This window comes from Convolutriloba macropyga, chromosome 12 (genome assembly GCF_964194025.1).
Source record: "Convolutriloba macropyga chromosome 12, txConMacr16.3, whole genome shotgun sequence".
Lineage (NCBI taxonomy): Eukaryota > Metazoa > Xenacoelomorpha > Acoela > Convolutidae > Convolutriloba > Convolutriloba macropyga.
In genome coordinates, this window is record NC_134479.1 from 37,598,671 (window position 1) to 37,670,759 (window position 72,089).

Consider the following 72,089-nt stretch of genomic DNA (forward strand, 5'->3'; position numbering starts at 1 on the left):
CTTTTGAGAGCGAGGTTATTCACGCCAATAAAAAAACGCGCGCCAAGAAGAGCCAAAAAGGCCGCCATTTACACAAATCAATCGACTTTGCAGCCCTGATCTGACAAAAAGCAGATCTGAGAGGTGAAGTAACAGGTCGTAGCAAAAAAAATACAAAACATAGCAGGAAAAGTCCTTAACTACAAATCGAAGACTTTTCATTAACTAAACAAAAACCTAGACCTAGAATGTATTAGGAAGTAATTGCCAAAACCATTTTCCAAAAGTTCGGTCAAACACGAATAACACAAATCAAACTGCCCCAAGTCAACAAAAAACACGGGCGAGAAAGCAAAATTATGTTCTTTTTCTCACTCTGCTTAAAACACAGAGAAAAAAACAGACAATAGAAAATTGTGCTTGCAAAAGACTTGTATGAATTTCGGTCAATTGAAAACTTTTTTAAAAACTCTTCATGAAGACCTATTGATAAATTTTGTACCATTCTTGGTCTCAAAAAGCCAGCTTTGTGCCTCTAATGAAACTAGATGTCCTCTGGGCTTAAACTGTTTATCCCATTTGAAAGCTGGAAGTCATAAAAAAATGCGAACAAAAAAAGCCTGATTACCGATACCATCCAATTTTTCGGATCGTATAAAAAACCAGAGAAGGCCGATAATAGCTGATCTCGGGTTTCGCTATGAAAGCAATTAATACATGTGCTAATTAATTATAGAATCTCCTTTTTCTGTCAATTTGAGAGCGGACCGCTTTCTTTGATCCGGGTCTATTATGAGAAAATTGAACTCAAACAAAAAAATGTCAAATTTTTCTCTTCATTGTTATGACCTAAATATTGATGCGACGGATCTTCCGCTCTTGCTATACCAAAAAAACTCTACGGGAGCAATTCTGCGGTGCCCTTAGGCTCTTTTACAAATATTGCCAAAGATTGATAAAGGTCACTCCAAAAAGTTCATCTGAACCTATGTCTTCAAATTCATGATAGAAAGGTTCCTACTCTGCCACAGTAGCACAGCTTAACATTGGACAACCGCAGAAAGAATCGCGAATTTTTTCTGACTTTCTTTCTCGACGATTTTTTCCTTTTTGTTCAAAAACCCGATGACTGTCGGAAACAATCTTGACTTAATTGTTCAAATTACAATGACCATCTATTTGTCCTAAACTACGAACTTATAAAACCCTCTTTATAAAATATGTTCAACATCACTGACTACCGGTTAATTGATTAGTTTTGATTAAAAAAACGGCGTAGATATCTAACCATTTCGATTATTTGAATGCTCCAACAGTAATTACTTTTTATTCCGACCCACTTTAGTGGGGAGGAACTATTTACTCTGCTGGGTTTTTGGCCCAACCATATATTAATCGTACAGGATTGTGAGTGGTATCACTACAAAGCTTGCTAAGCGTAGAATTTCAAAAATAGACGTTTTTGAATTTGGCTTTTTTCGAGGATATTCTTCGGACGTACAAAGATTTGTGAACGTTAGCCTAACCTCCGTTGTTTTCTCATTTCCGCATAAATTTTGATCAATTTATGATAAATTGCAAAAATTGTTGAAAATAGTTTCATTGTTTTATGTTAAAAGAACGAAGAGAGTTGGCGAACTGTTTGAACACACTTTCTCGGCAAAACTTTCCGCTTTTTTTGAAAATTCAGCATTTCCCTTTTTTTAAAAAAAATATCATCAAGTAGGCCTATTTCGCGCACTTTGTCCAGTTTGACCGGTGATGCAGACATTAAAACTGCTGACACAATCGTTCTTTAACTAGTTATGGGCTAATTGTGCCTCCGGTTCCCAAGAAAAGTTAATGGAAATAACATTTTTCCGGTCCTCCGGTAATTTGAACCGATATTTATAAAACAAATGCATTTACTTTTGATATATTAAGATTTTCGCTGGCCAAAACCTATTACAAAAAAATTTAGAACAATTGCGTTTTTCAATAGCCGAGAAACCAATGCAAGGCACCTTTTGGTCTCATCGTTGAGTTTAGAAAAAGGATGAAAACGAATTTGGATTGTATTTTGGGTCTGTCATTTAACAATTAATTTTTTTGCAACTTTTTCATCCCAATCACCAAAAAGTCTTTCGTCACTTAAAGGTGCAATCAATAAGATGTCCCATAACATTCCAAAAAGGTCTAATGAAACGATAGTGTTTTATGAGTAAAACTCGGTTTTTATGGCTTCGACAAATTGTTCCGTAAAATTTTAATTCTTCTGATTTTCAAGCATTTGATGTTCTTAATGTAGTCTTCTGACTGTCTATTTAATCAAATTTCTAATTGGGTATCAAGGCAGCTCTTAAAGAAATTATCTAAAGCTTTCAATGGATACAATGCTTTGTTGGTAAAATAACTCGATAAGTATCGAAAATTCATCATTTGTTTTGGATGACTTTACGGTCAAATTAACTATTTCCGTATTGTAATTTAAGGGAGAAGCAATAGGAGAAAGATCAGTTTTGGTCCAGTTGTGGAGTTTTAAAGTTCGAAAATTATTCGGTTGATAAGGGAGCGCTGAATGTTTTTTTCAAAAAAAAAATTGGAACTCAAAATTTCGCGAACATTTATATGCAAACTGTGTTGATGCCAAAAAAATCATATGCTTTTTGCTGAAATTGTTTTGTATCTTCATTGGCCTCCCTTTTACCTGTTAATTTGAGCTGTCGATAATTGATTTTGCCTTTTTTTGTTTTTTATATTAGTTACAGACCAGAATGACTTCAAATCAATCCTCAATTATGGACAGCTCAAATTAACCCTCTTTATAAAATATGTTCAACATCAATGACTAGGTTAACTGATTAGTTTTGATAAAAAACGGCATAGATATCTAACCATTTCGATTATTTGAACACTCCAACAGTAATTACTTTTTCTTCCGACCAACTTCAGTGGGGGGAGGAACTATTTACTCAACTGGGTTTTTTCGGTCAATTTTCGCCAATCGATATATTAATCGTACAGGATTGTGAGTGCTATCACTACAAAGCTTGTCTAGCGTAGATTTTCAAAAAGAGACGTTTTTGAATTCGGTTTCTTTCGAGGAGTTACGGATGTTCAAAGGTTTGTGAATGTTAGCCTAACTTCCGGTATTTTCACATTTTTCGTAATTTTTGCATAAACTTTGATCAATTTTTGATAAATTGCAATAAAATTGTTGAAAAGTTTGTGTTTTATGTTAAAAGATCGAAGAGAGCTGGCGAACTGTTTGAAAAATTTTTCTCGGCAAAATTTTCTGCTTAATTTTTTGAAAATTAAGCATTTCCCTTTCTTTAAATAAAAAATGGCTTCAACTAGGCCTATTTGGCGCACTTTGTCCAGTTTGACCGGTAGTGCAGACATTAAAACTGCTAACACTCTTCCTTTAACTAGATATGAGCTAATTATGCCTCCGACTCCTAAGAAAAATTTCTGAAACAACATTTTTCCGGTCTTTCGGTAATGTAAACCAATATAACACAAATGCATTTATTTTTGATTCATTAGGATTCTCGCTGGCCAAAACCTATTACGAAAAATTTTAGAACAATTGCGTTTTTCAACAGCCGAGCAGCTATAGCAAGGCACTTTTTGGTCTCATCGTTGAGTTTAGAAAAAGGATGATAAAGAATTTGGATTGTCTTTTGGGTCTCTTTTCAAATAATTTTTTTGCAAGTTCTCCATCCCAATCACTAAAGTCTTTTCTCACTTAAAGGTGCAATCAGTAAGGGGTCCCATAACATTCCAAGAAGGTCTAATGAAACGATATGTTTTATGAGTAAAACTCGAGGTTTTTATGGCTTCGACAAACTGTTCCCTAAATTTTTAATGTATTCTTCTGATTTTCAAGCATTTGATGTTCTTAATGTAGTCTTCTGACTGTCTACTTAATCAAATTTCTAATTGGGTATCAAGGCAGCTCTTAAAGAAATTATCTAAAGCTTTCAATGGATACAATGCTTTGTTGGTAATATAACTCGATAAGTATCGAAAATTCATCATTTGTTTTGGATGACTTTACGGTCAAATTAACTATTTCCGTATTGTAATTTAAGGGAGAAGCAGTAGGAGGAAGATCAGTTTTGGCCTAGTTGTGGAGTTTGAAAGTTCAAAAATTATTCGGCTTTTAATGGGGCGCTTTATATGTATTTTTTAAAAAAAACTTTCGCTTTTTTTGTTTTTATGTTAGTTACAGACCAGAATGACTTCAAATCAAACCGCAATAATCGACAGCTCAAAATTACAGGTAAAAGAGAGGCCAATGAACATAAAAAAATAATTTCAGCAAAAAGCATATGGTTTTTTTGGCATCAACACCGTTTGCACAAAAATGTTCGCGAAATTTTCAGTTCCAATTATCTTCCTGAGCAGCAACAAGTTAAACGACTTGAAAACATATAGTTGCTATGCCTTACGGTTTTAAAAAAATGACTTCAAAAAAGATTTTACTTCGAAAAAGTTTTTTTGAGATTTGCCAATTTCAATCTTATTTTTGTAATCTTTAAGTGTAGTCTCATTATAGAGAGATGAAATATTCTTTTTGAAGTGAATCATAACGCTTTAATTTTTCTTTTATTATTGTTTTTTAGGTTGATACGAGTTTCCATAAATTTTCTATTTTTTGACATTTTCCAATTTTTGTTGTCTTGTCGCCATATTTTATTAATGGCAAATTTATGACAAGTCGCATATCACATTAATGACATTGAAATAAGGCGAAATTGATTATATTCAGTGAATAGATTTTAATCTTATAGGCTTCGACAGCGTCTCCTCGCAAAATTAAAATGACTTCTTGATTTTTGCCTGTATTTGTTCTTTTTGTAGTCGTATAACATTCTGGATAACGACAGGCCTCAATGGTTTTGCATGATGGTATAAATGATTTCAGTTGATAGCTAATGGCTTTCAAGACTTTGAAATTATTTGTTTCGAAAAAGGTAAACATTTTTGGACTTAGACCTTGTTTTCTGTCTACTTGTTATAAATGTTCTTTTCGAGCGACAAGTTCTTCATTGATCAAGAAGATCTCTGCATTTTTTGGCGGACAATTAGGTTAAAGACGTGGTTGAGCAGAGTCGGAATATTATGCGCGGACGCACATTACCGAGCCTCCTTGTTTAGTTTTAAGGTCTATTAGCAAATACTTTTTTCACCAGAAAAAAAAATATCAGTTTACGTTTCCAGCCGCGGACTCATCAATTGATATTGATCAAAAAAATAACAGTGCTCTGATAAAATATCAACATAATTGATACAAGGACAGTTGTTACAACGAGTTAATCACTTTTGATTACAAATGCTTTCTTAGCTATTGCTATAAAATCTATAAAATAGAACTAGTCTTAAATAGAAAATTTTTTCAAAAATAGCGAAGTGTTGAGTAATGAAATAAATAAGTACGCTCAACATACCAAACGAGCACTGGACGAGAAATTGCTCATTAAAATTTCGATAGGATGCAATCTATATTATAAGCCACGCAAAAGATATACTTTCTGAGCATTAGGTTTACAAGTAATAGTCTCTATTGAATCCAGTGTTTCAATCTACAGATCTATGGAGCGAGCAAAAATGACTGAGATTTGAAAACAAAAGAGGAATAGAGGATTTATTCGAAGGAATAGATAAGAATGACACCTTTGTGCATGTTATTTTAATAAATAGAGGTTAAATTAAACACATAGCTAGGGATTGTATGTACAATAGCGCTAAAACTATCGGTATAGAAAATATGCTTTAAAGAATAGAATATGTTGCACAGATGCATTGAATTCCCCAATTTTGAATCAGGAATCAAATGCGTTGAACACACCCCCCCCCCCCCTCTCGGGATCCATGTTCATGAATAGAATCCCCCATTACGGCGTCGTAGTTTTCTAATAAATGTTGGGCGATTCAAAGGTCATGATTAATTTGAGCGGGTGGATCTAATAGGCTCCAAGGACCAGCCTTTATGAAGAAAACATATCAATTTATTGCGGAATGTTCTCAACATTCACTCACGCAAAACATGCATAAAGCTTCTTCACGCAGATTTTTATTTCCAGAAATGTTAACGGAGGAAAGGGAAAGTTTCAATTTAATAAACTCCAAAGAGCAGATAGTATTGATATGAAGACAATTTAGACTTCTTTTATGCAGTTAAAGATTATATATTGAATTGAAAACTGATGCCCTAGTTTTCTCTTCGATAGAAAGGGCAAAATCCTGCTCAATAAGACGCCATTTGTTATATGTTATTGTTAAAACTAAGAAAATGGTTATTTTGTCCTCCCAGTTCTAAAAACACGATTATTATCATGTACTTAGCACAGGCTAGTCACAAGCTTCTCGCAAAAATACCCAAACAGCTAACTAAAAAGCTTAAATCAATATAACATTTTCTTGAAAGTGATCATGAAAGGGGGTCCGTTATAACACACTGGTTAAAATTAAGTAAAATGCACCAAATTTGATTGAGCTTTTAGTCTTACAAAAACACGAAGACAACAAATTTAGCATTAATCATACTTATTAAAAAGTGGTAGAACAGTGGACAGACGCGCTTGTGATAAAAAGTTGTATTAAGCTAATGATAGGAAAAAGACAGAGGAGTAAAAGTTATCATAAAAGTATTAAAAATAAAAAATATCTACCAGTTGTCAAAAGCAGTACTGCACAAATGTTTGGTTAGGCGAACGAATCAAATAAAGAAGTTAATAATTAAAAAATCGAATATTCCGGCAAAATTTGTTAACATCACTTGCTAAATCTCATCTAAGCATTAAAATTGGCTTTCCAGAAAAGATTGAGAATAAATATATATACACTTAGAATCATACATGGTAGGTTGATATCGAGACGTAAAGCAGGGATTGTAAAACGAAGAACAAATTGTTCGGATGATATGCAGCATAATACACTGGTCAAGGAGCACTGATAAATAGCTTGTCACACAAGGGGAAAAAAGCCGAAGCTCGTATTTCATCTAACTAATGGGGGTTAAACCTCCCATTTGATTTTGAGCAAATCGCAGCTAGCCTTCCACAGATTTTCCGCCAGTTCCATATTCCTCGCATTCTTACTGGGCTGTTTGGCTTTTGAATCTGCATAATACAACCCCGTTTCGTCACCCGCTTTGTTGCTGACAGCGCAGTAGATTGTAGTCAAGGCCCCTTGTCTTTCAGTTTTCGCCATAAAACCAGCACAGCAGTAAAAACATTGGGCAAACTTACTTGAGCGAGCCAATTCCGATTTGACAAATCCCGGATGAACTGCATATGCAGTAATTTTGCCAGAATACTTTTCAGCCAGGCTCTTCGTGAAAAGTATGTTCATTAATTTTGTGTTGCAATAAGCTCCAAACCCTTGCGAGGGGTAAGATTTTTCACACTGTAAGTCATCTATGAAGCTGGCCTTTCCACTATCATGTGCCACTGATGATAAGTTAATGACTCTTGGTTTATTCGGCGATTTAAGTAAGTTGTCAATCAACAGATATGTCAGCAAGAAATGACTCAAATGATTCGTTTGAAACTGAGACTCAAATCCATCTTTTGTGACCTGCCTCGGACCACCCATTTTTCCCGCGTTGTTGATCAAAATATCAATGACAGGATACTCTTTCTTAACTTCTTCAGCAAATTGTTTCACATTTTCAAGATCACAAAGGTCTAATTTCTTAACAACGAATCGCTCTTCAGGAAGATTATCAGCTCCTTCTTGTTCACGCAGAGCAGCAATGACTCGGTTAGTCTTTTCAAGGTCGCGATTGGCCATTATGATTGTAGCTCCTCGAAGCGCCAAGTCGCGAGCTGTTTCTTTACCACATCCAGCACTTGATCCAGTAATTATAATAACTCTCCCATCTAGTCGGTACGATTCTCTATTCAGATAAGCGTCTTTAGCTTCAGAAGCTCCAGCCATTAATTCAAATAAACTATCAATCTGAAATATAAGATCTAACGTAGACATTGCTCTCAGGCAGTTGCTAAGACTATTAAATTGAAATTGCCCATGTGGTCGCAGGCGAAAATAATTCTGAGCGACAAAGAAGTAGAAAACACTAGGTATTGGATGAACAAATAAGCGTTGCGACGGTGTCATAAATTGGATTTTTCGGCAGAATACGACCATAATTGATGTTCACACGAACTTATACTTGGATTCATAAATTTTTATGACCGTTCTACCTCTTAGGCCATACAGACCATAATTAATGACATGCCATAATTGGAATCAGTTTTTGCGTGCTCTTAGGACAGCAAAAATTTTCTCATGGAGTTTAGCCAACAATTCCCGCAAATACATAAAAAGTAACGAATAAGTGGTATCAAAACTAAAGGTCTTGCAAAAAAAACAATTTAAGTATACAAATCTAAATCAATCTTCAAAAAATTCTCGACGCACCGAGTTATTAATGAAACAAAATCAGTTGTTAAAAAATTAATTAAATCGAGTACCAAAAGCAGTTACCTCATATGCTTAAACTGCAGGATCTTAAAAAGCTGTCCGCCCAAGAAAAAGTTTGTTGAAACTAAGACTACGTCAACTGCCCAATAAAAAACCTATTATAAATCAATTGGCGTGATCGCTAGCATTGTTGAAACAAAATTGTAATACGTACCATTATTAATGGATGGTTGTGGTATTCGGCAGTAAAAAACAGTTCTGCTCGCTAAAGTAACACCAACAAAACTTCTGTAAATCTCTAAAACATATTTAGAGGTCACAATAAGTTTCTTTAGTTTTTCAGAAAAACAATCCGACAAAATATAAAAAAACCATTAAAAAAACCCAAAACATAAAAAGAATCCAAACTGCATTTATTAAAAAATATATAGATTGAGTTCCTGAAAAAAAAGAGGATAACTCAAGAGCTCGTATTAGTTTTTCAAAGAATATATTAACTAACGCTAATACGCACCAAGTTAACCACAAAAATAAATTAACGCACTTAATCACGCTAAAAAATACACAACTTACGGACAGGAAAGAATGAAAAAAATATCCGTTCGGAAAAAGAAGTAGTCTCGATAACCAAGCAGCACGAAATGCAACACCAACAATCCATAAAAATCCTGTGCATTAAGAGATCTGATTATCATCTTCTCTAATACACAAAAAAAGAGCTGGTATCAAAACTAGAGAAATAATAAACGTCTCAAGATGAATTAAGCATAAAAATTGTAATCAGTTTTCAGAAAAAAATCTGAAGGATATAAATAGTTATCACTCTTCGAAGAATTCTTATTGAAGCTATAGCAATAGAGTTTATAATGGGCTACTGTACCATTATTACCGGATGGCTGACGTATACTGCAGAATAATTAAACAGTTCTGCTCGTTATAGCGTTGCTACATTAACACAACCACAAAACGAGCGTATCTCTATAAAACTTAGAGGCGACAAAAAGTTTCCTGAGTTTTAACAAAAAAGATCAGAAAAAACTATAGAAAACAGTTAGAACTGCATATGTGCAAAATTATATAGATCGCGTTCCTGAAAGAAAAAAATGTCAACTTAAGAGCCCTTAAAACTTTTTCAAAAATATTAAAAAACGCTTTAAGGCTCACATACAAAACACTAATTCAAAAAACAAGCTAATAAGGACACAATTTAAAAACAAGATTTCATTGAAATGACAACTATAAATAGCAAGTAGTCTCGATAAAGGATAAGAAAAGCAGAACGAAAACAACACAACATCTAATAAAATCCCTGATATTAAGAGATGTGATTATCATATACAGAAATATAAAAAATGAGGAATAACAGGTATCGTAAAAAGTCAACAAATAAAAATCAAAACCAATCTTTGAAAAAATCTCATTGCAATTATAATTAAAGCATTTAAAGTAAACTACCGCCTCTCAAAGTGCCGAGTTCTTGATTGCAACAAAGCCAGTTTTTCGAAAGACCCATTAAAACGAATGTCAAAAGCAGCTGAAACCAAAGCGAAGTTTACAAAGTCTTAAAAATCTGGCCTACAAAACCGACTAGTTCATCAAAAATTGGTGTGATTGCTAGCATTATCAAAGAAATTATGTGCAAAGTACCGTTATTATAGGATGGTTGACAGAATCTGCTGTAAAAATCGGCAATTGTGATCAATAGAGAATCAGTATATTAACGCACACATACATTTCTAAAAACTACTTAAAGGCAACAATAAATTTCCGGAGTTTTTCAGAAAAAAGATTTGAAAAAAACTATAGAAACTAGAGTCCAAACTGCATTTTTTAAAATTATTCATATGCATTTCATGAAAAACTGAGGAGCTCTTGATAGTTTTTCAAAAATAATTAAAAAGATACTTGATTTCAAATCAAGATAAAACTAAGCAGACAGAACCATTTCTTAAACAATTTCCTTACAAGAAAACATCAAATTTCAAAACTAGGTATTTTTATGAAAACAACTCATTGGTTTATAGTCTTTAACAATAACAATTTTTTTTGAAAAATAGTCCAACTCCAATGAATTTTACTGAGTTTGGATTCTCAATTTAGATTTAAAACTAACGCTGAGGTTATTTTCTTGAGTAAGTAATGATTAAAAAATACACATGATTGACCAATCAAAACACTCGTACCAATCCAGTATTTGTGACCTCACGCATAAAAATTCAGCCTCTGAATGGTAGAAGTCAAAAGGGTCAAAATTTGATGTCTTGGCGCGTGGTAAAGGGTCGTAAAATATAGGGACGAATTAAAAAAGATGAGATCAAGAATAGCCTCGCTATCGCATCGGCCCTATTCTTGAACGATATAGCCTGGGCGAGGCAATTCGTTGATTCCTAGGAGCACGTTTTTGGTTAAATTGCGAAGGATTGCCGCACAGCTCGAAATCAAAATTATGACAGTAAAAGAAAAATCAATTTTTCGTGATGGCTGATCAGACGTTTGAAATCTCTAAACACAGGATTGCGCTTAATGCAGACAGCAAAACGAACACTGCTGATCATTCTAGGCTCAAGAAGGCTCTCGATTGATGTATTCCAAACATTTCTGGTAGAGAGTTAAGCCACCTCGAATTCGCATCCTCCCAAATGTTGCTGAGCTTCAAGACAACGAGATGCCTCTCACACCTAACCACTTCTTGATCAGCCGACCATTCAACTCTGCCACTAGGATAGCTCGACAGCATGATTCCCCAAAGCTTCAACACATGGAGAAATCTTCAACATGATGACCCACTTCCGGAAGCGACTTGTCAAAGAATATCTGCCAACACAAGAGATCCAAACGGAGTGAGAGCAACCAATCGCCTTTTAGAGTTACCGAAGTTCTCTGAATCCTGAAATACATTACTTCTCGTGGAATTTGGGCGAATTTGGATGTGTGTCCTGGACGAGATGGACAGTACCATGTGATGAAGGTAAAAACGGCTTACGGTACATTCTTTCGCCCCGTCGATTAGCACTTTTTCAAAATCTTCTAGAAAACTTTGGAACGGTTGCTAGAAAACTTTGTTTAACCCTTCTCCGACGACCAATTCAAGTGTCGCTCTTCATTGATTATCTTGGTTGCGTTAGATTTCTGTTCTTCTCAGCCTCTCCACGACCCACGCCAAACTTTCCTCTGCTGAGTAGACTGTTTATATGTAAAACACAACATATAAGCAAACACATTTGGCAATTTCTTTTCAAATTTTGAATTGACTTCTATCAACGGACATTCCTCCTAGTGAGTGTGAGCAGGTTCAAAATATTGCTCTTAATTTAGAGAAAGTTGTTCGCAAAACAACATTTGTGTAGAACCACTTTTATTCAATTGACTATTCGTTTTTTTCTGGTGCAATCTGTTGAGTCTGTAGCCTGCAGCTCGGTTAGAAAGTTATGTATCCTTCAGCCTCGACTGGTTCCTTGCCGTTCCCGTGAGGCTAATTAGATGCAGGTTGCCGTGAGCTGCCGTAAACGGCTCTGTTAGAAGGTTCCGGTTTTTAATATGATGCTTAAGTTTTCTGTGCTTGTAGTCAGTCATATCAGGTTAATGTCAATTCAAATGATGCCTTTGGCGCCACCACTCGTCGTTTGGTCTTTAATTGTATTTGGGATTTTGTTGTTCAGCTTTTAGTATGTCATCTCATTACAGCATTTCTGCGTGAAATTTATTATTTGACGCATTCATTTAGATTAACATAGCCGGCAGATTGCCGGAATAGCTGCGAAAGAATAGACCTGCGTGCCATATAATAGAGATAGAAACAGATACAGATCTAAATTGAAAAAAAATTGACGCCGCTCAAAAAACTAGGCTGAAAAACATTCAGCAATAAATTAATAAAGCTTGTTAAAATTCATTCCACAGAAGCCTCTTATTAGGTACCTTTACTGCACATAAGAGTTCCTTTGACCTTAAACAAATTCAAATTAAACTTAAGTTTTAAAGTGCAAAAGTCATTTTACTGAGTGAGGTAAGTCATGTATGATCAAAATCTAATCACGCAAATAACCTAAAATCTTTCGCAAAAGCGAGTGCGAAATGACGTCACGCGCGCAAATGCCGTTAGTGAGAGGAAGAAGTCATTCAGAAAATTTGACTTTTTCAGCTTTGCGGTGTGAACAAATGTAAAACGAAAAAAGAGCGTCAGACGACGAAACAAAAAAACATAGCAGGACAAGTCCTGACGTACAATTCAAAGAATTTTCATTGACTTAACAAACAACTAGACCTAGAACGGACAATGAGTGAATTAGGAAGACCATTTCTAAAAAAAGTCAGATGACAAAAAAAAACAGAAAATCAATGTCAAAATGCTGCTAGGGAGAACAAAAAACCCACTAGTGAGATATGTAATTTTGATTCTAACAAAAAACTAGGTCCAGAATGAGCTGTGAATGGATTGGAAAAACTATTTAGAAAAAAATCCGATCCAAAAAATCGAAAAAACAGTAAAAATCAGAGTGAAATTGCCGCATGTGAACAAAAAACCACTACCGAGAGACCGAATTTTTGTTCAAACACCATTTTCTCACTCTACTTTAAAATTAGAGCGAAAAAAATTCACGCCGCAAAACCACTCGCTTTTTCGTTCCATTTCCTGTTTCGGCGAGACCAAAATCACTACTCCAATTTTACTTCAAAAATCATGAAAATGTGTGAATAGATCTTAAAAAAAATATAGCCGGAAGAATTCCGGAAACGACTCGAACTAGAAATCTGACTATTCTCACTAATCAGATGCATCACCAGCATATTATCAATCGACAGACAGTGTAACCAATTCACAAAGAAAAGACTGGAGAACTGGAAACTTGACAAAGGACCAAATCAAAAAATAAAATTCTCTAAAAATCCAAACAAAATTCTCTACAAAAAGATAACATGCAGCTTCCCAACCATAACTCATAGAAATCAATTAGTTATATATTTGGCTAGATCAATCGCCCACCTAGTACTTGCAGAGAAACTTTAAACAACAAACTAAAAAAAAAGACTAAGAAAAACTCTTTAACGAATTAGAGATTTGTATAATTTGTTTAAATGAAAACTGCCCTGCCAAGCCTTCAAGAGCAAATTCATAGTATCAACACCTATAAAAATTCTCTTTATTGAGAAAAGGTTGCCAACAAAAATCATTAAATTGGAAGAAATAGCCAATAAACTTAGAAAAAAGACAAAAAGTGGCCAAAATTTGCTCTGATTTACTCGATTTTCTTTAACAAAAACAACTCGAAACTAATATCAATCAAAATGAGAGACATTCAAAAGAGCTAAAAACAACTGACTTCCACTAGAAAACTCCACAAATGCTATCAAAGGTTGAGGAAGAACAGAAACGACATTGAAAACCAAATTGAACAAATAAAAAACGAGAAAAAAAAGTTTTTTAAATTTTACAAAAAATAAAGCCAAATAAAGTTACTTTGAGCCAATAGAGCAATGAAATGCTCGCGAAAAAATGGGCAAGTCATAACAAGCTAAAGAAATTGTCTACCATTGAAAAAAAAACCGAAAAAAGCCAAAAATTTTAAGTGGTTAAAAAAATTCCTAATTTTTCTGCCATTTTTCTTCAGAAAAAATGTTTTATAACAACAAAATTGTAATCAATTTGTATCCCTGATGATCCTTGAGTAACGAGCTTCTATACAAATTGCACTTAATGCAGTAAAACAAAAAAAGCCAAAATACATTAAATTTCGTCGAAAAATCAGCAAAACTGATCAAAAACCTCCAAATTTGCATAAAACTCAAATTAACTACTCGAAACCTTCAATTCCTATCAGAATGAGCCCAAATCCAATGCAATATCATAACCAAAGCTCATAAACAAGAAAAATTGCAAAAAACTGCTTTTAAAAGCCTCACGTGAACAAAAAAATTTCGCTCGCTCAGAGAAAATTTTTTCACACATCAATTTCTCGCTCTCTCAAAAACAGCAGTATGAACAAAAAAACACTCTCTTTTCCTTCCGCTCTTCACTTTTGTTCAGCAACCAAATCACTACAAATTTTTTCACGCGTTTCATTTCCCGCTTCAAAATTCACTCCAATAAAATTGATTAAAAAAAGGACTTCTCCAATACTCCTCTTCGAGTCGTAAAAAAAGACAGCGCCCCAATACAATTCAAATTCAAATTAAAAAAACCAAGAGCACCGCAATATAGCTGCGCTCAGCTTACAGCTTCGCAGCTATAATAAACTTTTTAAGGAGATCAGTAAATAACTCAGCCTGAGTGAGTGTCGTAGTTCCCCATTCTCGGCCATTTCGATTAATTGTATGTAATTCGATTTTCGATAAATTGTATGTAATTCTGGCTTACTGTCAGATTTCTTAAATACGACACACAGCATAAATTCATTTTTTTTCGTCTATAACGAATTCCCTTTAACAATAATCCCATATCAAAATCAGAGGCTTGGTGATCGATATCAAAATCGGTATCGGAGCGTTCTCTCAGTACATATTGTTTTAATTCTGAGAAATAAGACGATTTTCGTTGCTAAGCTTCTGAAACTGATTACAGGAGAGCTGGCCTAAAAGCTGATGATGAACAACTTATGGCACATTACAAAACTCATGCTAATTAATTCAAAACAACTCTTCACATTCAAAGGATTATCTAAATTTATGTAAAACTACTGATCTGATATGAAAACAATTTGAAGCAATTTAAGAAAATAAGTACATTCATATGTATCATGATTCCTAATCAATTTAATGAAAATCTTTTACAACCTTGCAGCAACGCATACAACGTCACACTCAAAAACAGCGAATCAAAATTAGACGATCTTGCTGCTGTTTAATAGAGAACGCAGACAATTTTTTAAGTATCGTCAGGACAATCCCATTGAATATTCAACAGCTCACAACTTCTCTGCCACAAATTCTCAGCAAGCTGCGGGTCCTCAGCAACCTTATTTGGCTCCTTAACTTTCGAATCTGCGTAATACAACCCAGTTTCTTCCTCTGCCTTCTTGCTAACAACACAGTAGATTGTTGTTAAGGCACCATCGCGTTCTGACTTCCCCAAAAACCTAAAGAAGAAGTTAATCCATTGAGCAAGTTTGCTCGAGCGCATGAGCTCAGAGTTCACATAACCAGGATGCACCGCATACGTGTTCAGTCGGCCATCATACTTAGCAGCTAACACTTTAGTAAACAAAATATTCATCAGTTTGGTGTTAGAGTACGGAATGATACCATCCATAGCGTACGATCGTTCCGACTGCAAATCATCAATGAAGGTAGCTTTGGAATTTTCATGAGCTCTCGATGACAAGTTGATAACTTTTGGTTTGTTTCGCGAGTTCAGAAGGTTATCCCTAAGCAAATAAGTCAACAAGAAATGGCTTAAATGATTCGTTTGCAACTGAGACTCAAATCCATCTTTTGTGACCTGCCTCGGACCACCCATTTTACCCGCGTTGTTTATCAAAACATCAATGGCAGGATACTCTTTCTTAACTTCTTCTGCAAATTGTTTCACATTTTCAAGATCACAAAGATCTAACTTCTTTACAACGAATCGCTCTTCAAGAAGATTATCAGCTCCTTCTTGTTCACGCAGAGCAGCAATGACTCGCTTAGTCTTTTCAAGGTCGCGATTGGCCATTATTATTGTAGCTCCCCGAAGGGCCAAGTCGCGAGCCGTTTCTTTACCACAGCCAGCACTTGATCCAGTAATTAGAATAACTCTCCCATCGAGTCTGTACAATTCTCTATTCAGATAAGCGTCGGTCGCTTCAGAATCCCCAGCCATTATATCAATAAATAAACTAATCTAACTAAAACATTATATCTAACGCAGATATTGTTCTCATACAATTGCAAATACTGGGATCTGGCGACAAACAAAAATTTAAGAATTAACTTTTACTGCTGTGTTAAGCATTAAATCAATGGAAATATTAGTAGGTTGCGTAAAAACTATCGAAAACTCGTAGACCTGGAGCTTCTTGCACTTAAGTCTCAACATACGGAGGAAAGATAGACCTAAAAAAAACTTTCCTTCGAATAGTTTGAGATAGCCTTTGTTGACTTGGACTTCTCCAAATACAGAACAGAACACAAGTGAGTTTGGATGGGAAAGAAAGATAGAAAGAAAGAAATAAAGAGATAGGAAGAGAAGGAGATTCATATTGAGAGTGAAACAAGTTACGAGACAACAAAAATATTATTCAAGTGAATGAACAAAAAATTGAAGTGCGAAAAATGCATCAAGTGTGAAATTCACTTAAGTCTAAAAGTAAGGAGGAAAGATAGATCTAAAAAATTTTCCTTCAAATAGTTTGAGATAGCCTTTGCTGACTTGAACTTCTCCAAATACAGAACACGCATACAGAAAAAAATTATTCAAGTAAATGAACAAAAAATTGAGTCAGCAAGTGTGAAAAATGACCACGCACGTTGTTCATGCAAAAAAATGTGAACAAGTAGAAAAGCCGACAACTGAACCGAGCGTAACGTCACAGTTCGTCAGCAAACAAACAACGAAGAAAAAAGAAACCAAAAGACGGCCAAATATTTTGTAGTATAATTCATTCCAAAAAAAACTCGAGACTCAATAGAAATATTCCTTGATAACATACTTCTCGTACATTATAAGAGAAACATAGAGAAAAGAATTGTGCAAACACAATTGAAAAAAAAATTAATCGATATATTTCACCATTGCATTCATTCATTGAAAATAAAATATGTTTATGATAATAAGGATTCCGCTTTTAACCAAAACAGATAGCAAAAAACCATTAATGCATGCGCAATAGACAAAATTTTCTCGGAAATTATGTTTTACAATAAATGTTAACTATTGGATAGTGAATAGCTACATAAATTATTTGGGGTATTCCTCTGTATTACTGCTTCGAAAATCAATTTCTAAGAACAGGTTGCAGAAATATCACTAACTGCACAATTATTGAAGAACTATGTTTTCTTTTATTTGATAGGGGCGTATGATTAGGCGAAAAGAATTTTGGTTGTCATGAGGCAAAAATTCAGATTTAAGGTTTTGCTAAAATAAGGCGCATGCCAATTTAATCATTTAAAGGAGGTACTGCAATATCGGCTGGGTAATAAATGCAATTAAGTGACTAAAACAATTTAATAATTGGCTTCACAGGAAAATAGCTGAAAAAATCAAAAAATGAACAGAAGTTTATCAAAACATTTATCATTCTTTCCCTGTTACCTTTTTTGAAAACCAAAATTATTGGCCATGATGACCGAAAAAAGTACAAAAAAGAGATGGAAAAAATTGAAAACAAGGATAAATTTTGCATGTACTTTTAACAACTCTTACATGTAGACAAATGTTAGGGACACTAAACAACTTTATAATATCGAGTGGATTTTTAAGTACCTCTTTTAAGTGTTTTAATTGCTATTCGCGTTATTGCCACAATACCTCAGTTCAGGATTTTTGCCTAATGGCTACAAAAATTTTGTTAGCCTGATCGAGTTTTCGCCTAATATCCCCTCCCCAGGTTCTTATCAACAAGTTTTACTCAATTCCACCTTTATAAGAGTTTTATTTTCCGACGGGCCCTAAATTTATTAATCACAATGTTTTTGAACGCAATTGCGCTGCTTACAAAATAAGGTTCCGAGTGCTGACTCAGATACAATCAAATTGAAAATTTAGAGCAAACTGAAACCTCACAGAGTGAATAACCAGATTTTTGCGCGTGGATCTTTTTTCTCAGAAAGCGCTGTTTCCGAAAGTTAACTTTTCCCAAAAGTATTAAGAGGAATATGAAAATATGACAACTCTTTGCCTTCTGATTAACAAAATTCGGTTTAGGCTGTAAGATCATACTCAGCGGGGAATTGTAAATGATAGCACTCGTCTTTGATGAACATTTCGAGGGTAAAAATAATAGAACGAAGCAAAAGCCCACGCCGGAACAAAAAATTTTATGATTCTCCCAAGAAGGTATAATTAACTGAAGGTCTTACCATTATACCAATTTCAATCCATAAAAAGCATTAAATCAACAAAATTGTACGTTTGTGAAGTTAGAACACTATCAACTGAACTCAGACCCATCTTATCAAGAACACGTGAAAATTAGTTTCTGTTCTGCATGCGATTAAAAGCAGCGGCTTAAATAAAAAAAAAATTTCTTAAAATAAATTAAATTACAAGGACATATCTCACAATTGTCAATAATTAGAATTAAGTGGAAATATTCTACTCACAAGAATAATCTGAAATATGAAACGCCTCTTTTTAATTGGAAAATAGACAAGTAGACTTTCTTACAACATTAAAGCGTTGCAAATATGTACATTAATTAGCAGCACATTACAGCACACGTCAGTATACAGTACACAAAACTGCTTCTCTCTTTTTTTCAAAAACAACTTAAATTCCCACTTTTCCTGTTTACTTCTGCAACATATCAGCAATTAGTCATCAAGATTTATTAGCCATATATCCGACACAATGCCGTCGAGCGCCCCAAAATTAACTTTAAAAAATTACGGAGTTCCAACACAATCGTAATCTTGATGCAATCTATTAGAAATAAAACATCAACGAACAAGCTTACCATTAAAAATAAACCTGGTTTCAGTAAGCATCCAAATGCTTAATAATTTCGCTATTTTTTAGACTCAAGTTAACGCAGTCACGACAGTTATTCTTACATTGACCAATGCATAGCTGAAGAAACTTTGAATCTTGGTTGTTTTTCTAGGAAACAGCTTTAAACACAGCTCAATATTCACAAACAAATTAAACATCCCATTCAATATTCAACAACTCGCAGCTTCTCTCCCATAACTTCTGACCAAGTTCAGGATCATGTGCCGTTGCTGACGGCTCCTTGACCTTCGAATCTGCGTAATAAGACCCTGTTTCTTCTTCAGCTTTCTTGCTAACAGCACAATAGATAGTTGTCAAGGCACCTTGGCGCTCAGTCTTTCCCATAAACCCTGTAAAAAAGTAGATCCAACCCGCGAGCTTACTTGACCGACCAAGCTCCGAGTTGACAAAACCTGGATGTACAGCGTAGGCATTTAGCCTTCCGGCATATTTTGCGGCCAGACTTTTGGTAAATAATATGTTCATTAGCTTTGTGTTGCAGTATGTACCGAAACCTTGCTGAGTGTAAGAGTTCTGAGAGTGTAAGTCATCGATAAACGTCGCCTTGCCATTAGTATGAGCGCTCGAAGACAAATTGATGACTTTTGGTTTGTTGGTGGAGTTGACAATATTGTCGATAAGTAAATGAGTTAGCAAGAAATGACCTAAATGATTTGTCTGAAATTGAGATTCAAAGCCATCTTGGGTGACTTGCCTCGGACCACCCATTTTACCCGCGTTGTTGATCAAAATATCAATGACAGGATACTCGTTCTTTACTTCCTCAGCAAATTGTTTCACATTATCAAGATCACAAAGGTCTAATTTCTTCACAACGAATCGCTCTTCAGGAAGATTTTCAGCTCCTTCTTGTTCACGCAGAGTAGCAATGACTCGGTTAGTCTTTTCAAGGTCGCGATTGGCCATTATGATTGTAGCTCCTCGAAGGGCCAAGTCGCGAGCTGTTTCTTTACCACAGCCAGCACTTGATCCAGTGATCAGGACGATACGGTCTTTTAGATTATACTTTTCTCGGTCGAGATATGCATTTTTGGCTTCCACAACTTCGTCAGCAATCATTACAGAACGTTAGTTAAAATAAATTACACTATTAGTTATCTGAAATATACTGTCAATTATAGCAAGCTGGAATGGATAGTTTGCGCTAATCTTACCTACCACTTTTGAGTCCAAACTGTGTGCTCTAGAAATGTTTACATTCAACTTAGATCAAACAGAACAAAGTATCAACTAGTTTATCAGCTATAAAACCAGTATTATCACGAGATCAAATATAGCAACAAACGCAATAATTCTCTTCATTTTTACATTTAATGATATCAAGATTTGGAAATGACTAATATTTACCTGACTTCAGGATAAAATCGCTTGGTTGATTCGAAATTGTTTCCATCATTCACGACTTTTCAACAGGCGAATGGAAAAACATTAAAACAAAAAATGCATATTTCACAAACTAAAAATGACCTTTACAGATAAAATGACCTATACACATAAAATTTTCATAACTGGAAAAATAGTGAAAGTTGCTACTTAGTTTTTGATGTTAGCGGCTTCAAAACAAATATTCTACAGTCAGAGGTTATAATATAGCAAAGTTGAAAGCTGCAGGTAGTTTTTTGGTGGGCTCGCGCAAGCAGACAACTCCGACATTAAAAAACATATTTTTGGTATTATAATAGTCTTTTAGCCATACTACAATCGCCTAAAAGCTCCTGGATCCCTTTCTAAGTAAATAGTAGCCAACTATTTGCGGCAATATGATTTGGAAAAAAAACATTTTAGAAGACAACGATTAGCTCACCTTTTTTATTAGGATTCTATATATCTCACAGGAGAAAATCAGAAAGTCTCTAGAAAAACCATGAACACAGGAGGATTTCAAATTACTGGATTACTTCAGAACTGTTAAAACAATTAGTCGAATTAACGGAGGAAAATTTTGGAGCCCGCTAATTTCTGATTTAACGTTTGTTATACATCAAAACAAACTTAGCGGGGCATAGAATTATTCAGTGATAAATCAATTGGGCGAATGAAATTTTTGTAGCCATTAGGCGAAAACCAGGGACTGAAGTTTTTGTGAAATTAGGCGAATACCAATAAACACACCCAAAAAAGGAGGTGCAATAAAATCGGCGTTGTACCATAAGTATCTTTCAACTGCTTCAAGGCACCACTTGACTACGTTTCTTTGAAGCCTATTGGCCTGTCAGATCTGGAAGATTTGTGTTGAATAAATGACATGCCCTTAGATTCTGAACACCAATAATCGAACACTTATAGTCTTCATAGAGAAGTTGCGCTCAAAAACAAACAAAGCTTGACCAGAGTTTTCAAATTTTCAGCATTTTCACGCCCTGGTTTAACTCCAACTAGCCTAATTTTCGGCGCATTTTATAAGTTATATTAAAGGTATTGATAAGCAATTTTAAACATTCCCTATTTTCCCGTAACAAATCCAAATCATCAGCTGTGATGACATGAGTAAAATAGATGCGAAACATCGCAAAAAATGATGCATTTTACATGCACTTTTAGCAACTCATTTTCATGTAAAGAATACTGCTAGGGAAACTTTATAACATCGAGTGGATCTTGACGTAGCTCTTTTTAAGTATTTTAATTGGTATTCGCCTAATTTCCACAAAACATTAATTCACGATTGTGGCCTAATGACTATAAGAATTCCGTACACCTAATCTAGTTTTCGTCCAATATTCCTTCTCCCACATAACAATACACTAATATAATTTGCTCCAAAGGGCGTAAAAAATATCTGAAAATAAAAACCTGATAGCTCCTCAAAAACTGTAAAAATTGTTGAAAATAAATTGTTCCACAACTAAAAAATTCTGCGCTTTCTCAAGATGTAACTCGCACACTGCGAGTAAGAAATTAATCGGGCAAAATTGAGTGAGCAAAAACTTCCATGAGCATATAGTTCCTACCATTAATGCGGCGGACGGAACAATGGGCAACAACGGAGATGCAGCTGAATATTTCAAACAAAGGAGTAGATATTGATAGAAATTTTATTTAGGCTACTTCATATCACAAAATTACATCTCGTTGATTTACAAATCTGAAATTTTCACTTCAATAGGCCAACTCTGTTGTAACACATCTTTACTGAAATCATAACAAGTTTCTCTTTTCAAGCCAGAATTAACATTATCAGCCAAACCTGACCAAATTTCTGAGCAGACAAGAGGCATAAACGGCGATACCATAATTACCAAATCTAACAAGCTTCTTTGAAAAATCGAATTTTCGTAAAATGACACGTCAAATGTTTTCAACATGTTTGTTAAGGCTTGAGTTTGTCGCATTGTCTTGTCAGGTCTTAACTCGTCGACTTCAAAACAATTCATATTTTGAAAAGAAACAACTGCTTTATTTCTTTGATCCCATACTCTTTCTATTGGAACTTCTTTCTTTGACTGTACGTACCGAGATTTAGCTCGAACTTGTTTCGATTGATAGTTGATAAAGTTAGTTACCAAAATCCATAACCGATTTCTCCAGCGTATAACACCCATCATATTTCTAGGGTTATAGAAGATTTCTTTCATCGGGTTAACATTGTCCAAGACGTAACATTTAACAGTATCAGAACCATATTTTTCAACTAAATCGTCCGGGTTTATACCATTGTATTTTGATTTGCTCATTTTTTCATACTGTGTCGCAATTCTTTCGCCCGTTTTAGTGAGAACAAGTTCATTAGTTTTGTTTTCAGAAACCCATTCGGGACTTACATATTGCCCACTGGATTCTATTTTATATGACTGGCTCAGCATCAAACCTTGGCACAGTAAGTTTGAAAACGGCTCCTTGTGCGAAACTTGCTTAAGGTCATACAAAACGTGCATGATAAATCTCGCATAGAGCAGATGCATTCTTGCGTGCTCAATGCCTCCAATGTACAGATCAACAGGCATAAATTTCTGTTCATTTTTCTGATCATAAATTTTCAAATCATTATTTGGATCCAGATAGCGTAAAAAATACCATGAAGAGTCCACAAAGGTATCCATTGTATCGCTTTCCCTTTTAGCCTTTCCTCCACATTTTGGACAGGAAGTTTCCACCCAGCTATTGTAATCCGACAATACATTTTTACCCGGCTCTCTTTCGGGCAATAAAACTGGCAGGTCACTTTCCGGAACAGGAACTGTGCCACAACACTCGCAATGTACAATTGGTATCGGCGCGCCCCAGAACCTTTGCCTTGAAATAAGCCAATCTCTCACCTTACTAGTTGACACAAAACAGTTGAGCGATTTTCGAGAGCTCGCAAATTGCTCCAAAGTTGAGGTATTTACCTGGCTGTTTAACTTCTCACCCTTTGTTTTGGCAAAGTTTTTCTCAGTTTCAAAAATTACTCGATCGCTTTCGCTTTGATTTTTATGATCCCACAAAGTAACATTCATTAACGTTCCATTTAGAGGGTTTCGTACTTTACAATGTTGTCCAAGTAAGAAGTTATCACGACTTGCCAGAACTGATGTACAGTTTTCAACCGTTTCCGGTTGGTGTGAAAAGATAGTTATCGTGTCAATAATTTCGTTTGTACTATTAACAACATCGCAAACAAACGATACTCCTACATCTTTTCCAATCCACTGACGTTGTAATTCCTTCACATGTTTGGGCCATAATGGGAGATTTTCGGTACCTTCCAGCAGTGATTTTGAGTAGCGAGAAACAGCTAAGAACCATTGTTTTAGTCTTCGCTTCTGGACAACAGCGCCTGATCTCCATGACTTTCCTTGATCATCAACCTAAAAAGGTTATTTTTTCCTTACACCGCTAAGCACAAGAACTTACTGATATCATATAGTGCACAAAATCACAATATAGAGCAAACTTAAAGTTGCCGTGCAGCAAGCTATGCGCCAAGACATATAATATTGTACATAGGCTCAGAAATTAAGGTTCCTATTGAGGTACAAAGCGAAGACAAATTTTGCTAAGGTCATACCTTCACACAATCTTGTAAGAAATAAGATATAAATTTAAAACATACCCGGCAGATTGAACTGACGATACCCGGCACTTTGAACTGACGAAAACATAAGCCTTGTTAGATGTCAAATGAGAACAATTAAATTGGCTCCATTGAGATTAAGCAATTTTACCACAAGAACAAAAAACATACCCGGCAGATTGCCAGAAAATAGCCGCCGTTCATTCCAATAAGCATGATTGGGATTGAAAGAATAGAAGATATTGAAAAAAAAAGATTTTTGTACAAAAACATTTTTTAAGTCCGATTTATTTTGATGGCATTTCGTAGTTGAACATACCGTACTTCTGTTTCAGGGGCTCCAGGGGCTACTATCAATACCGATAAGCATTAGAGATGGTCATTAAGACTCATAGGAACGACGTTCAAATAGCGGGCATCTAAAATTGGGCTTTATGGGTTTATCCCGTTTCTACTTCTGACTTCAATTTTTTATACTGACTCTGTTCATTTTGAATTGCTTTGCTGAGCAACTGATGTTCAAAATCACTCTTAGCAGAATGAGAGAAGAGAGAAACTAGCCTAGAGAAGTCAAAAAGATATCACGCAAAATGTTGAAAAAGCGGCAAAATGAGATAAAGCGAAACATTTTTTTATTCGACGAAGTAAAAAAACATAGCAGGACAAGTCCTGACGTACAATTCAAAGAATTTTCATTGAGTAAACAGAAAACTAGACCTAGAATGGACTATGAGTGAAATCAAAAAACCATTTTAAAAATCAGAACAAAAAAATAAGAAAAAAAAAACAGAAAATCAATATCAAAATGCCGCATGTGAACAAAACCCTAGCGAGAAATGAAAATTTAATTCAAACAAAAAAGTAGGCCTAGAATGAGCTGTGAATGGATTGGGAAAACCAGTTAGAAAAAAATCTGACCCAAAAAACCGAAAAAACAGTAAAAATCAGAGTGAAATTGCCGCATGTGAACAAAAAACCACTGCCGAGAAACCGAATTTTTGTTCAAACACCTTTTTCTCACTCTACTTTAAAATTAGAGCGAAAAAAATTCACGCCGCAGAACCACTCGCTTTTTCGCTCCATTTCCTGTTTCGGCGTAACCAAAATCACTACTCCAATTTGACTTCAAAAATCATGAAAATGTGCGAACAGATCTTAAAAAAAATAGCAGGACAAGTCCTGACGTACAATTCAAAGAATTTTCATTGACTAAACAGAAAAAACGACCTAGAATGGACTATGAATTAATTGAGAAAATAATTTTTTAAAAAATCAGATAAAAAATAAGAAAAAAAAACAGAAAATCAATGTCAAAATGCAGCATGTTAACACAAAAAACCACTAGCGAGAAATGAAAATTTAAATCAAACAAAACACAAGGCCTAGAATGGCTGTGAATGGATTGGGAAAACCATTTAGAAATAAATCCGATTCGAAAAATCGAAAAAAAAACAGTCAAAATCAGAGTGAAATTGCCGCATGTGAACAAAAAAACCACTACCGAGAAACCGAATTTTTGTTCAAACACCGTTTTCTCACTCTACTTTAAAATTAGAGCGAAAAAAATTCACGCCGCAAAACCACACGCTTTTTCGCTCCATTTCCTGTTTCGGCGTGACCAAAATCACTACTCTAATTTGACTTCAAAAATCATGAAAATGTGTGAACAGATCTTAAAAAAAAGACAGCGCCCCAATACAATTCAAATTCTTTGAATTGTAATAAAAAAGGCAGCACCCCAATACAATTCAAATTCTTTGAATTGTAAAAAAAATAGGGGCGCTATAATAGCCGGCTGAGAAGATGAGGGCGGCTATTAATAAGAATCATCCTCATAATCAACTCGATCAAATTTATTTCAACAAAAAATTTACCTGCTCATTGGCCAGCACAGTTTTATCGACCGGATCCCAATTGACAGTCGAATTTGCCTGATAAGCCAAGCCAGCTTTAAACATCTGCAGAAACAACCACTGCGTCCACTTATAGTACCTTGGATCTGAGGTCACCACATCTCTGGACCAGTCCAAACAGAGGTCAAGTCGGTCCAATTGTGAGTGCATGGAATCGATGTTGGTTCTCGTCCATGTAGCTGTATCAACTCCTAAATCCCAAATTTGCTTCATTATCAGTGACAAACAGGAATCCCATAAATCCGAATTATCATTTGATCACCAATAAGAACCAAAATTAACTGTACTGCTAGAATTCAAATGCCAATAACCAGCAGGTTAGTTACAATGATGGTATATTAATGCTCAAAAATGGGGCAAAATCAACACTTCCGGAAAGTTAAATATTCGACCCTACAAAATTAGTGACATTTCAGGAAATAAAACCTCGCTCGATTGCAGCATTCTCTGCCGGCAACCCAAACGCGTCCCATCCAATGGGGTGAATGACGTCATAGCCTTTCATCCTGTAGAACTGGGCAAAAAGATTACTCAAGGTGTATACTCTCACGTGACCCATGTGCAAGTTTCCTGAGGGATATGGAAACATAGAGAGGCAGTAGCACTTCGAACGGCGCCTATTTTAACAGTGATCAGGGAGTGCGATTGACTAAATATGAAAAACATGCAACTTTGAAGTTCGTCCACCCCTCTCTTATCCCCAAATTTAAACAGATGGAAACCAAATAAAGAGGAGTCCAGGTACTAAGCGTTTGCACAATGTTCGCTCCACAAAACAGCTGAACAAAAAAAAACTAAACGGCAGAACACAAAAACTAAACGGCAGAACACAAAAACTAAACGGCAGAACAAAAAAAACGGCAGAACAAAAAAACTAAACGGCAGAACAAAAAAACTTAATTGTATTTCTCACCGCGCAGAGCTCAGAAGGTAAATTTCCGAGGCATAAAAATGATAATTCTGTTTGAATCTTAAAAACTATAATTTTTCAAATTATAATACATGCGTACCAAAAGTTAACCTTCATTTTACTCTTATAAAAGCAGAATCGAAGCAAGAACTTTTAAAAGCCCGGTAGCAGATCTTTAACGAAAAACTTGAAACGATTAAGAAAATAATAATTTGATGTAACAAAAATTGAAACTAACAATCAACAAACATAGCCGAGAAACACAGATTACTGCGATTGATTCCCTAAAGCCCGGTTGGAATTGAAAGAACGGACAAAAGTGAAAAAAAAACTTTTGTACAAAATATTTTAATGTGCGAACGCACTATTTTGATTTCATTTTGTAGATAGACATAGTCTTATTCCATAATCAGAGGATACAGGAATTAGTATTAAAACCAATAAGCATCTCAGATGGTAATGATTACTTCTAAGACCAAATTTCCAGTATCGTGCTTTTAAATTGTTCTTCATCCAACTTCTGTTTATGATTTCGTTTAAGCCAACAGTGTTGATTCTAGATTGTTTTGCACAGCAATTTCTTCTAGAAAGCACTTTTAGCAGAAAAGACTAAAAATAGCCTAGAAAAGTCAAAACATTTCACGTAAAATGTTGAGCAAGCCGTGAACTCAAGTCAAGCAAAATAAATTATTGTCCGACGAAGTATAAAAACACAGCAGTACAAGCCCTGACCTACAATTCAAAGAAAATGAAAGCCCTTGAAATGCAAATTTTAACAGCCTAAATCCAATCATTCGTGAAGCAAACGAGACTTTTTAAATAACCAAACATTTTCTTACTGAGCAAGATGATACGGCTTTAAATCTAATTATTTTGTTTATAATAATTTTCCGAGGACTTTCCCTCACAAGCTTGCAGACTAGGTTAAATGCGCTATTTGGTCGTGCCAGTACTAAGCGTAGAGGTTAAATGAGAAAAAAAAATGATTAACAAAATTGTTGAAATTTAATTTCTTCGAAATAAAGCATTAAAAATTTTCAAACATAGCCGGCAGATTGCCGGCAAATAGCTGCCGTTGACGCGCGTCATGCATATCGGGATTGAAACAGAAAAAGAAGAAAAGAGATAAATTGACCAATTTTTTTTTCTATTTTTTTAAGTGACAAAAAGTTTTAATTCGGCGTGCAATTTCAGTTGGATTCGAAAGCTATACTTAATTCAGCTTCTAAACTGAAAGCTAATAAGCTTAATACCTATGTCAGCTAGCAAACACTCTTATGAACATTGATGACCTAATTCTCAATGACTTAATAACCGGGCTTTATCGGTTTATCCCGTCTCTTTTGATTTCGTTCTTTTGACCTTGACTGTATTCACTATCTTGCGTAATTCATTGAATGAATGAATTTAAAAACCATTCAGTTGAAACAGTGAGTGAAAGAAGCCAGAAGTGAAACGTGACTTATGTAAATGAAAAACGTGATCAAAAATTTCACGTCTCAAAACCACTCAACTTCCTGTTTCGGCGTGACCAAAATCACTACTCCAATTTGACATCAAAACTTTAAAAATCTGTGAACAGATCCCAAAACAAAGACAACGCCCCAAAACAATTCAATTTCTTTGAAATGTAAAAAAATAGGAGCGCTATAATAGCCGGCTGAGAAGATGAGGGCGGCTATTAATAATGTCTAACTTCCGTGAAGTGAAGGGAAGCGCCAAATTGATGATAACTTCTATCACTTTACAAAGAGGCATAGATATAAATTCAGCTCTATTGGAACAAAAAAAATTATTGGTCATTTCCCTCAAAGCTTGAACTGCTTTTAAACCACCTCTTAATTCGAGTAATTTAATCGCTTAGAATTTTTCGGAAAGCATTGAAAGAAATTAAATTAGCTGAAATTAAATAATTGAATAATAGCCGTTTGAGAGCCTGACGGCGGCTATTTTAAAAACTAAAGGCGCCAAATGCAAATGGGCTCTGAGATACTTTTATCAGTTAGAAGAACAGCAATTTTGCATAATGACTCAAGTAAAACTTACCAAAAGAGCAGCAATCGGTAAAATAGAATTTTAACAAAGTTTTTCCGATTTAGAACAAAACGAAAGACACATTTTGAAGCCATCAAGGCATAACACTGCTTGGCGTTTATTAAAAACATTCATTGAGTTTCTGCTTCTTTATAGCATCGACGCCGATCCAGATCCAAGAATTATTAAGAATTATTTTCTTAAACAGCAATACTGGAGTTCGTTAAAACTCTTTATAAAACATAAATTGCTTCTGATGCTCGGAAATATTTTTCGAAATCGGCTGTCCTTACTGTTTGTTGCATTGTCTTTAAGGTAACCTTCGTCACCCGGGAAAAAACAAAATTTGTTATCAGTCCAAATTAGGTTAGATCTTCAAAACAAGGGCTCTTAGCAGCAACAAAGGTCTAAATTAAAAAATTAAAAATATATTTTTAGGGAAAAATAGCTCTAACAATTTCACCAAATTGTTACTCCATGCTGAGGCACTCAATGAATTGTACCAGTTTTTCCCGATTTCACGTTTAGAGGAGTTAATAGAAAACTATGTCATGCTAATGTGTCAGTGGGAGAAAAAAAAACATTAACCCAAGTTAAAAGAAAATTATAATTTTGCTTACAATTTTTTGTCAATTTTCTTCCGTTTTTGTAAGCGTTGGGATATTCAAGGAGTACGTTCATCATCTTCAGAACTTTATATCGACTTTCGAAAAAATTAAAGTTAGTTAACAATCAGGAAAAAAATTAGATGGTGGAAAACAAACAACTGAGGTTTATAAAAATTTTGATATTCGTTTTCCGTTTTTACAAAATAAACACAGTCTTTTATTTTATAGAGTTTTATTTTATTAGCATACCAAAATCTGCTCAGAGCCAAACTTTGTTAATTTTCTCCGGTTTAAAAGAATAGTTCCACTTTTTTCAAATTTTTTTTAGAATTGAGAGTTTATTTTAAATTTCGAAATCAATATTTTCTCCAACTGTTGCATCTATGTTAGAACAAAATTGGTTAGGCACTGCCCATTAAATCACTGCATGACAAATTTTGTTTAGAAATCAGAACTACAGGGTGAGCTCCAGGCCGCTATGAGCCCATTGACAGCAATGTGTTTTTAAAAAATTCACCCATTTTAAAGCGTTTCAGTTAAACGCATCAATGCCCTGGCTGCTTCGGTTATTCTTAAGCTGCTGAAAAGGATCGAAAAAGTTTGATAAATCTGATTTGCTTAATAAACATAGCCGCTAAATTGCCAGAAAACAGACGCCGTTGACCCGCTTGACCCACATTGGGATTGAAACAGAAGAAAAAAATAGGAGAGAAATTGACAGAATTTTTCTACGAGTCAAAAAAAAATTTATTTGTTGTGCAAATTCTGCTTATTCGGTTAGATTCTAAAATTACTCGTAATTCTGCTTTTAAACTGAACGCCATCAAGCATAATACTAATGGCAGCTAGCAATCGCTTAAATGAACTTTGATAACCTAAAGCACAATGACTGAATGACCGCGCTTTATATGCTTATCCTGTTTGTTTTGATCTTTTGATTTTGCTTTGTTGACTTTGACCGTATTCGCTACATTGCGTAAGTCAATGCGTGAAAGAATTTAAAATCCATTAAGTTGAAAGAGTGAGTGAGATAAGTCAAGCTGAGTCAGAGGCTGACGGCGGCTATTAATTATGATTAATTTCTATATGTTTCACTTCACTATTTCGGTTTTAAGATTTTAAGCTGAATGTGACTTCTGCATTTGTTATAAATGAAAATACATCAATACGTCACTGACTCTCAATGACGTTATTCACTAGAACACAAGATCCGTCAACTTTTTTTTACAATTTGAATAGTTTCGTTCTAATTAAAAGGTGTTCGAATTCACTTTTCCTTTTGAAGCACTGCACTACGTTTTAACATTTACTGCCTTTCAAATGATTAGTATCCTTTTCTTTCATGATTTTGTGTGCAGTTTTGAAGCATTGCCGATAAAAAAGAGGTCAACTAAAAGAAAGCCCCTCCCCTAAAATGGTAGTCGGTTAATTCGGTAGCAGCAAGTCAACTCCTATATATATTTATAAATCCTGAGAGTAGTCAAAAATTAAAGCACCAGAAGCAAAATATAGAGAAAGTGACAAGCACCAGAATTATAATCAAAATAGATATGATAAATAGGCATCAAAATATTATGTGTAGTGATTTTGAATAAGAATTGAAAATATATAGAAACATTTAGCACAACAGCCTTGCTTTCTCTACAATGGTACCTATTGACGCAGGGAGCCGGCGCATAGAGCCGTGCGCCACAGAGGCAGAGCATGGAGCTACGCCAAAGCGCTCAGCTTATATTTGCTGAGAAAAGAAAAAACTTTACTCAAAGAAATATAGAGGGCTTTCAAATGTTAAAATATTGGAAGAAAAAATTATTTCATAAAATTACGAAGATGAAAAAAACGAATAAAAGAGATTTGATTGACAATGCAGATTTGTTATTGCTTTCTCTGTACATCAATGGAAAAATTGTAATCATCTTTCAATCTTTATTTGTTGGTTATGTAAACAAAACACTTACAGAGCGTCAATTAAAAAGTTGTGTATACTTTTATCTTCAAAATTCATCGAAACTTTTGTGCTGTGCGCAATTGCATCCAAACTGATTTTCTTCCTTTTGAGTAATTATAATTGAGTAATTATAAATTCGGATTTTAGAATTCTTGAAAATAAGATTTCAAAAAATGTTTTCGGCGAAAAAGGTTCATCTTTTCATCTAATTGATGGAATCATTCATTCCAGTTGTCTGAACATAAAACTTTTAGAAGATTCAAAATCACGAAAAATACATGTTTTTTTCGGTTTTTAGTTGTATTCAATGACCATTTAATGTGAGGGTTATTATAACCAAAAATCCACGGCAAACGGGATTTTTTTCGAGTAACTTTTTGTCTTCAAGTCATCGGACTTTAAAGCGCGCTAATTTCGACATTCTGTCTCATTTTACAATTTGTCACAGCTTCTCAACTGATCGTGTTAATATCGTCTATGGGTAGTGTTGGAACTTTCTGTGAAGCGCAGAGTACTAAGCGCGCCCTCTTAAAGTTATTGCTAATTTTGGTGTTCTATGTTAAAATCGCACACCCTTACTCATCACCACTTCTCATAACGCTGTGATATCTTCCTAAATATTTCTTCAACTCCAAACCCCAAAAAGACTCGACTTCTTTGCGTAGCTCGTCGGTATATCCATTGTTTTCGACATCAACGGGCCAGAGTTTTGTTTGTTTGTAGACGCTTCGTAAGTGAAAAACTCTTTGCATCGGCCACACAGACATCGCTAGTCTGAGAGACGGTAAATTTGCAACGTACAGTCCCATTACTATACATGCTATCTGAAATAGGAACATCGAAATATGCTATAGAATTAGTCCGGAAAACCATAAAATTCGTGCAAAGGATCCGAATTCTAGTCGCATTTCAACAAAAGCACAATTTTATACAAACTTGTACAAAAATGTATCCACAGATTAAATTTTCAATTGAAAAATTGAAAGATAAGAAGTTTAGAAAACGATAACGTATAAATTTATACAGGAGAAACAATAAAAATGAAAACCATGCTGGCAAATGCTCTAACAAAACAGATATATAGGATTATCAACACTTACAGTTTCAACTAATTTGATCTGTTTCCTTCAAATTACAAGAAAATTTACCGGAGAATAAACTGCGAGGCATAAATTATTGCATTCATTGTAATCGCTACCTATATCTTTACCAGCGCAAAATGGTGCAAAATATTCTCAACATGGGAAAGGAAACAGATTGGTAATTTTTTTTAGTTAGGATCACTTTTTGAAAGCTCCCAATTCAGCATTCATATCATCGTCAATTTCCGGAATCCAGAAACTCATTTGGTTGCAGGTACTAGCTAGCATCATATATTTTGGGTTAAATTGCACATTATAGATAGTCGATGTTTGCTTGCCTTCCATGGTGCAAACTTTGGCACCTGTTTCACACGACCACGCATGAAGTTTACCATCACTTGATCCGGACAGAACGAATTGGGCATCTGGGGTAAAACTGGCCTCTAGAGGTGCGTTTCTCGCATTGTTAAACCCAGTGAATGTCTGCAACAAGTTACCTTGGAAAGCATCAACAAGACGTATTATCGAGCCACTTGTTGAGATAAGAATCATTTTTCCGTCATTGCTGAACTTCATGCCCGTCCAGTCGCAGGATTTGTCTTGCTGAAGTCTGAAAGTTGAAAATGGACCTTTATCGAAAGACCTCAGATCGTATAGCTTGATCATTTCTGAGTTGATTCCCGCAGCAAATATTAGACCCTCAGGATCGAAGGCAGCAACTGGTCGACCAGGCAGATTCATTAATCCTTGGCAGTTTGTCGATCGGAGGTCCCAGAGACGAATTGTTTTGTCGAGCGATCCGGACAGAAATGTGTCATCTACCGGAGACATACAAAGAGTCACAACCTTTTTGGTATGACCGCCGAAGTATCGAATATACTTGTTATCATGAACTGACAGATAACGAAGAGTGTCATCAATTTTGTTTGAGCTATAGATGACACAATTGGCCTGATGAGTGTACCTAATTATATCAACTCCATATTTTTTACTGAATAAAGTTTTTCCAGGAACTCCTTTTACAACATCATATATTTGAATCGAATCGTCATCACTGCTGGAAATCAAGGTTGTTCCGTCTTCAGAAAAATCAATTGAATTGATTTTGTCAGTGTTCTCTTTGAAAATTTTGGCAACTTTAAACTTCTTCAAAACTTGGTCACTAAGCTTCATTTTTCTAAAACACAATTACAAATCCACACCTAAAACTCAACTATGTAAGTGATTTCGACTACATGGTGATAAATTAAGGTTGAATTACCGCTCCAAGATAAAAAGTACTTCACATGAGTTACCATAAATTTTCTCGCCAAAGCCCTATGATCAGTTCTAAAGCAGAAAAGTCGCAGATCAGTTCTACACTAGTGTTTTCTTAATAGATGAGCGGGAGCCAGGAATATTAGCCGACAAGAAAATGAAATTTTTCCATTTTACTCTAATTGGTTCGGTGGAAAATTATCTCTAGTGTGCGGTCGGGTTGCGCTTCACTCGGCTTATCAGTGGCCGCATCCCCAAAGGCGCGAGTGCAACAACGGATAGACCTTCGCTATATTCCTCGGCTTAGAAAAGTTTTTTAAAAACGAAGGTAAAGAAATGGGGTCTTTCCCATTGTAGCCCCCCCCCCCCATTATGGTATAATTACCATGTTTGGGGGGGGGGGGGGGGGGGGGGGCTATAGGTTATCTGACCACTAAGCTGGGGGGGGGGGCTATAATGGGAAAGACCCAAGAAATGCCCCCAACACTGGGTGAATTTTGGCTGGCCCTGGGCCCTCCCAGCACACAAAGATTGCACACAACATCAGCTGAGAAAACTATAAAAACCATTGAAAACAAACAACTAATGATGAAAGTAGGAGAGTCAAAAATGCAGCATCTCTTCTTCAACAAGGGCTCCCATGAAGCATGAACAAATTTGCGCCGCCTAAGTGTCCTGGAGCCTCAAAAGCAGATGATTGAAATTAGGAGATTGAAGTTGGTTGTACACAGATTTGACGGTTCTGCTCATTGCACGTGAATTTTCGGCTAAATTTGACAATTTTTTGTTGCCGGCTAAACGCCCTGTCGTTCAAAAACGGCATTAAACCAAAGCCCACCCCCACACGTATATTACGCCCAAGAACATTGTCAAAAAAGTCGGGTTCAGAATCAGATTGAGTTGTCAATAGGAGTTAGCATCCTGTCAAGAATTAGGGCCGGTCATCATATGGCTCGGGCACACGAGAAATGAATCGGATCCAGGCAGCTAATCAAGAAAATTTTCTTCAATAAGAATTAAAAGGGCATACAATACGGGATGGTAATCTACATAGTGGCTCAGTAAAGATACTCTTTTGCCTTGAAAGACGTGGTAAAAAGTAAGTAAAAAAGTAAACGGCGAGTTCTTCAAATTTCGTTCTCTTTTGTTTTCTATCACTGCATCTGTTCCGCCCGGGTTGATTCTCTCTACAGGCGAGCAGAGCAAGCGATTCCACTACTAATTGCTCTGTTGCTACGGGATGCATAACTTACTTAAGGGGGATCCAAAATATGTTCCACTGTATTGAATTCTAGTCTCAATACTTAGTTAATTTTCCTTACAGTAGTGATCATGATGTGAGTTTAGTACTTATAATTTTCGTGTCTGCTTTTTGACCAAAATTGATCTCAGATGGCAATATATTTGCGTGCTTAATCGAACTGAATTTTTCGTGATCAGCTTTGCGTAGAACTTTAATTTTGAAGAAATTTTTCAATATTTTGTGCAATATCTTCATGTTTGATACGAAATTCTAACTGTAAAAAAAAGAACCAATCACCAAAACCAAAAAAGTATTTTAATCAGGATTTTGAACAATTCATAATACTGTTAAAGAAAATCAAATAAATCTTCTGAAGCCAACTTAAAAAAACAATTGATAGAAGCCAAATGGTAGAAGTCCTCATTTTTTTTGGAAATGTGACCCCCAAGTCTACTTTGCTTGTCCTCAGTCGATAGTATCTTTGGTCAATTTTGTGTTCGCAAAAGCATGGCGTTTTATAGCTGTCTGATTTAAATTTGGGCGTGACTTCGTTACTCCTGATTGTTTTTTCGCACCTTCTAATTTTGAATTTTCATTCCATGTTTTTTAAGAGCAAATTCTGAGACTCGTTAAACAAGAACAGAAAATTGACTGCTCAACCAGAAGCTTTTCAAACTGTTTCAATATTAGTCCTGACAGAAGGTGACCGCCGTATTGGCCGACAGGGCGTTTAGCCGACAACCAAAAAATGAGAAATTCAGCCGACAATTTAAGTAAAATGAGCAATAAAACTTATTCTGAAGCTGTGATTGGCCAATTTAAAACACTATTTCGTAAGCGCACAAATATACCGCAGTTTTTTTATCAACTAGCGTAACAAAGGTTTATCAACTAGTGAAACGAGGGTATTTAACCGCATCTGGCCATGCCTCGCGGGCCAAGGCCATGCCTCAGCGGCCCGTGGGACTTGATATGAATCTATCACAACCGAACTACTGATTTATGGACCAATGAGACTTTTCTGACCAATTATGATAAAACTGTCGGCTAAATTTCCCATTTTTTCCTTGTCGGCTAAACGCCCTGTCGGCCAATTTTCCTAGCACCCTGACAGAACACAATTTTTTTATCATGATTTGAAAAGCGTGATGAATGTAGGTTTTTATCTGCCGATTTGTAAACAAGGAAGTCCTCATTTATTTCTATGTAATGCTCAGTTGCAGAAAAAAAGATAAATTTATACCAAGCCAATTTGTGAAGCAAAGTTCTTAGCGCCAAAGAAAATTATGTCTCGTCTCACAAAAATTTATTTTGGTGAAGTTGCTCCGAGAGGTTCTTCGGCGGCACTTTTCAGATTATTATAAGCACCTTTCAGACGCAAGTGACTACTTTTTACAAAAAGCTTTCCTTATTAGTTAGTACTTGCTCTACTGCTAGGGTTGCATAATGTACTGAAGGGAGATCCAAAACTTGTGATACTGTTTTGACTCTAAGTCTCAACACTTTGTTATTTTCTTCTTTTATAGTAGTGCTTATGACGTGAGTTCAGTATTTATAATTTTCATTTTCGTTTCGACTTTTTCACCAAAATTGATCTCAAAGGGCAATATATTTGCGTGCTTACTCAAACTGAATTTTTCGTGATCAGCTTTAACTAGAACCTTAATTTTGAAGAAATTTTTCAATATTTTGTGCAATATCTTCATGTTTGATTCGGAACTCTAATTGTAAAAAAAGAACAAATCACCAAAAACCAAAAAAACTATTTTAATCAGGATTTTGAACAAATCATAATACTATTAAAGCGCAATCAAATAAATCTTCTGAAGCTAACTTTAAAAAAACAATTGATAGAAGCCTAATGGTAGAAATCCTCATATTTTTTTTGGAAATGTGACCCCTAAGTCTGCTTTGCTTGTCCTCAATCGATAGTATCTTTGGTCAATTTTGTGTTCGGAAAAGCATGGCGTTTTATAGCTGTCTGATTTAAATTTGGGCGTGATTTCTTTACTCCTGATTGTTTTTTCGTTCGCACCTTCTAGTTTTAAATTTTCATTCCATGTTTTTTTAAGAGCAAATTTTGAGACTAGTTAAACAAGAACAGAACGTTGACTGCTCTACCAGAAGCTTTTCAAACTGATTCAATATTAGTCCTGACAGAACACAGTTTTTATCATACTTTGAAAAGCGTGATGAATGTAGGTTTCTATCTCCCAATTTGTCACCTAGAAGTCCTCATATATTTCTATGTAATGATCAGCTACAGAAAAAAGGTAAATGTACAGCTAGCTAAATTCTGAAGCGAAGTTCTTAGCGCCAAAGAAAATTATGTCTCGTCTCACAAAAATTTCTTTTGGCGAAGTTGCTCCGACATGTTCTTCGGCGGCACTTTTGAGATTATTATATGCACCTTTCAGACGCAAGTGCCTAATTTTTACACAAAAATTTCCTTATTAGTTAGCACTCGCTCTACTGCTAGGGGATGCATAATGTACTGAAGGGAGATCCAAAATTTGTGCTACTGTTTTGACTCTAAATCTCAATACTTTGTTATTTCTTTTTTTTTACATTAGTGATTATGATGTGAGTTCAGTATTCATAATTTTCAATTTCGTTTCTGCTTTTCAACCAAAATTGATTTCAAAGGGCAATATTTCTGCGTGCTGAATCAAACTGAAATTTTCCTGATCAGCTTTGCGCAAAATTTTAATTTTGGAGAAATTTTTCAATATTTTGTGCAATACCTTCATGTTTGATTCGAAATTCTAGCTGTAGAAAAAGAACAAATCACCAACACCAAAAAACTCTTTTTAATCAAAATTTTAAACAATTCATAATACTGTTAAAGAAAATCAATGAAATCTTCTGAAGCTAACTTTAAAAAAAAACAATTGATAGAAGCCAAATAGTAGAAATCCTCATATTTTTTTTTGAAACAGTGACCCCCAAATCTACTTTGCTTGTCCTCAGTCGATATTATCTTCGGCCATTTTTGTGTTCGCAAAAGCATGGCGTTTTATCACTGTCTGATTTAAAGTTGGGCCTGACTTCTTTACTCCTGTTTGTTTTTCCGCAGCTTCAAATTTCTAAATTTCATTTCAATTGTTTCGTTTAGAGCCAATTTTGAGACTCGTTAACCAAGAAATTTGATCTGTTCAACCAGAGACGTACCGAACTGATACAAAATTAGTCCAGACAGAACACAATTTTTTTTATCATACCTAGCAAAGTTGTGAAGCAACTTTTTAAGCGCCAAACCAAATTGTGTCTTGTCTCACAAATTTTTTGGTGAATTTGCTACAAGGTGTTCTTCGGCGGCAATTTTCAGATTATTATATGCACCTTTCAGACGCAAGTGCCAAATGTTTACTTAAAGATTTCTTGATTAATGGCACTTGTTCTCCTGCTAGGGGATGCAAAATGTACTGAAGGGGGATCCAACACTTGTGCTACTGTTTTGACTCTAAGTCTCAACACTTTTTAATTTCTTTTTTCTGTAGTAGTGATTATGATGTGAGTTCAGTATTCATAAATTTCAATTTCGTTTCTGCTTCTTGATCAAAATTGATTTCAATGGGCAAAATATTTGCATGCTTAATCAAACTGAAATTTTCTTGATCAGCTTTTCCTAGAATTTTAGTTTTGAAGAAATTTTTCAAATTTTTGTACAATATCTTCAACCTTGATTCGGAATGCTAACTGTAAAAAACCGAACAACCAAAGATGAACCAAACCGAACAACCAAAACCAATAATGTTTATTAACCAGGGTTTTCAACAACCCATATTAACAGTAAAGCGCAATAAAAAAATTATCTGAATCTAAATTAAAATAACACAATTGATAGAAGCAAAATAACAAACTACACACATTTTTTTGAAAATGTCACCCACTTCTATTTTGTTTATCCTCGGTCGATGCTATATATGGTTATTTTCGTGTTCGCAAAAGCATGGCGTTTTATAGCTGTCTGATTTAAAATTGGGCGGGACTTCTTTACTCCTGATTGTTTTTTTGCACCTTCTAATTTTGAATTTTCATTTTATGTGTTTTTTAAGTGCAAATTCTGCGACTCGTTAAACGAGAACAGAAAATTGACTGCTCAACCAGAAATTGTTGAAACTGATTCAATATTAGTCCTGACAGAACACAGTTTTTTATCATGATTTGAAAAGCGTGATGAATGTAGGTTTTTATCTGTCAATTTGTAACCAAGAAGTCCTCATTTATTTCTATGTAATGATCAGTTGCAGAAAAAAAGATAAACTTATACCAAGCCAATTTGTGAAGCGAACTTTTTAGCGCCAAAGAAAATATTGTCTCGTCTCTCAAAAGTTTCTTTGGTGAAATTGCTCCGAGATGCTCTTCGGCGGCACCCTTCAGATTATTATATGCACCTTTCAGACGCAAGTGCCAAATTTTTACTTAAAGACTTCCTTAATAATGGCACTTGTTCTCTTGCTAGGGGATGCAAAAAGTACTGAAGGGGGATCCAAGACTTATGGTACTGTTTTGACTCTAAGTCTCAATACTTTGTTATTTTTTATAGTAGTGATCAGGATGTGAGTTCAGTATTTAATATTTTTAATTTCGTTTCCGTTTTTCGACCAAAATAGATCTCAATGAGCAATATAATTGAGTGCTTACTCAAACTGAATTTTTCCTGATCAGCTTGAAGTAGAATTTTAATTTTGAATAATTTTTTCAACATTTTGTGCAATATTTTCGTGTTTGATTCGGAACTCTAATTGTAAAAAAAGAACGAATCACCAAAAACAAAAAAGTGTTTTAATCAGGAGTTTGAACATTTTATAAAACTATTAAAGCGCAGTCAAATAAATCTTCTGAAGATAACTTAAACAAACAATTGATAGAAGCCAAATAGTAGAAAACCTCATGTTTTCTTTGAAAATGTGACCCCCAAGTCTACTTTGCTTGTCCTCAGTCAATACTATCTTTGCTCAATTCTGTTTTTGCAAAAGCATGGCGTTTTATTGCTGTCTGATTTAAAGTTGGGCTTGACTTCTTTACTTCTGTTTGTTTTTCCGCAGCTTCAAATTTCTAAATTTTGTTCCAATTGTTTCGTTTAGAGCAAATTCTGAGACTCTTTAACCTAGAAAGTTGATCTGTTCAAACCAGAGACGTACCGAATTGATTCGAAATTAGTCCAGACAGAACACAATTTTTTTATCATACCTAGCAAAGTTTTGAAGCAACTTTTTTAGCGCCAAACGAAATTATGTCTCGTCTCACAGTTTTTTTGGTGAATTTGCTCCAAGATTTTCTGCAGCGGCCCCTTTCAGATTATTATATGCATCTTTCAAACGCAAGTGCAAAACTTTTACAAAAAGATTTCCTAATTAGTTAGCACTTGCTCTACTACTAGGAGATGCAAAATGTACTGAAGGGGGATCCAAGACTTGTGCTACTGGTTTGAGTCGAAGTCTCAATACTTTTTTATTTCTTTTTTTTTATAGTAGTGATCATGATGTGAGTTCAGTATTTATAATTGTCATTTTCGTTTCTACTTGTCGACCAAAAGTAGTCTCAAAGGGCAATATTTCTGCGTGCTGAATCAAACTGAAATTTTCCTGATCAGCTTTGCGCAAAATTTTAATATTGGAGAAGTTTTTCAATATTTTGTGCAATACCTTCATGTTTGATTCGAAATTCTAGCTGTAGAAAAAGAACAAATCACCAACACCAAAAAAATCTTTTTAATCAAGTGCAAAATTTTACAAAAAGATTTCCTAATTAGTTAGCACTTGCTCTACTATTAGGGGATGCAAAATGTACTGAAGGGGGATCCAAGACTTGTGCTACTGGATGGAGTCGAAGTCTCAATACTTTTTTATTTCTTTTTTTATAGTATGATCATGATGTGAGTTCAGTATTTATATTTTTCATTTTCATTTCTGCTTTTCGACCAAAATTGGTCTCAAAGGGCAAAATATTTACATGCTTAATCAAACTGAAATTTTCGTGATCAGCTTTGCCTAGATTTTTAGTTTTGAAGAAATTTTTCAACTTTGTACAATATCTTCAAGCCTGATTTGGAATACTAACTGTAAGAAACGAATCATCAAAGACAATACAGATTTTTAATCAGTTCTTTCAAAAACTCATAAAACTATTATAGTGCAATTAAGTAAATCTTCTGAAGGTAACTTAAAAAAACAATTGATAGAAGCCAAATAATAGAACCCCTCATGCATGTTTTTTTTAAAATTTGACCCCCAACTCTACTTTGCTTGTCTTCAGTCAATACTGTCTTTGGTCAATTTTGCGTTTGCAAAAGCATGTCATTTTTAGTTGTCTGATTTAAATTTGGGCGTTACTTCTTTGGTTCTGTTTATTTTTCAAAGTTTACTTTTCCAAGTTTATTTTTATAAATTTCATTTTCGTTTCTGCTTTTCAACCAAAATGTTTTCCAACCAAAATGCTTTTCAACCAAAATGCAAATTATTTACATGTTTAATCAAACTGAAATTTTCGTGATCAGCGTTGCCTAGATTTTTAGATTTGAAGAACTTTTTCAACTTTTTGTACGATATCTTCAAGCTTGATTCGGAAGGCTAAGTGTAAAAAACGAATCACCAAAGACAATAAAGTTTTTCAATCAGGATTTTCAACAACTCATAAAACTATTAAAATGCAATTAAATAAATCTTCTGAAGCTAACTTAAAAAAAAAACAATTGATAGAAGCCAAATAATAGAGCTTCTAATGCATGTTTTTTTTTAAAAAATGACCCGCAAATCTATTTTTCTTGTCTTCAGTCAATACTACCTTTGGTCAAATTTGCGTTTGCAAAAGCAAGTCATTTTTAGTTGTTTGATTAATATTTGGGCGTGACATCTATACTCCTGTTTATTTTTCCACACCTTCAAATTTTCATTTCAAGTATTTTTTAGAGCAGATTTTGAGACTCGTTGAACAAGAACACAAAATTGACTGTTCAACCAGAGGCATTTCAAACTGATTCATTATTAGTCCTGGCAGAACAGATTTTTATATCATACTTTGAAAAGCGTAATGAATATAGGTTTCTATCACCAAATTTGTCACCTAGATTTCCTCATTTATTTCTATGTAACAATCAGTCACAGAAAAACAAGAGAAACGTCTACCTAGCCAAGTTGTGAAGCGAAATTTTTAGCGCCAATGAAAATTATCTCTCGTCTCACAAAAATTTCATTTGGTGAATTTAATCCGAGATGTTCTTCGGCGGCAACTTTCAGATCATTATATGCACCTTTCAGACGCTAAATTTTGACATAAAGATTTCCTTATTAGTGGACCTTGTTCTACAACTAGGCATGCAAAATGTACTGAAGGTGGATCCAAAACTTGAGCTACTATATTGACTCTAAGTTTCAATACTTTGTTTTTTTATAGTTGGTATCAGGATGTGAGTTCAGTATTTAAAATTTTCCTATTTTTGTTTCCGCTTTTCGACCAAAATAGATTTCAATGGGCAAAATACTTGAGTGCTTACTCAAACTGAATTTTTCCTGATCAGCTTGAAGCAGAATTTTAATTTTGAAGAAATTTTGCAATATTTTGTGCAATATCTTCATGTTTGATTCGGAACTCTAATCGTAAAAAAGAAAGAAACACCAAAAACAAAAACGTTTTTTAATCAGAATTTTGAAAAACTCATAATGCTATTAAAGCGCAATCAAATAAATCTTCTGAAGCTAACATAAAAAAACAATTGATAGAAGCCATATAGTAGAAAACCTCAAGTTTTCTTTGAAAACGTGACCCCCAAGTCTACTTTGCTTGTCCTCAGTCAATACTATTATTGCCCAATTTTGTTTTTGCAAAGGCATGGCGTTTTATTGCTGTCTGATTTAAAGTTGGGCCTTACTTCTTTACTCCTGTTTGTTTTTCCGTAGCCTCAAATTTCTAAATTTCTTTTTACTTGTTTCCTTTAGAGCAAATTTTGAGACTCATTAACCAAGAAAGTTGATCTGTTCAACCAGAGACGTACCGAACTGATTCAAAAGAAGTCCAGACAGAACACAATTTTTTTTATCATACCTAGCAAAGTTGTGACGCAACTTTTTAAGCGCCAAACGAAATTATGTCTCGTCTCACAATTTTTTTGGTGAATTTGCTCCAAGATTTTCTGCGGCGGCACCTTTCAGATTATTATATGCATCTTTCAAACGCAAGTGCAAATTTTTTACAGAAAGATTATTAGCACTTGCTAATTAGTTAGCACTTGCTCTACTATTAGGGGATGCAAAATGTACTGAAGGGGGATCCAAAACTTGAGCTATTGTTTTGACTCTAAGTCTCAATACTTTGTTATTTTTTATAGTAGTGATGAGGATGTGAGTTCAGTATTTAAAATTGTCAATTTCGTTTCCGCTTTTCGACCAAAATAGATCTCAATGGGCAATATTTTTGAATGCTTACTCAAACTGAATTATTCGTGATCAGCTTTAAGTAGAATTTTAATTGTCAAGAAATTTTTCAATTTTTTGTGCAATTTTTTCATGTTTGATTCGGAACTCTAATTGTAAAAAAAGAACAAATCACCAAAAACAAAAATATATTTTAATAAAGATTTTGAACAATTCATAATACTATTAAAGCGCAATCAAATAAATCTTCTGAAGCTAACTTAAAAAAATTTGATAGAAGCCAAATAGTAGAAAACCTCATGTTTTCTTTGAAAATGTGACCCCCAAGTCTTTTTTGCTTGTCCTCAGTCAATACCATCATTGCTCAATTTTGTTTTTGCAAAAGCATGGCGTTTTATTGCTGTCTGATTTAAAGTTGGACCTGACTTCTTTACTCCTGTTTGTTTTTCCGCAGCTTCAAATTTCTAAATTTCATTTTAATTGTTTCGTTTAGAGCAGATATTGAGACTCGTTAACCAAGAAAGTTGATCTGTTCAACCAGAGACGTACCGAACTGATTCAAAATTAGTCCAGACAGATCACAATTTTTTTATCATACCTAGCAAAGTTGTGAAGCGACCTTTTAAGCGCCAAACGAAATTATGTCTCGTCTCACAATTTTTTTGGTGAATTTGCTCGAAGATTTTTTGCGGCGGCACCTTTCAGATTATTATATGCATCTTTCAAACGCAAGTGCAAAACTTTACAGAAAGATTTCCTAATTAGTTAGCACTTGCTCTACTATTAGGGGATGCAAAATGTACTGAAGGGGGATCCAAAACTTGAGCTATTGTTTTGACTCTAAGTCTCAATACTTTGTTATTTTTTATAGTAGTGATGAGGATGTGAGTTCAGTATTTAAAATTGTCAATTTCGTTTCCGCTTTTCGACCAAAATAGATCTCAATGGGCAATATTTTTGAATGCTTACTCAAACTGAATTATTCGTGATCAGCTTTAAGTAGAATTTTAATTGTCAAGAAATTTTTCAATTTTTTGTGCAATTTTTTCATGTTTGATTCGGAACTCTAATTGTAAAAAAAGAACAAATCACCAAAAACAAAAATATATTTTAATAAAGATTTTGAACAATTCATAATACTATTAAAGCGCAATCAAATAAATCTTCTGAAGCTAACTTAAAAAAATTTGATAGAAACCAAATAGTAGAAAACCTCATGTTTTCTTTGAAAATGTGACCCCCAAGTCTCTTTTGCTTGTCCTCAGTCAATACCATCATTGCTCAATTTTGTTTTTGCAAAAGCATGGCGTTTTATTGCTGTCTGATTTAAAGTTGGACCTGACTTCTTTACTCCTGTTTGTTTTTCCGCAGCTTCAAATTTCTAAATTTCATTTTAATTGTTTCGTTTAGAGCAGATATTGAGACTCGTTAACCAAGAAAGTTGATCTGTTCAACCAGAGACGTACCGAACTGATTCAAAATTAGTCCAGACAGATCACAATTTTTTTTATCATACCTAGCAAAGTTGTGAAGCGACCTTTTAAGCGCCAAACGAAATTATGTCTCGTCTCACAATTTTTTTGGTGAATTTGCTCGAAGATTTTTTGCGGCGGCACCTTTCAGATTATTATATGCATCTTTCAAACGCAAGTGCAAAACTTTACAGAAAGATTTCCTAATTAGTTAGCACTTGCTCTACTATTAGGGGATGCAAAATGTACTGAAGGGGTATCCAAAACTTGAGCTACTGTTTTGACTCTAAGTCTAAATACTTTGTTATTTTTTATAGTAGTGATCAAGATGTAAGTTCAGTATTTAAAATTTTCAATTTCGTTTCCGCTTTTCGACCAAAAAAGATCTCAATGGGCAATATATTTGAGTGCTTACTCAAACTGAATTTTTCTTGATCAGCTTGAAGTAGAATTTTAATTTTTGAAGAAATTTTTCATTATTTTGTGCAATATCTTCATGTTTGATTCGGAACTCTAATTGTAAGAAAAAGAACGAATCACCAAAAACAAAAAAGTATTTTAATCAGGTTTTTGAACAATTCATAAAACTAGTAAAGCGCAATCAAATAAATCTTCTGAAGCTAACTTAAAAAACAATTGATAGAAGCCAAATAGTAGAAAACTTCATGTTTTCTTTGAAAATGTGACCCCCAAGTCTACTTTGCTTGTCCTCAGTCAAAACTATTATTGCTCAATTTTGTTTTTGCAAAAGCATGGCGTTTTATTGCTGTCTGATTTACTCTGTCTGATTTAGTTGGGCCTGACTTCTTTACTCCTGTTTGTTTTTCCGCAGCTTCAAATTTCTAAATTTCATTTTAATTATTTCGTTTAGAGCAAATTTTGAGACTCGTTAACCAAGAAAATTGATCTGTTCAACCAGAGACGTACCGAACTGATTCAAAATTAGTGCGGACAGAACACAATTTTTTTTATCATACCTAGCAAAGTTGTGAAGCAAACTTTTAAGCGCCAAACGAAATTATGTCTCGTCTCACAATTTTTTTGGTGAATTTGCTCCAAGATTTTCTGCCGCGGCACCTTTCAGATTATTATATGCATCTTTCAAACGCAAGTGCAAGATTCTACAGAAAGATTTCCTAATTAGTTAGCACTTGCTCTACTATTAGGGGATGCAAAATGTACTGAAGGGGGATCCAAGACTTGTGCTACTGGATGGAGTCGAAGTCTCAATACTTTTTTATTTCTTTTTTTACAGTAGTGATCATGATGTGAGTTCAGTATTTATAATTGTCATTTTCACTTCTACTTTTCGACCAAAATTGGTCTCAAAGGGCAAAATTTTTACATGCTTAATCAAACTGAAGTTTTCGTGATCAGCTTTGCCTAGATTTTAAGTTTTGAAGAAATTAATTTTTCAACCTTGTACAATATCTTCAAGCCTGATTTGGAATACTAACTGTAAGAAACGAATCATCAAAGACAATACAGATTTTTAATCAGTTCTTTCAAAAACTCATAAAACTTTTAAAGTGCAATTAAATAAACCTTCTGAAGGTAACTTAAAAAAACAATTGATAGAAGCCAAATAATAGAACCCCTCATGCATGTTTTTTTTAAAAAAAATTTGACCCCCAAACTTACTTTGCTTGTCTTCAGTCAATACTATCTTTGGTCAATTTTGCGTTTGCAAAAGCATGTCATTTTTAGTTGTTTGATTTAAATTTTGGCGTGACATCTATACTCCTGTTTATTTTTCCACACGTTCAAATTTTCATTTCAAGTATTTTATAGAACAAATTTTGAGACTCATTAACCAAGAACAGAAAATTGACCTGTTCAACCAGAAGTGTTTCAAACTGATTCATTATTAGTGCTGACAGAACACAGTTTTTTATCATACTTTGAAAAGCGTGATGATTGTCGGTTTTTATCTCCCAATATGTAACGTAAAAATCTGCATTTATTTCTATCTAACAATCAATTACAGAAAAACAAGGAAAACGTATACCTAGCCAAGTTGTGAAGCGAACTTTTTAGCGCCAATGAAAACTATCTCTCGTCTCACAAAAATTTCATTTGGTGGATTTGCTCCGAGATGTTCTTCGGCGGCACCTTTCAGATTATTATATGCTACTTTCAGACGCAATGGCTTAATTTTGACATAAACTTTTCATTATTAGTGGACCTTGCTCTACTAATAGGGGATGCAAAATGTACTGAGGGGGGATCCAAATTTTGAGCTACTATTTTGACTCTAAGTCTCAATACTTTGTTATTTTTTAGAGTAGTGATCAAGATGTGAGTTCAGTATTTATAATTTTCATTTTTCTTACCTTTTTTTGACCAAAATAGATCTCAATGGGCAATATACTTGAGCGCTGACTCAAACTGAATTTTTCCTGATCAGCTTTGAGTACAATTTTAATTTTGAAGAAATTTTTCAATATTTTCATGTTTGATTCGGAACTCTAATTGTAAAAAAAGAACAAATCACCAAAAACAAAAAACTATTTCAATCAAGATTTTGAACAATTCATAATACTATTAAAGCGCAATCAAATAAATCTTCTGAAGCTAACTTAAAAAAATTGATGGAAGGCAAATAGTAGAAAACCTCATGTTTTCTTTGAAAATGTGACCCCCAAGTCTACTTTTCTTGTCCTCAGTCAATACTATCTTTGCTCAATTTTATTTTTGCAAAAGCATGGCGTTTTATAGCTGTCTGATTTAAATTTTGAAGAGACTTTTTTACTCCTGTTTGTTTTTTCGAACCTGCAAATTTTAATTTTTCATTTCATTTGTTTTGTTAAAAGCAAATTTTAAGACTCGTTAAACAAGAACACAAAATTGACTGTTCAACCAGAGGCGTTTCAAACTGATTCAATATTAGTCCTGACAGAAGAAAGTTTTTTTATGATACTTTGAAAAGCGTGATGAATGTAGGTTTCTATCTCCCAATTTGTCACCTAGAAGGCCTCATTTATTTCTATGTAATGATCAGTTACAGAAAAAAAATAAACGTACACCTAGCCAAGTTGTGAAGTGAACTTTTTAGCACCAAAGAGAATTATGCCTCGTCTCACAAAACTTTATTTTGGTGATTTTCCTTCGAGATGTTCTTCGGCGGCACCTTTCAGATTATTATATGCACGTTTCAGACGCAAGTGCCAAAAATTTACATAAAGATTTCTTTATTAATGGCACTTGTTCTACTGCTAGGGGATGCAAAATGTACTGAAGGGGGATCTAAGACTTGTGCTACTGGTTCGACTCTAAGTCTCAATTTTTTTTTATTTCTTTTTTTATAGTAGTGATCATGATGTGAATTCAGTATTTATAATTTTCATTTTCTTTTTTGATTTTCGATCAAAATGGATCTCAAAGTGCAAAATATTTGCATGCTTAATGAAACTGAAATTTTCGTGATCAGCTTTGCCTAGATTTTTAGATTTGAAGAACTTTTTCAACTTTTTGTACAAAATCTTCAAGCTTGATTCGGAAGGCTAAGTGTAAAAAACGAATCACCAAAGACAATAAAGTTTTTTAATCAGGACTTTCAACTACTCATAAAACTATTAAAATGCAATTAAATAAATCTTCTGAAGCTAACTTAAAAAAAACAATTGATAGAAGCCAAATAATAGAGCTTCTAATGCATGTTTTTTTAAAAAAAAAATGACCCCCAAATCTATTTTTCTTGTCTTCAGTCAAAACTATCTTTGGTTAATATTGCGTTTGCAAAAGCAAGTCATTTTTAGTTGTTTGATTTAAATTTGGGCGTGACATCTATACTCCTGTTTATTTTTCGACACCTTCAAATTTTCATTTAAATAATTTTTTTAGAGCAGAATTTGGGACTCGTTAAACAAGAACACAAAATTGACTGTTCAACCAGAGGCATTTCAAACTGATTCATTATTAGTCCTGGCAGAACAGAGTTTTTTATCATTCTTTGAAAAGCGTGATGAATGTAGGTTTCTATCTCCAAATTTGTCACCTAGATGTCCTCATTTATTTCTATGTAACAATCAGTCACAGAAAAACAAGAGAAACGTATACCTAGCCAAGTTGTGAAGCGAATTTTGTAGCGCCAATGAAACCTATGTCTCGTCTCACAAACATTTCATTTGGTGAATTTGCTCCGAGATGTTCTTCGGCGGCACCTTTCAGATTATTATATGCACCTTTCTGACGCAAATGCTAAATTTTGACATAAAGATTTCCTTATTAGTGGACCTTGCTCTACTAATAGGGGATGCAAAATGTACTGAAGGGGGATCGAAAACTTGAGCTACTGTTTTGACTCTAAGTCTCAATACTTTGTTATTTTTTAGAGTAGTGATCAAGATGTGAGTTCAGTATTTAAAATTTTCTATTTCGTCTCCGTTTTTTGACCAAAATAGATCTCAATGGGCACTACTTTTGAGTGCTTACTCAAACTGAATTGTTCGTGATCAGCTTCAAGTATAATTTTAATTTTGAAGAAATTTTTCAATATTTTGTGCAATATTTTCATGTTTGATTCGGAACTCTAATTGTAAAAAAAGAACAAATCACCAAAAACAAAAAAGTATTTTAATCAGGATTTTGAACAATTCATAATACTGTTAAAGAAAATCAAATAAATCTTCTGAAGCCAACTTAAAAAAACAATTGATAGAAGCCAAATGGTAGAAGTCCTCATTTTTTTTGAAAATGTGACCCCCAAGTCTACTTTTCTTGTCCTCAGTCAATACTATCTTTGCTCAATTTCGTTTTTGCAAAAAGCATGGCGTTTTATAGCGGTCTGATTTAAATTTTGGCGAGACTTCTTTACTCCTGTTTGTTTTTTTGAGCCTCCAAATTTTAATTTTTCACTTCATTTGTTTTGTTAAAAGCAAATTTTGAGACTCGTTAAACAAGAACACAAAATTGACTGTTCAACCAGAGGCGTTTCAAACTGATTCAAAATTAGTCCCGACAGAAGAAAGTTTTTTTATCATACTTTAAAAAGCGTGATGAATGTAGGTTTCTATCTCCCAATTTGTCACCTAGAAGGCCTCATTTATTTCTATGTAATGATCAGTTACAGAAAAAAAGATAAACTTACACCTAGCCAAGTTGTGATGCGAACTTTTTAGCGCCAAAGAGAATTATGTCTCGTTTCACAAAAATCTATTTTGGTGAATCTGCTTCGAGATGTTCTTCGGCGGCACCTTTCAGACTATTATATGCACGTTTCAGACGCAAGTGCCAAAAATTTACATAAAGATTTCCTTGTTAATGGCACTTGTTCTACTGCTAGGGGATGCAAAATGTACTGAAGGGGGATCCAAGACTTGAGCTACTGGTTTGACTCTAAGTCTCAATACTTTTTTTTTATAGTAGTGATCATGATGTGAATTCAGTATTTATATTTTTCATTTTCATTTCTGCTTTTCGATCAAAATGGATCTCAAAGGGCAAAATATTTGCTTGCTTAATGAAACTGAAATTTTCGTGATCAGCGTTGCCTAGATTTTTAGATTTGAAGAAATTTTTCAACTTTGTACAATATCTTCAAGCCTGATTTGGAATAATAACTGTAAAAAACGAATCATCAAAGACAATACAGATTTTTAATCAGTTCTTTCAAAAACTCATAAAACTATTAAAGTGCAATTAAGTAAATCTTCTGAAGGTAATTTAAAAAAAAAACAATTGATAGAAGCTAAATAATAGAACCCCTCATGCATATTTTTTTTTAAAAGTTGACCCCCAACTCTACTTTGCTTGTCTTCAGTCAATACTATCTTTGGTCATTTTTGCGTTTGCAAAAGCAAGTCATATTTAGTTGTTTGATTTAAATTTTGGCGTGACATCTATACTCCTGTTTATTTTTCGACACCCTCATATTTTCGTTTCAATAATTTTTTTAGAGCAGAATTTGGGACTCGTTAAACAAGAACACAAAATTGACTGTTCAACCAGAGGCATTTCAAACTGATTCATTATTAGTCCTGACAGAACAGAGTTTTTTATCATACTTTGAAAAGCGTGATTAATATAGGTTTCTATCTCGAAATTTGTCACCTAGATGTCCTCATTTATTTCTATGTGATGATCAGTTACAAAAAAAGATAAACGTATACCTAGCCAAGTTCTGAAGCGAACTTTTTAGCGCAAAAGAGAATTATGTCTCGTCTCACAAAAATTTCTTTTGGTGAAGTTGCTTCGAGATGTTCTTCGGCGGCCTCTTTCAGATTATTAGATTATTATATTCACCTTTCCGCAAGTGCCAAAGATTTACATAAAGATTTCCTTATTAATGGCACTTGTTTTACTGCCAGGGGATGCAAAATGTACTGAAGGTGGATCCAATTCAACGCTACTGGTTTGACTCTAAATCTCAATACGTTTTTATTTCTTTTTTTTATAGTAGTGATCATGATGTGAATTCAGTATTTATAATTTTCATTTTCGTTTCTGCTTTTCGACCAAAATGGATCTCAAAGGGCAAAATATTTGCATGCTTAACCAAACTGAAATTTTTGTGATCAGTTTTGCCTAGATTTTTAGTTTTGAAGAAATTTTTCAACTTTTTGTACAACATCTTCAAGCTTAATTCGGAACGCTAACTGTAAAAAACGAATCATCAAAGACAATAAAGTGTTTTCATCAGGACTTTATGCAACTCATAAAACTATTAAAGTGCAATTAAATTAATTTTCTGAAGCTAACTTAAAAAAACAATTGATAGAAGCCAAATAATAGAACTTCTCATGCACTTTTTTAAAAAACCTCACCCCCAAATTTATTTTGCTTGTCTTCAGTTGATACTATCTTTGGTTAAAATTGTTTTGCAAAAACATTTCATTTTTGGTTGTCAAATTTAAATTTCGGCGTGTTTTCTACACTCCTGTTTATTTTTCCACACCTTCAAAATTTAAATTTTTATTTCAAGTTTTTTGTTTAGAGCAAATTTTGAGACTTATTAACCAGGAACAGAGAAATGATCTGATCAACCAGAGGCGTTTTAAACTGATTCAATATTAGTCCAGAGAGAACACAGTTTTTTATCATACTTTGAAAAGCGTGTTGCTTGTCGGTTTTTATCTCCCAATTTGTAGCCTAGAAGTCCTCATTTATTTCTATGTAATGATCAGTTACAGAAAAAAAGGTAAACGTACATCTAGCTAAGTTGTGAAGGTAACTTTTTAGCGCCAAAGAGAATTATGTCTCGTCTCACAAAAAAATTTTTTGGTGAATTTGCTCCAAGATTTTCTTCGGCGGCATATTTCAGATTATTATATGCACCTTTCATACACAAGTGCCAATTTTGACAATAGAGGCGTTTCGAACTGATTCTTTATTAGCCCTGACAGAAGAGAGTTTTTTATCATACTTTGAAAAGCGTGATGAATGTAGGTTTCTATCTCCCAATTTGTCACCTAGAAGTCCTCATTTATTTCTATGTAATGATCAGTTACAGAAAAAAAATAAACGTACACCTAGCCAAGTTGTGAAGTGAACTTTTCAGCACCAAAGAGATTTATGCCTCGTCTCACAAAACTTTATTTTGGTGAATTTGCTTCGAGATGTTCTTCGGCGGCACCTTGCAGATTATTATATGCACCTTTCAGACGCAAGTGCCAAACATTTACATAAAGATTTCCTTAATAATGGACCTTGTTCTACTGCTAGGGGTGCAAAATGTACTCAAGAGGGATCCAAAATTTGAGCTACTGTTTTGAATCTAAGTCCCAGTACTTTGTTTTTTTCTTTTTTAATAGTAGTGACCAAGATGTGAGTTCAGTATTTAAAATTTTCAATTTCGTTTCTGCTACGTTGAGACGAGGGACGCTCAAGCCACTGGTCTGGAACAATGCCTCTGACTAAAGTTTTAAATTTGAGTATCTCTCCTCTGTGTCCCACTTCTTATAAGGTTTGATCTTGTGATAAGGCAGTTTTTCTCCAGCTTACGTTCAATCTCTGACAGTTCTTTTGATTGAAAAATTGTTTCGAGGATATTGTTTCAATTAATAGTTTGCGCGGAGCAGTGCTTGGTACAGCCATCCATTCGCAAGCTTGAGAAACATTTTCCTAGGTATTTAGCTATTTCCATAGTAGCCACCAACTCTATAACATCATGTATTGTAGTATCTTCATTTAAGATATATTTTAAATTTTTATTGACATTTTCTTCATCGGTGTGTTATTGTTCAAAGTCATTTCCATTTGATGCTTCAGGTAAGCTATTTTTTTTGCAATCTCCTTAGTAGCCATCAGCTCTATAAACATCATATATTGTAGTATCTTCATTTAAGATGAATTTCAGATTTTTATTGGCATTTTTTTATCGGTGTGTTTTTGTACAAAGTCGTTTCCATTTGATGCTTCAGGTAAGCAAAGTAGACGTATCCCGTAACTTCTCATGAGAATGTTTTGAGCTCTGTTTCTTTAACCTGGAACTTCCGACAATTTGATTTTGTAATCATAAACTGGCTCTTTTACGCCTGCCTTAATATTCTTTACTACTTCGATAACTGATTGTATTTTAGTATTATTTCATCCATAATCGATTTTCAGTTAAACGTAGCTGTAACTTTTCTTGTGCAGGAGTAATACAAGACTGGTAACACCATAAAATGCTCTTCGTTTGCTATATATCATTGAGGGCTTTCTTTAAGATACCACAACATGTCGCATGAAACCAATTGTAGCAATTATCGTATTCGATCCACTGTTCAACTGACCTCTTCTTCCACGCGGCACATCTGCCTTTCACCTATTTCCCGTCAATCACATAATACAATCGTTGACTTCTGGTATTTGGCATAATTTTTCTCAATTTATTTAATAAGTTTATTACAGCATTTGGTGAAATTATGTAAGAGACTTGCTGAAAACTGCAGAAATTATGTAAAAAATGCGCTGAGAGCCGCTGAAAAAAATATTTAGCGGACTGATTTTACATATTTATCCGCTTAATGTACTGAAAAAAACTGAAGTTAGGTAAGAAAGATGCCAAAAATTCAGCAGGTTAAGCGAAATATTATGTAAGATTTATCAACAGGAAAAAATTTTCTGCTGTTTTTAGCGCAGTTCTTGCATAAATTTTTGACGAAATCCTCGACCCGGGCTCATTCATATTCGATCAATTTCTTATTTGCTTTTATCGACTTTGTCTTTGCTATAGCAAATTCTTAACACAGGCCTATCATAAGTTTTGAATGAAAAAATCCCAATTCCATTATACCCAATTTATTCCCTTTGATCTTTTCGGTCTATAATCCGATTACAAATTAGCACTAGTTATTGCAAGCATTTTTTCTCCTAATTAAGGTTATAATGTAGTCCCATGTTTTGTTGGGATATTTTCGCATCAAGTCCACCGGCCGCTGAGGCATGGTCGTGATCCGCAAGGCATGACAAAATGCACTAGCTAAATATTATGCTAAATAATCGTTACGGTAGTTTCAACACGAGGATAAAATATTGGGTTTATTTTGGATATTATGTTACATTGGGTATTTTGGCATTGGATATTTTATCCTGACATCATCACTGGATTTTAAATATTAATTAGTTACTGTTAAAATTACTTTACCACCATTTTACAGTTCAGTTAATTGTTCTTTTATCCAACAAAAACACTGCCATCGGATCTTTTCGGGAATCGTTTTCCCCTCGGTACACCCCATTTCTTTGCTGTATTTCACCACAATTTTACTTAGCCTTCAGTTTGAATAGCCAAAAGTCAGTTTAGGCGCAATCGTGTAACGCTGTATACGGCCAAACCAACGACTCGCCTCAGCACCTACCGACCCGCCAGTCCAACAATCTTTCCACTTTTGTTTCCCAATTTGGGTAATTGTAATAGCATGTCGTCTTTATTTATTTTATAATTGTGTTCACATGCGCGGAAAGTGATTAGTGGTCTCTGGTTGGTTAACAAATAGATCGCTTATGTTTAATTTATCAATCGCCCCCCCCCCCATCGTGTAAAATTTAAGGCGGAAATGGTTGAAAAGATCTCCCCTTTTTTGTTTTGTTACTTCAAAATGGATAATTTTACAACAGAATCTGGTCCTACATAAAAGCGCATAAAGAAAAGATTTGATAATTTGCGGTCAGGAAAAAAGCGTTCCCCTTTCAAGCCACAGGAACTTTACACTAAACGGCAAATTTATTGAATCCAGTTCTTTTATAATTTGCCCCAACCCTGCGGGCCCCGGCCATGCTTCAGCGGCCCGTTGGACTTGATATAAAACTCTCCAACCGAATGATCGCTTGCCACGCACACGCTCGGAACTTTTTTTTAATTTTCGGTTGCCTGCAATTTTTAAGAATAATTGAATTAATGTTCGCATCGTATCGTAACACGTGAAAATTATGATGAGTGAATTTTTTCCCTATTAAGCCACCAGTCATCCAATTTCCCAGTTTCTCAAGGAAATTAAAAGAACAACTTCTATGAGTGTTTTACAAACAAATCATGTTCAATTGCAGAGAAATAAAAACATTCATCATTTTTTTCACCTGAAACTCAATTTTTGCAAATAGGTACTAAATGAATTTAATGAGCGCGGAAAAAATATAACCTAAGTTCCACTGTTTTAACAACAGTTTCCACAAAATTTATTTCATGGAAACAATGCTGTAAATCATATGTGAAGATCATTCAATCATACTCTTACGATACAAAATGTTAACGCAAAATTCGCTGCATTCGGTTTTTTCTTTCAGGTAAAAATTTCGACAAACATAAATTTGCTCCTATTCGATAGGTTTATTACTTGCATAGTTTATTACATGCATGGTTTATTACATTACTTTGCTAGTTGTTTTGATGATTTGGTATAAAAAAAAATTGAATAAACCAAATCCTTATTATTAAGATGGTGAGTATCTGGAAATTGCGTTTTTGTGGTTTTTTTTAAAAATCATTAGGTTGTTCATTAAAAAACATCAAAAAGTGTAAATTGGTTTCTATTTCAGTCATTCATTGTGTTAACATAACTGTTTTGGTGAATTGCTGCGGTAAATATTTAAGTCACATCAGCTCAATAAGAAAATAAATATTGTGAAGGGTGATAGTAAGATGAAATTTCAAATAAAGAGGCTTGAAATTCATTTTGTTTGCATTCATTGCAAACTGAGAACTGAGCATAAGATTAATTGGTCTTTCAAAACTCTAATAATTAACCATGCTCTAACTCAGGGAACAGCTTCCGGGCTTTTTTGTCTCCTAAGGGAGAACCATTTCTTCAGGAGGCATTGAGTCAACCAAGGATTTGATTTTGCTGATGTTGCATGTGTTGTATGCTGCCAGTCAGGAAAAACTTAATTTAAACAAAAGAGAGATAATTTTGAAAAAACTGAAAATATTTTTTAAGAAAAATAATTTCAAATTTTGATGCAAAAATGTGTATTGGTTATTCAATATCAATAATGAAATCTCCTTTATTACTTAGAAGGAGGTCTAATAAGCTAACAGAAATGCCGCCGATATCTGACAACTCAAGTTTGGAGAACCTCGTTTTTGACAATGAGCTGAACAAAACTCTGAAAAAAATGGTGTTTGCAATTCGGTCAGTTAATCTGATCAGATATGAAATTCTTTTGAAGACAAAATTTCTTCTTTTTAAGTTCTTAGCGCTATCAAATTTTCGTTCAAGGCTATTTTCTAAAATTTCACGAAAAAAAACTTGTCATGTTTACGTTTTCTGAGAATAAAAGGTTACAATAAGTCGGGAGATATAGAGACAAATCCACCTGAAAAAGACCTTTATAACAAAGATATTCGCAACAAAATTTTGTTGTTATGTATTTCAACAAGAGAACTGTGAAAAATTTCACGGTTTTGTAAGCTTTCAGCAAACATTTGTTAACCAAGCATTCTAAAATTGGGACTAAATAGAAAAAAAAGTACCGGTTTGAACAAAACCGATCAACAAGACTGACTGCTACATCAGTTTTCAATTAATACATCTTGATATTGCGTCTTTTCTGTGTCGCTAATTTTGTTTGTTTGAGTTATTTCCTCGTTGCTAGGTTGAAAAATGTGGCAAATGACGTAATCTTCTATGCTAGTTGAAAGGTTTTCTTGCTTCGCTAATTCGCTTGACTTTTTTGTTTGAAGTTGTCTTATGAGTTATAGCAGTTTCCTATAAATTTATTTGACTATGATTTTATGGTGGAATGAGACTAAATCAATTTCATTCCATAAAGTAGCTTTTTTAACCAAAAAATTTACTGAAATATATAGTTGATTTTATCGCAGTAATTTTTTCTAATGAAGAGAAGATATTTCCTCGATTCAAGATTTAGGCGAAACTAAACTCGACTATCAGGTTTGGGCCGAGTTGTAGACGAGCGAAAACTTTGGGTCCAGTTAAATTCCAGAAGAAAACTTTTGGGTCAAGGTAACGTCCTGATGCAGTTGGTTTGAGGTAAAGTCAATAAGCAAAAATTGGGTCGAGTTGAAGTCTTTTCAATGGCAATTTGGTTCGAGCATGGTCTTTTCATACCCGTTTTGGGTCGAGCACGGCCTTTTCATAAGTCGTGGCCTAAGCCTGGGATCTGTTGTTTTACCGGATCCAATAATCATGCAACCTGGTAAAGTCTTCAAATCACACAGATTCAGTTCAAGACTTGATTTGAATGGTTTCACTAAGTGGCATACTTACCCTTTTTTACCCGATGTTGGTGAAGTAAATTTATTTATTGGCTACTAAATTGAACCAAATCGTTGCTTCAAATTTGTTCATACCAAAAGATTTTCAGTATAGTGTAAATAAACCATAAAATTGAGCGATTAATTAGACCTTCCTATCATCAGTGATGACCATAAACAAACTCGACGGTCCTCCCTGTAGATACCAGCGCCAGGTTCTCAGGTTATGAGAACAATGTGTTAAGTGCAAAAAACTGCACTAATTATTGCCATATAGGGCAAGGGAACGCTCTTTCATACTTCAGGTGTAAATTAATCAATATCAGATCACCTATATCTAGACGGTTCTGTAAATTTTCATACTGATAGCGACTATAAGTACCTGTGACTTTTTGAACTTTTAGACCAATTTAAATACAATTATTAAAAAAATAAAATTCTAGTTTGAGACCACGACAATTGTGTCAACACCACCGACCGACCAACAAATTTTGGATCCGCAAAATGCTTAATCTTGTACTGTGTGGATAGTGTCTTTTGTGACAAAATGTAGCGCAGACAAGAAAGAACACAAACTCATCATCGATGGTACAATTGTGGACCAAAAGGTAACGAATCTCTTTCTCAGTATGCGCGGACAAGACGCACTTCTGAAATTTAGGCGCCTTGTGGGCCCTAAAAACTAATAAGCACTCCTTTTAAAGAGTTCAGAGTGGTAATTCAAAACTATATTTCTCCCAAAGAGAGTGTTATAACGGCAGAAAAGGCCAAGTTTCTGTTCGTTGTCCCAGGCGTTGGAGAATCCGACGATGCTTTCCTAGCGCACGTAAGAAGGAAACACGCTATTGTGACTTCCAGACACTAAAAACAGTAACCAATCCAGCGCAGGAGTTGCTAAAAAAACTATCTCAGCTTTGAGTGACCCTGAGGCAAATCTAAGAAAATTAGATGGCATCAAAGCTAAACCAACGATAACTCTTTCTGAAATGACAGAAAATCTACAGTTCAGAAGTCAAGCAAGGGCTTCTGCGAGTTCTTCAACAAGTAATAAACCCGTTATAGTGAAGAAAGAAGCGGGATACGACTTCAAAATGACCTTCAGAAAACCAAGTGAAAAGTTCACTGGTAGTAAAGGCAATGGTCAGTTAAGTAATATGTGTTGAGGTACGCCACACAGTAGTAAGCCGTGTCTGGCTTTGAGCATGAAATTTAACACTTGTGAAAAGGTAGGGCACTATGCGAAAATGTGCAAAAGTAAAATCCAGCCTAGGTCAGGCAAGTCCGATCAGCACAACAACTTTAGCGAGGAAGAGGGTAAGTTGTCTGGTCAAACTTTTTCCGAATCGGAAATGGGAGTGTAATATACAAAAGAAAACGTGTTTAACATGTCAGCGACATGAGAGTATATCGCAAAAAAGACCTAAAAAGTGCAAGATTAATACCAGTGCTGATAGCACTGTGATATCGTAATTCCATTATTCATCTGGACTGAGATTAGTAAACCTCAGATAAATGGGAAAATCAGACGTCATGAGACCTATGATGGTCATAAACTGACGCTTCTGGGACCAATAACAAGTGATGTTGAGTGGAACGGAAGTAAGTATAGGAAACAAAAACTTGCAGTTGCTCAATCCGACAAAGAATTTGGACTACTTGGTAGAATCATATTACACCAAGAAGGCATCAACAGTTTGTGATGAAACACTACCAGCAGTCTTAGGATACAAAGGGCATGTGAAACTCAAATAGGGATCACAGCCGTTGTTCTTCAGGGCTAGAACGATACCTCTACCTCTACAAGACAGTGTCAAAGAAAAAATTTGAGACGATGGTGCAACAGGGTATCCTTGAGCTAGTGCAACAAAGTGGGGTCACAAATGCGTCCCCAGTAGTTTGGCAGCGGAAGAAAAATGGAACTCGTGGACCTGAAAGTTCACATTAACGGCAAAATTATGGGCGAGAATTATCCAATCCCAGACATGGACTCATGTGGCATTGCATTTTGGCAAAAAAAGAATTATCAGACGGATATTATCAAATAGAATTGGACGGGGAAGTAAATGTGTACAATTAACACATCGCAAGGAATGTGCAAGATGTGCAGTCTTCCTCAGGGCTTGAAGAATTGTTCATCAATCTTCGCGATTTGCATCTGGTCAACTGTCAAAGGAATCACAGGTCTGGTCATCTTTCAAGATGATGTACTGATATATGAAACAACAAATGAGCAATACCAGAAACGAATTCTTGCTGTCAAAAGTCGACTACGTGAGAAGATTTTTACCATTAATGAAAAATATCCTATAAACCAGTCTCAAGCGTTAGAAAATGTCGAGAAAATCAAAAATGCAACACCACAATCAAATATTGAACAACTAGAGTCTTTTGTTGGCCTAGCAAATTTTTATGGGCGAATGATACCAGATTTTGCTACCAAAATGTTACTTTTGAAAGAAAATTAGAAAGACGACTTCAGATGGGAAACAAGAAGGACAGAGAATTTTCGAAAACATAAAAAATGAGTTATGTTGTAAACCACTTAATCAGCATTACCGCTTGATGAAAGAAGTAACCGTGACAACAGACGCCTCAGAGAAAACAATAGGCCAAGTTCTCTCACCAGAAGGACATCACGTGATCTATGTTTCAAAAAAAAGTCACAAGCTGAACAAAATTGCTACCATATTGAGCGAGAAGCACTTGCAGGCGTCTTTGTGGTAAAAAAATTAAAACAATTCCTGCTCGGAAGGAGTTTTACTCTACAAATTGAGCCGAAATCTCTCAAATATCTCTTTGCAACAGACAATGAAATTCTCAAAACAGCATCAGCAAAAATCACCAGGTGGACTAAAGCGCTGATGGGATTTGAATTCGATTTGAAATATACACCCGGAGAGTGGATCCCGCACGCTGGTACTTTGAGCAGATTAGATTTTGATGACGACGACAACAATGACAGGGTCTGCTTTTCTCTCGACAATATCTAATTTGTTCAATCCAACCTGGTGACCTCCAGTCACACATCAGAATCTAACTGGATTGAATCAAATCTTCCAAGATGTCATGAAAAGCGGAAACTGGAAACAGTGCTCAGAAGCAGAGAAAGTTTTCGAACAACAGAAAGACACATTAACTATTCACAACGGAATCATCTTTTGAGGAGTGGTGCCTTTCATTCCAGCCAAACAAAGACATGTGGTTATGGTCAAAGCTCATGGAACACACCCAGGCAAAAATGCAACTGAAACAGCAGCCCGAATGATAGTATGTTGGCCCGTCATTAGTCAGGACGTTCCCAGATATGACAGTAGGTGTATGGAATGCCATGAAAACGGGCCTAGCTTGGAGAAAACAGTAACTAATAGGCCAGAAGCAGAAGTTTGGGAAAGAATTGATATGGACTGGGGATACGTAATGGACCAAGTTAATATCATAGTAATAGTAGAAGCGGGATCAGGCCGCATAGAAGCTTTTCCTGCGGTAAATAGAACCCCAAAAACAGTGAAGTTGAACTTGAGTCGAATGTTTGCGAGATTTGGGATACTAAAAATGTTAGTAATCAGAAAATGGTCCGGAGTTAATAAGCGGTGACCTAAAACAGTGGTGTGAATCACTGGGGATTGAAGATGGAGTCACCTATCTATCATTCAGAAGCAAATGGGCTTGCCTAGCAAGCGGTTCATACAATGAAACGAGCTATTTAAGCTTGGAGTCTAAATCTGAATTTGTCATTTGACGTTTCCCTACAGCGAGCTCTGATGACACACCGGAATACTTCCAAGTCGCGGGGCAAAACTCCTGTGGAGCTAGTGCTAGGATAGAAAATGAGACTTCAAGCAGTCACTGACTTTGATCTATGTGAACCAGTCTTCTTCAAACCCAAGAGCCTATCACCAACAGTTCCAGCTACTTTCATTATACGTAAAGGAATGAATACTTCTTTCATTCAGCCAGAGTATTCAAACAAAACAAGGCTTGTTAGTGACCATATTGCACGATTGGAATCTGTTGACATCCAGATTGAACCTACTGATCAGAAATCTACTTACTCAGAATCTGAGAACAGTAGGGACAATATAGACGTGACATTACCCAACTCCAATGAAAAAACTTTAGTAACTGAAGGAGAATAACTTTCAGGGGCCACGAAATTTGAATTAAAAAAACAACCAGAAATATTTGGAGAAGCTATCGCTAAAAACTTGCTTGCAAAAAGAGGGAGGATGCGATATATCGCGAAGATCAGAACTTAGAGTTTAAGCTAAAACTTTGATATAAAGAACCTTTTCTTACCTTATTTTCGTGAAGTAAGTTTATTTAATGGCTACTAAATTAAACCGAATCGTTGCTTCAAATTTGTTCATACCACAAGTTATTCAGTGTACATAAACCATAAATTTGAGCAATTAATTCGACCTGCCCACCACAGTGATGACCATAGATCAACTTGATGATCCTCCCTGTAGATACCAACGACACGTTCTCAGGTTAGGAGAACAATGTGTTAAGTGCAAAAAACTGCACTACTACTTGGCATATACGGCAAGGGAAAACTCTTTCATACTTAAGGTTTAAATTAACCAATGTCAGTGTATCTATGTCTAAACGGTTCTGTAAATTTTCATACTGGTAGCGACTATAAATACCTGTGAATGTTTTTACTTTTAGACCAATTTGAATTCATTTATTAAAATAATAAAATTCTTGTTACTCGCGCTCGAGACCACGACACCTCCTTTCAATCCTTTAGTAAATTGATACCTCAAAAAGCATTACTTTAAGTGAATACTGTTCAGGTTAATTTTTTGCCTGCAGCCTCTTCTCAAAACTTAGTCTTTGAATAGAAAAGGAGGAGAAATAGCATGATTTAGGGCTAATTTTCCACGTACCATGATTGTTTTTAGACAAGGCACCCTAATTCAAAAAATTTACTGAAAATATTGCTAGCCAATATAATTCAGTTAAATTATATTTAGTTATTAGCATAGTAAACTTTGGTTATAACATTGTAATATGATTCGTGTAGAAATTATGCAGTAATATTTGAGAGCAGATTGCGAATTATAGTTTATTTCCTTCGTTGGTTCTTCTTTCTTATCAGAGCACAAGCACCGTCACCCTCATCCCCCTTGACACACGTTTCTGTTCCACTGCAGCAATTACTGTTGCTTCCACACGCTTTTCCAACATTATTGCACCTCTCAATCTCAACCATTGTTTCCTCAGCTGAGCATACTATTCTCGAATGCTGATAAAAGCTAATCACTAGCAGTGACAAAATCAGAAAATTTCGGTGCATTTTGTTTTTTTTTGTATTTTTTCTTTTATCTCCAACGAGAGTGGGATAAGTCAAAACAATTCAAGTACCGGTATCGATTTATGACTGACTTAGTGCAGTTTGTCACTTTGAAAATCTGAAAAATGAAGACTTTATCTAGCCTACGATGGACGTTTTTGTGTAGTCTGTGATGATGTATTGGGCAACTATGATGAAATTTTTGGGTTGTCTATGGTTCATTTTTTGGCTCTCTCGAAATAAGTAGTTGAAGTATACTTTCTTCGCGCTTCTTTTTGTTTTTTTACGCATCTTAACCCCCTATGTGCGTTCAAGTAAGGCATAAGAATGATTAAGATGCATCTTAATCATTCTTATGTCTTACTTGAACGATCGTGCGTCCACCAGACTTTTGTGCGTTCATGTCAAGACTTTCGTGCGTTCATCCGTGTTTCCAGACCGTGTAATTTTGAATGCACGACGCCCCCTTGGTGCGTTCATTTTGGTCTGGACATATCGGCTTTCGGTCTGGGACCTCAACCTGGGTGACAATAGAAGATGACATAGTAAGAAGGCGTTACAAATTTGTTATAAAAGCTTGGATAAACGAAGACCTCAAGATTAGAAAACTTTTCCGCTGGATATCTGGTTTTCATTGATCTGGAAAAATGAACTAGGCAACAATGTTTTCTCTAATAGACGCATATTAATCATTTAGAACTATGCTTTGACAGTGTGTGTTCAAAAAAATGTTGCTTTCTAGCAGAAAATTGTGACACAATTTTGATTCTCACTTTAATTCTAAAGCGCTATTTTGTACCTGATGAAAACTATCAAGACCTAGGCAATATTTTCAACGACATTTTTTTCAAAAATAATGATTCGGTTCGTCTGAAAAAATTTAGCCGTAGCCTATGAAATTCTCTACCGCGAAAACAGACTTATTTTTTTATTGATAAACTATTTAGAATCCCGTATGTTCTCAAATTTAAGCTAATTACTGTTTTTGCTACAGAATGTTTAATTATTTTTTTTTAATTAAACAAATGTACAGCTAATTGTTTTGTAAAATAAAAATTTCGTACACTTCTTTATTTTACTGGCCAAATAACAACTAGCTTGCCGTCAAAGTGTTTTGTTTTGAATATTGTCAACACCTCGCTACTGAAAATTGTTTTTGATAGATTGTCATGCTTTGTTTGAAGCACCAATAAGACCTATAAATAGGGTTAAAATAATTATTTTAACCTTATTTATACGTCTTATTTTCGCTTCAAACAAAGCATGACAATTTCGGCATTTTTTTTTTAAAAAAGAGAGTGTTATTTGCTCCCTGTTGTTTCTCTAATAAAATATAGAGAGAAACCTGATATTTTTTTTCTTTATTGCCATATTGACAAAAAATTAAAAAAGTTTTTTGTTAAAAAACAAAAAAGTAAAAAAAGTTTGTTGCTTTTATGCATGCTTGGCTTATAGACTACAGGCAAAATATTAAAATTTGGAAGACTTTGAAGTGACGACAAAGAATTCCAAACATTTTGAAATTGAAATTTTTTTACCTGTCTTTTATTTTTTATTGACAAACGTAATTCGCAAATTCCACAATTTAGCAGAAATCTGTTTCTGAAATCAGGACATATTGACTATTTTTCACCAGGACCAAGAAAATGTTTCTTCGCACATGAGCATGCGCGTCTGTCTAGTTTAAATTATTTACATTTAAACTTGCTTTAATTTTTATGTTTTAAAAATTGAGATTTTTAATTTACAAAACTTTTTCTAATGGTTTATCAGAAAAACAATTTTTTTCGTGCATTATGGCTGTTTTGAGTTTCATTTTCGGAAACAATATTATGCACTACTATATCACCTCGAGATTTTGATTTTTTGTTTGACATGAATGACATCTGATATTGAATTTACATGGAAGTGCCAGCTAATTTATTTCCTTGTTTTGATATTTGGCTATTGAAAGTTTGAAAAGGGAAAACAAAAGTCGATACCGGTTCTCTAATGTAAAAATTGAAACGACAGGAAGTCCCGCAAGCTAACAGTTTCAACGTTTTAAAAAAACAAGGCTAACTTTGAAAATGCTTTTTAGGTTGTCGTCTTGATACGGTCAGCATGTCGTGAAATTGGGTTGCTGGCCCTCGATTCCCGCTGAAAATCATACGATCTTGTCTCACAACAACATAAGTTTGACTCAGTTACGAGTCAGAAATATTCTGCATTGAATCACTGAAAAACGGAGTAATAGAACGTTCTTGTTTTAATATCACAAAAAACGTCGATTTAAAAAGAAGGTAAGAGGAGAAAAGATGGTACATCTTATAATCGGTATTTCAGATTTCACAAACATTGACCTCTTATCAGCTTTCGCTATTTCTCTAAGGAATGGGTGTATAGAGTGATACAAACTTCACACGCTATAGAAAGCTTGGCCGAACAGAAGACTGCATAGGTTGAGGACCCAGACGGAAGCAAGTAAGTCCGGACCGTCCCGGACGGAAAGTGTCTCTGTCCATGCCGTCCCAGATAAAAAATATCTTATATCCAGTCTTTCGTGTGTTCATGTTCAGAACTTCGAGCGTTCACCAGATTTTCGTGCGCTTTCAGTTAATATAATTTTGAACACAGGACTCGCCCCTCGTGCGCTTACCTTCGATCTCCGCATATTTGCTTTCGTCTGGGAGATCAACCCGGGTGGACAACAATTGCATCGCGTTGTGATCACTGTTCACAGTTTAAAAAGGGACCCAAATCGAGAGGGCTTTGGTCTGGCGACGGCCGCGTCAAATCTTGGGTCGCAAAAATCTGATTAGAATGAATTGAATTGAATTTGAAGTGTGTCAAAAATTTGCTTTAAATCCGTGAAAAATAAAAAGTCAGATTAGTTCTATTCCAAATCTTTGCAGATGAATCACTGAATAATACTAATGCCTTGATGCAAAATTTTTCTGACTAGAATCCAAAAGATTTTGGGGCTATTATTCTATGTTTCTTAGAAAAGTCATGATTCTTTTTTATCAAACTTTCAGAAACCCACTTATTATGAATTCTTTTTTCGTAGTATGTTTTCCGAAAGGGATCAAATTTATTTTCTGACAATTTCATTTGTATGATGTGGTTGATCAGCTTGATTTGTTGTGTGTCCGGATTATTGTTTGAACTATTTGTGAGCTCATCAACCGCTTTTATAATATTAACAGACAGAAAAAGAATTGTAATTACTTGAATCATCCTGAAAAACTTTCACTTTGCAAGTTTGCTGTTGCTGCCTTGCATTAGCCGCATTTGATTGCATTATTTATAGAAAATGTTGACAGTTTGATTGGTCTGTAGTTTATATGGTCCCCTTTACGGCCTTCCTTGAGCGTCGGCGTCACTCTCGCTTTTTAAATGGTAAAGAGAAATATTCTAGTGTAAAGCGGGTGTTAAAAAAAATGCTTTTTTAACCACGTAATATGGGTAATGAAATCTTATTAAAAATGCAGTTTAAGTCAGCACGACTAGCAGATTTTATATTTTCAAAATACCTGATAGTTTTGATAGTTCAGATGTTGATTTTTGATATAAAAAGCAGCTCTGTTTCATTCTCTAGGTTATACAGTTATCAAAAGAAGCAAATTTATTATCTTGGGATTCATTTTAGCGCCTTTTTGTAAAAAATTTCTACACATTTGATCCAACGTCCCGTAGTCCAGTAAAATGTTGCGGAAGGCAGATTCTTCTAAAAAATTTTGCGAAAGGCAGACTTTGTTTCATTATTTTGGGAATTCATTTTTTTTGTATTATCATGTTGCTCCATTGCGTGGTTTTCTCAAAGAGGTTAAATCGATCCAAAATTGCTTTAACAACAATAACTAAAGTAGCCACTTTGTTGTCAACATTGAAAACATTTTTTTTTAATTTTTTGTAAATGAGTGTACAATTAAAACAAACTTAAAAAAATTTATGGCTTTTAAATTTCCTATGATTACAAGTATATATGTAAACCAGATTTTGGCTCCAATTTATCATTGAGCAATAGTCAAAATGGACAACCATCACTAAGAGGTGTTTTGATGGTAATTTTAATGATGTTCTATCTCAACAAAATAAACAAAGCAACTTTTCACCATTTTTGGGTGAAGTTTGTTGTTTTTCCAATATATAACTCAAAGCTAAGACGTTGTCCAAAAATTGGTAATTACAGAACGTTTTACCCGTTGACAAAAAATCTATGTTGAATTCACTCTAAATGTAGTCATACTTCAAGCTGAATGTTTTCTGTAAAGGGTTTTCAAACACTCCAAGAAATTTTTCAAAATATTTGTTTGGCAGACTGTAATAAACGGCAAAAAACTTGTTCTGTTAGCTTTTCCGTTTTATTATAGTTTTTCGGAGTGAATTTGTTTTGGCGACTTGTTTTTTTAAAACCAACGTCTAATTTCACAAGAAGATATTCTGATGTGTTATACAATTCGAAAATTACCTCATAGTTCTCAGATGCTGGCTGCTTTGTTGTCTCATCTCTTAATCTTTTCTCAGCTTTTCACCATAGGGGACAGTTCATGCTTGTAGGTGTAGTTGATCGGTCAAACTGTGTCCTCTTTGTCCTAATTGGGTTGTCAGGCAAAACTTGTTTGTGACATTCATTTTTCTTTTATGGTCTGTTCTACCAAAGGGTTCAAATTAAATTTCTGATTTTGTTACATAAATTTTGTTGATTAGGTTGACTTGAGATTTCGTTTCTGACACGTACTTTGTGTCTGAATTGTCCCGATATTCGATTGAAGCATTTGTGAGCCGTAAACTGCTCTTGTACTATTTGCAGAATTAGAATAGTTTTTATTCTTTGCTTTTTTCGAAACGCTTTTATTTGTCAGCTCCTTGCTGTTGTAATTTGATGGTTTTCCTTGCACTTATTTATAATTTCAGCGCATTTGGAGGATGTTTTTTCATGGATTGCTGTTTTTTTAACTCCTTTTAACTTTCTTCATAGGCAAAATTTACAATTAATGTAATATACATTTATTGGAGTCGTCCCGATATTTTAAAAAAGCTCCAGGTGGTGCCATGCCTTGATACTATTAGGTGTATTTGAAAATTGAAGTAAAACTAAATTCCTCTGCAAATATCATTACATAAGTGTTTACTAAAAGGGTCGATTGGAAACTTTTTGAAATTAAGCTGTCTTTGCTTGGTTTTTTTATGCGGACATAATTTAGATGCTCATCAACGTTTTGATTCAATCTACGAATCGCGTGTCCTTGGCCTTTATCTGTTTGCTGAAGTGATGTAATTCTGAGCTTAAGTTGGTTTTGTAACTTATCCATATTGCAGCTTTCGTTTACCCCTTTGCTTAAAAAAGATCTGAAGTAGACTTTTTGCTTAAAAAACTATGTTCTCAAACAATAGTTTGGATTTGAATTTGAACGTTGAAAAAGTGAATCGATTTTTTCAAGCAGCGAGAAAAAAACGACTGATCTCTAGCTGCCCAGTTGTTTGTGTTGATCTCCAAGTCCGATTTTGTTGCAATCAGTAGCCAAAGTGTGGAAAACGGTCTCAGCAGATGTCAAAGTTGCATGGAATAGTTAGACATCTAGCACAAAAATATGTAAGAACAAAACGCTTACAAGTCTGCGTTTTGCTACACATCGCAAGCAAACAAAGTTGTAAAAGTGTAAAAACAATAGGCAATTTTGATTGATCTTAGAACAATCAAAAAGTTTCTTCTTTGCAATATTGTACATTTTCATCCGCACATCATTTTACCGTGGAAATTTTTGACGAAACACAATTCCACAAACTCTAAAGATTTAAAGTTTCGAATGTTAATTGACCAATTGTATAGAAAGCTCAAAATCGTGATGAAAAGAAGGAGGAGGAGGGATGGGGGTTGGGTTTTTAACAATATCCGGTGCCCTCATATATGTAGAAACTTACTGAAATGAAAATATACATTTTTCGTGAAGTATACTAAATTTTGTTCCCCAGTTACCCAGTTTATGGCGAATAATTATACATCACCAGTTGTTTTCACCAATCGCTTTCGGCGTCACTGTTGAATGTCAAAGTTATTTGAAATTGCATTAAATTCAGTACAGTGAAGAACAAATTTCCGAACAACTGCCTCCATGTCTTGTGTTGTGCTTCTGATTAAAGGAGAGAGCACCAAACTAACCCAGATAATTAAGATTTAATTCCACCTTCGAAGGTCTAGAACCGGACATCATACTATTTCTCAGATCACTCTAAAACCAAAATTGAATCTTCGCCTCTACTTTTTAATCGCAGGCTACTCTTCTTGTTGACCAAACTGTCTTTAAGAGCAACAGCTCTCAAACCGTGAGGAGTGAATAAACGCATGGTGACTTTAACATAGAAAAAAAAACAGGCGCCAAAATTTGCCTTAAGTTGTCGCCATTCGGTCAAGTGTAATTCAAAAACATCGGTAGTCTCACAAAACCTTTATCATATTGTTCTATTTGAGCAACAAGATGGCTAAGAATACCTAGAAATTTGAAATTGCTTAGGCTCATCAGACCTGAAACCTATGTGGATCCAAATTTCTTGAAATTAACGCCTGATTACGAGCCTATATTGTTTTCCTTAATTTAAGGCCAATGCTAAAATAACCCAGAACAAAATTTATATCGGAAAGTGCATCATAAATCAACAAGTTATGAAAAAATGTACTCTGGGCAAAGATGAGCACTTCAAAAAATATTTGCCATTTTTGATCAATATTACTTTGTAATCACATCCCGAGAAATAAGTTCTCTTTCACCACCAAGAATTAACATTTTCTAGAATTGTATTCCAAATTTTTAATTAAATTTTATAACCTGCTGGTAATATTTCGCACGTTGAAGACATTTTTCCAATTTATTTTGCAAATCAGTTTAAGACTGGCCGTTTTCTCCTAGAAAAACAAACTTTTGAAGTAACAAATGATTCTTTTCACAGCCACAAGGTTTTATTTGCTGATTTTGACACAAGTATAACACTCACACAAATTTTTAGAAATTTAAATCGTTTCTCATGAACAATTTCATTGTTCCGACCCAATATCCGATCCCTCATGTAAGTAGGAATTTACAGAAATGAAAAAAAATTTGTCTTTTCATGAAGTGTACTAAATTTTGTTCCCCAGTTACCCAGTTTTTGACGAAAAATTATACATCACCAGTTGTTTTCATCAATCGCTTTCGGCGTCACTGTTGAATGTCAAAATTATTTGAAATTGCATTAAATACAGTACAGCGAATTCCGAACAACTGCCTTCATTTCTTGTGTTGCGCTTCTGATTAAAAGAGAGAACACCTAACTAACTCACAACCGGACATCATACAAACTTTTGAAGTAAAAAATGATTTTTTCTCAGCCACAAGTTGTTATTTACTGAAGTTGATACAATTATAACCCTCGCACAAATTTTTAGAAATTTAGCTTGTTTCTCATGAACAATTTCACTTTTCCGACCCAATTTAGTTTGGTGAGGAACTATGCAAATGAATGGGTTTTTTTTTCAGTCAATTCCGGCTGATCGATATACTCATCGTAAAGGGTTGTGAGTAGTATCATAGGAGAGCCCGTCAAGCGCAAAATAAATTTATATCAAAAGGTTTTGAATTTCATTTTTCATCGGAGTTGTCGTTGTTTAAAATTTGTGAACATTTGACTGATTTTCGTTTTTTTTTTGTTCAAAGTTTCTGAAATTTTAAGGATTTTTTTAAAAAACAATTTGCTCGATAAAATATTAAAATTGTGAAAGATAGTGTCATTGGTGTTACTTCTAAAAATAGATGAATATTGTCGAATTTATTCATTCAATTTTTTGACTCAAAGTTATTCAAAAAATCAGCATGTACTGAATCAAAAATGGCAACAAAAAAGCTTCTTTAGTCCTCTTTCTTTAAATTTGCCGGATTTAAATATGCGGCAACAATCTTCCCAAAATCCAGAGAGGGCTAGTTTTACATGCTTTGAGGGTGTTCTTGAAATCAAGTTTCTCCTGTTTTTGCTCGTTAAACTCGAGAATTATTAAAAATGCGTCATTAAAGTTGATATATTGACGTTTTGTCAAACTGTCCATATCCATAAAATTTAGCCCATTTATGTGATAGTAATGGATGAACAGCAATAGCAAGGCTATTTTTGGTCAGATAGTTCTTTTTTACAATCGAAAGAAATTAGGATTGTAATCAGTCGCTGTTTTTTGCAATCTTTGTTTTGCATTTTCTGCTTTATTATGTTAGCTGCAAAACAGAACACCTTGAATCAAGGCTTATTAATGAAAGCGACAAATGATTTTCAAAGGAGTTTCATAGAAAACTTTCTGGTTTATTTAGCCAATAGTTTATGGTAATTTTGACTTTTAAAAATAATTGTTTACAAAATGGATTATTGAGCTTTGCCACTTTTTCTGTATTTTCACTTGGTCAATTTGTGACGTAACGTCAGCAAAGACGAGTTGCATCTTCTTCCTACTGGTAAAAAATTTAATATTTCTGTTGTTTTGTGTTTTTAGACGTTTCCCCTCTTGGAGGTTCTTTTTTTTACTTGTCTAGTTATTGACTGGTCAGATATCATTTTATTGGCATGAAAAACTCAATTGAATTATTTGGTTTTCTTAATAAGTAGACTATGGTTTTGTTTCTATTCAACACTGTCTTCTAGCAGAATTTTAAAAATGTTTTTTTTTTATATTCGTCTTTGTTCTTTGTCATTCTTTTGGTTGTAGTCGTTTGAAAAACACTGGGTAGTTGGTGGTCTTGGTAGCCGCCTCTGGATAAAAAACTTATTTAATGATTTGAGATGTCTGCTAAAGTCTTTTGGGACAATGAAATGGAATATTGAAAAATACGCATCTTTTTACTTTGCTCCTTGCTGTTGTTTTGATTCATACACTCTAAAAATCTCTCGTGTGAAATCACACAATTTTTTCTCGTGTGATGAAAAATCACACGATTTTTTGTTTGCAAAATGCGTCTCGTGTGATTTCACACGAGAAAATTTTCCTCGTGTGATGAAAAATTACACGATTTTTCGTTTGAATGAATGTATGAGGAAATGAAGCAATTTTTACAGAAAATTCAGATTTTTTCCTCGTCCTAATTTCCTTTAGAACAAACGGCTGAGCTATCCATGATAGTGAATAAAGCCAGAGATAATACTTTAAATTGAAAAATTGGGTATAAAGTGCATTTTTTTCTTTGTTTTGTCATTTCAAAAGAGAATCTGGTTATTTCAATGTACTATACGTGAAATCAATGGTGATTTCAATGGACTAAACACCCAACAAAAAGAGCC

General features: G+C 34.5%; 2 protein-coding genes, 1 long non-coding RNA gene and 2 pseudogenes across 3 annotated transcripts; all 5 read right to left on the bottom strand.

Annotated features, from left to right (window-relative positions):
- Positions 1-6,606: 6,606 nt before the first annotated feature.
- Positions 6,607-7,922, bottom strand: LOC142351039 (retinol dehydrogenase 12 pseudogene; annotated as a pseudogene).
- Positions 7,923-15,027: 7,105 nt separating this feature from the next.
- Positions 15,028-32,293, bottom strand: LOC142350488 (leucine--tRNA ligase, mitochondrial-like). The gene is made up of 6 exons (XM_075402339.1): positions 32,028-32,293; positions 26,375-26,565; positions 25,910-26,139; positions 22,124-23,829; positions 20,201-20,225; positions 15,028-16,210 (listed from the first exon to the last, which is right to left on the bottom strand). Exons 1-6 carry the CDS (start codon positions 32,285-32,287, stop codon positions 15,254-15,256), a joined length of 3,369 nt encoding a protein of 1,122 aa, XP_075258454.1. The 5' UTR covers positions 32,288-32,293; the 3' UTR covers positions 15,028-15,253.
- LOC142350912 (retinol dehydrogenase 12 pseudogene) lies at positions 18,552-20,166 on the bottom strand (annotated as a pseudogene).
- Positions 32,294-32,674: 381 nt separating the features above from the next.
- Positions 32,675-33,744, bottom strand: LOC142351160 (WD repeat-containing protein 82-like). Its single transcript, XM_075403275.1, has one exon. The coding sequence runs from the start codon at positions 33,701-33,703 to the stop codon at positions 32,729-32,731; it is 975 nt and encodes a 324-aa protein (XP_075259390.1). The 5' UTR covers positions 33,704-33,744; the 3' UTR covers positions 32,675-32,728.
- A 28,687-nt stretch (positions 33,745-62,431) lies between these two features.
- On the bottom strand, positions 62,432-64,861 carry LOC142350856 (uncharacterized). The gene is made up of 2 exons (XR_012760921.1): positions 64,796-64,861; positions 62,432-62,845 (listed from the first exon to the last, which is right to left on the bottom strand). It is a non-coding gene; the product is annotated as an uncharacterized LOC142350856 (long non-coding RNA).
- Between the last annotated feature and the right edge of the window lie 7,228 nt (positions 64,862-72,089).

What these genes read in the sequence shown, in the direction of transcription:
- LOC142350488 (XM_075402339.1), bottom strand. Translation starts at nt 32,287, where the DNA reads ATGTTCCTATTTCAGATAGCATGTATAGTAATGGGACTGTACGTTGCA. An exon ending in GAATGCTGCAATCGAGCGAG is followed by an intron (nt 26,140 to 26,374) that starts GTTTTATTTCCT and finishes TTTGGGATTTAG; the next exon opens with GAGTTGATACAGCTACATGG. An exon ending in CTGTGCTGGCCAATGAGCAG is followed by an intron (nt 23,830 to 25,909) that starts GTAAATTTTTTG and finishes TAACCTTTTTAG; the next exon opens with GTTGATGATCAAGGAAAGTC.
- LOC142351160 (XM_075403275.1), bottom strand. Translation starts at nt 33,703, where the DNA reads ATGAAGCTTAGTGACCAAGTTTTGAAGAAGTTTAAAGTTGCCAAAATT.